The following is a 72,089-nucleotide window of genomic DNA, read 5'->3' on the forward strand; positions in this document are numbered from 1 at the left end:
CTTATTTCGAAAATCTATCTGGGCATCGGGCTTAGATAACCAATCCATTCCTAAGATAACGTCAAATTCTCCTAACTTAAAGGGTATCAAATCTACATAAAACTTACTACCAGAAATCTCAACCTCACAATTCCCACAAACTTGATTAACAGATATACGTTCTTGATTTGCTAATTCCACAGTCATTATTTAATTTAAATACTCAAGTGGACAATTTAACTTACTAACAAAATCTTGTGAAATAAACGATCGAGTTACTCCCGAATCTATTAACACTTTGGCACATAAAGAATTCACATTAAGCGTACCTGCCATGACATCAGTATCCTGGATAGCATCCTTCACAGACATGTCAAAAATTCTAGCCCTTGGAGTCTCATTCACTGCTGGGGTAGATCCCATGATCCTCAATGCATTACTGACTGGGGCTGGTATCTTGCAATCCCTGGCTATATGTCATGGCTTTCCACATTTAAAGCACGTAAATCCAATGGCTGGAACCTTCACTGCTGGATTTCGGATAGGCTAATCCTTACTTGCTGGTTCTTTTGCTGGCTGATTTCGACACTCCCTTAAATAGTGCCATTTCTGATTGCACTTGAAACAAGCCACATTCAACTTATTACAAACTCCTCCATGTTTCTTCCCACATACCTGACAATCTGGAATAGTTAACCTTAACTGATTTGGCTGATTCACATTAACTGAACAGTTGCCCTGGCCTCCGTCGCCTGCATTTTGTCTCTTGAAATTAAAATTTCTCCCTGGCTGAAACTTGCCCTTCTTAAAATTTGGAAACTTCCCTGGTTGTGACTGACCTTCATTCCCTTCAAATTTCCTTTTCTTATTTTCTTTTTCCTTCTATGACATCTCACTCTCTGACTCTGCAATCATAGCCTTCTGTACAACTCCTGCATAGGTATCCAATTCAAAAATGGCTACCTTCCCTCTGATCCATGGCTTCAAACCTTGCTGGAATCTCTTAGCCTTCTTCCTGTCAGTATCCACATATGACGGCACATACCTTGACAACTCTTCGAACTTACTTTCATAATCTGCCACTGACATATTTCCTTGCTTTAATTCTAAAAACTTCAGCTCCATCTGATCCTGAACAAACTGAGGAAAATACTTTTCTAAAAACAATTCCTTAAACCTTTCCCAAGTAATAACATCCGTACCTTCCAATGTCTTCACCATTTCCCACCAATAGGTGGCCTCATTCTTCAAATAGTAGCTTGCAAACTCAACCTTACTTTCACTAAGGCAAATGCCTTCCCTATCTCCTTTAACCAAACATTTCATTCAATCGGCCCTAAGGAACCCTTGAATTCTGGTGGGTTTACTGCCTGAAAAGTTTTGAAAGTTACCTGGGGATTGGTCTGTCTTTGCTATTGTTGTGCCAAGTGAACTGTTTGTTGGGCCAAAATTTGGAGAATCTGGGCTATTGCTGGGTCTATGGGTCCTGGGTTTGCATTCTGGTTTGTATCATCTTGTTTGTTATTGTTGTCGTTGTTGTTCGTTTCTTCATTCTGGGTATTGATGCGGGTATTTCTTCTGGGAGGCATTTTTCTATAAAGAATCAAACAACTTATTTAGCTTTTAAAATCAAATCCTTTGCATAAAGGAAAAGTTTTGTAAACAGAAATATCTTTTTTTGAAAACAGTTGTAACAGTTGAACTAAGTAAATTGCATGCTTCTTTACACAATATAAACAGTTAAAGGAACAGGGTACATGGTATCACAGGGGTATAACTAGTGCAATAAATAAGGTAAAGTAAAATAGGTGCAGTAAAGTAAATGACAATGCTGGAAAGGAAAATGTACTGATATATATAGATCAAAAGTTTTGGGTAGTACAAGCGTAAAGACGCTTCGGAAGTAAAAGCAAAAAGGGTACAACAAGCTACTCACTAGTCAGCATACCTAGTCTATAAATACAACTAAAAAGTCTACTGATACACACTACACACTACTGTACATACTACATAACCATAACAACTCTAATCAGCATCTCCATCTCTGGATCTCTGACTCAATTCCAAGGAAACTCTGGTCCTCCCACCCTCTCAAAGTCCTCCATCACCTCAGTAGCCCATCCCATAAGTGCATCAGGGCCTCGGCCAGGTAGTGTAGCTCCATGTAGCCTAGCCTCAAGAATCATGCATGTCACATGGATCTCCTCTCGAAGCTCCCTCACACCACGATCAATATCTATAGTCCTGATGATATGCTGCAGCTCTTGAATCTGGGCCAACAAGTATCACGCTCCAATAGAAGAGCCTCATACCGGTAATAAGGAACTGGAGGCAATGTAGACTAGAATGGGGCACCTGCAACTGAATGCCCAGTGGAATCTGAATCAGCTAGTGGGGGTCCTCTGATAGGTGGCCTCATGCCTGGGGGTGGAATAGCCTGCAGTTGTAAGGGCTGCAACACAGGTGGAGGTAAAATAGCCAACACTGGTGGAACAACAGGATGTGGATCTGAAGATGGTCCTCCAACTGAAGGCTCTGAGTGATCAGCTGATACAGGGATAAAAGAGTCGGCCATCGCTGCTATCTGAAACATATCACAATATAAAAATCTCGAACCACGACGCGAATCATACTAATACCTATTATACCGTAGCACTCAACCTCTCTACGTTCTATCTTTCTATTCCTTACTTCTAATCTTAGCCCTCTACCCATTCCCGTCGGTCTAGGCTTGTGTCAGTGACTTATAACCTGTAGCTCTGATACCAAATCTGTGGCGCCCTCCAAATCCGGGTCAGAAGTTTGGGGTCCACACACACACCTTATTTATAACTTATAATAATAATAAAGATAATAATAATATGCAGTGACCCTACTTACCAAATACCACAGACCGCAACAGGTTAAAGTATGCACACAAGCCAAACACACCTACTTATATTACAAACATTCAAATCCCAACTATTCAAACTCAGAACTGAGTATTAACATTATTACAAACTTTTACAAACTCGAATTATCCCAAAAGAAGCCTACTAGCTTAACTCGATCAACCTGAACCCCTAGCTCTCGCACTGGACTGGGGATCTGCGTTACCAACTGGTTCCTTCTTAACTGGAAAAGAATATAAACAACATCGCACAAATGAGCTAACTAGCTCAGCAAGTCACAATGACAAAACTGAGAATAATGATCATCAAATAAAAAGGGTTATGATATCGAGTGCACAATGAATTATGATTTTGAATTGGATATTATATTTTCATTTTAAAAACCAAGGTTAAGCTACTGATCAATCACGCACTAACCCCGAGCAAAGCACACAGCACTGCTCTAACTACTGGATCCAAGGCACACATTGGCCTAACTTGACCATTATATGGTCTGACCACGAATCTGGTCTACAGTTTTATAAAAAACAATTCAATTCTAACATAATAACAGAATAAACAGTAATGAGCAATAAACAAAATCATTAACAACATTGGACGTTCAATAATGAAATGGTTTCAATATGCATAAGAATGAATATGGCATTTTCAAAGCTTGGATGTTAGGTAATGGAAGAATTGGATAATAAAGTAATCAATGTTTCAGGGTTACCAGGAATTGGTCTTTCAAATCATAAGGTACAATGGTTTGAGTATATAAGTAATTCGGTTCAGTGTTTGGTATTTAGTTTGTATGTATTTGTGGATTAGTATCGTATATCTGTGGTGCGTATTTGGGTATACAACAATCAATGGTTTAGAACGAATAAAGTTTACGGCTCAAGATCAATAACTGGAATTAGGGTTTTGGGTTCAGTGCTTCAAAGCACTTGCAATATAGAACAGGACTATCAATCCACTACAATATATCTTGAGAAAGTTCAGAACACTTGCCTGGTATTAGCTTGCTATACTTCTCTAACTTTCAATCACAATCGTCTACTCCTCGACTATCTATTTCCCTTTCCTACGCCTTGCCTCTTCTGCTCACATATCATAAGCATCTATCAATATTCAACTCATATGATTCTATTCAACATATACTTCTATCTACCCTTCGTTTCACCCAAATCCGATTAATGGATTGAAAGTTATACTATAAACAAGTAAACATCGAATATATAGACCGACAGTTAACCAAAAAGTCACATATAACACATAACACGTTAAATAATTAATGATATATCGTTTATAAAGAAGTCTCGGGTCATACATAGGCTTTTGGGTATTTAAAATGATTTTTAAAACATTTTTCAGAATTAAAACGGGTCGTTGGATCAATTTTGGAGTAATAAACAAGGTTCGGTTGGCCAAATCTGGCTTCAAAACAATTTTATAATAATTATCGCGCCTTGAAAACAATTTAAAATAATATTTTAAAGCTTCGAAATTTTTAAATCATTTTTAAATAATTAAATCTAATTAAGTAATTAATTAAAATCAATTAATAATTAATTAAATCAATTAATCAATTAATTTTCGAATTAATTGATCAATTAATCAATTAAATATTAAATGAAATTAATTAACTAATTAATTCAGATTTATTTTGAATTAAAAATAATTTTTGGAATTAAAATAATAATTTTTAGAATTTTCAGAAATGAAAAACGGATTTTCATAATTAAGATAAATAGAAAATATGATTTTTGAATATTTTTAAAACAGGAATCCTAAATTTGCAAACTCTGAAAAGTTCAGGGACTGAACTTCATCATCCCCAATAATTGGGGTACTAAACTGTAATTTTACAGTTCCAGTCGCCGGAAAACACAGGGTGGCCGGAGAACACGATTCCGACACCCTCACCTTACCATCTGCTCCAGATATACTCTAAACAACACCAGGAACCTATTCATGCAATCAAAACACATCAATCATCCTTGTCCTGGCCGGAAAATGGCCAAGAACATCGTCGATTTCCAGCGAAACATCGAAAACTTCAAAACACAACTCCCTTCGATTCAGACATCCTCTGTTAACGAGCTATATATCAATCGATTATAAATTTCATAAGGAACACAACCCACTATAAATCAACAGCTAATAACCCCTAAATTAAAAAGCCCCAAATTTCAATTGAAAACATTCATACGGGTTATAAGCCCTAATTTTAAAATTCGAAGATTAAACTCAATTTTGAACATGTTATTGAACTCCAAATCAGACATATGACATATGAAAATCATCAGGAAAACAAGCTCTACAACATGCAATCATCAAATCATTCAAACAATCATCCGTACAAAAATTCATATTTTTAATAAAAATAATTCGAAAATAAATAAATTTCCAGAAAATAAACCTTGATTTCTACAGGTATGTGGTTCACAGAATCTGATAGTACACCTCAAGACCTTCGTTTTGAGTACTCGAGCTTTCCAAACGGACTCCGGTAACACCTTCGATTGTTGGTTTGATTTTCAGAAAGGTTTATGAATATATGAATTTTCTCTGGAAATTTATATAATTACTTACTGCAAATGATTTTTGATACGGAATAAGATACAGTAAAGGCTATTTATAATTACGAAAATTTAGTATCCTGTTAGATCATTCCGGATATAAAATGGTATGTTTATTTATAAAAACTGATCCAAACGGTACCGGTTTTCGGGATAATTATCCAAACCAGTACAATTTGTACTGCGGTCTTGGTCTTAGCGCCTGGTTATACGTATTACTAGGTGATAATTGTGATAGTTTAATAAAAAGATCCCGTTTATCGAAAATACGAGTTTTATCGATTTACCGAAACAAATAATGTATCAAAAATATTACGCCGGGACCCGCGCAGGACAAACCGTACGCCGGATCGAAAAAGTCGAAACATGGAAAATGTTCGGAATATTTCAATTCGGTTAGGAAGGAGTTTTCGAAAGAGTTTCGATTTATAAAAACGTAAAAACGGATGACGTCGGTTGGTTCCCGATTGTATAAAATAGTTTTTAAATACTCGGAAAAAGATTTTATAAAATCCATATATTTCCTATAAAATCATAAATCGTCATAAAAATAATTAGGAAGAAATGACAATTACCTATATTTTATTTTGAACATATAACAATTAAAATACTCAATTAATATTATTTTTAAACATTCAAACACTTTTAACACTTAACAAATAATTCATAGAATAGATACTGAACACATATAATAATTATTTATTAGCAAAAATAATTACACGATATATCCCAGATATTACAAATATTTAATTCATAGATCATATTATTTTTATCTTAAGAAGCTTTACAAATTGGTTGACTAATTGAGATCCAAAACTTGTTCAATCACCACGCATGTTATGTCCTCCAAATTTGGGGTCTAGATTTGGGACTTACTGGCCAATCATAAACACAAATCAACTTGTATAATATATCTGAATAAACATGCATCTGACCCCATCTAAGTACTAAGGATCGATCTCAAGTTATGGTATGAAACAAGAACACAAACATTACTATTATTATATTCTAACTTAAATTCTCAACATAACTCTGATAAGAAACACACTACAACCCAAAAGTCTAGTTAAGTTTTAGAACTAGTTCAGTTTTAACATACAATATACACTACATAAATACACCTGGGTAGGTAACTCAAAGCTCTCCTCCTGAATTGGGGTTAGTACCTTAGGTGCCAGAGGGTCCCGTCTTTTCACACGCTTCTTTACCACTCAAGTGTGAGCAGGCTTCATTCTCTAGTTTAACTGGAAGATAAAGGGAGTAACAATGAGAATGAGCCATAATTGCTCAATAAGTTCACATTATATATGTACAAGTATCAATAAATGTAAAACAGGTGAATCTGATTAAGAATAAATAGGTAATCTCAATAAACATATGTTTTGGACACGAGAACCAATACATGCACTATAACCCGCTGATCAGTCGGGATACAGTACAGACATATGCCCATCCGCATAGACCCACCATCATATCGGGTACCCAGGCCTACTCTGGTCTTAATAAAACAAAGGGTCTAGTCCATCCCTGGCCCTTTCCGTAACCATTCAGTCCATAAGATAAGCATCCAGAACAATCGGTATGCTTAGATGTTATACCAACATCAAATTCGTATCTAGATATAGATAATGCGTAAGAAAATGGAATATGAGTGGAAGCGTTCAACTTTTCTAGAATAACAAGAATTATTGTAAGAAACATTATCAAAAGAAAGATAACTGAATTGCATTTATCCAGGACATAGGTCATATACTCAAAATATCAATAATTATCATAATGAATGATTAAGAAATATACGTACTATCATGATTAGTGTATGGTGTAATGATAGGTAAAGTATTTCACTATTCTGTAATTTGAATAGGGGAGAAAACTTGCCTGATATGCGATCAAGACAAATTTTACTACTGCTAGCTAACCCTGGATTGTATTGCCTCGTCTGATTAGTATCTATAAATAAAAATACTAATTTAATTGGTTTGTACAATAATTGTACCCGTTTATACCCTATCTTCTACCCGTATGATAGTAAATAACTCACAAAATAATTAAAGATAAAAATCGGGACTCAATTATGCACATAATCATATAACACATAAGTCAGGTCATCACACATGTTAGTAACATATTTTTAGAATTGAAATCTTGGTCATTATCAATATTTGTACACAATATTTGACTCGTATAATAATTTTATAGATTATTTAATCCACATTTCTAAAAATTATTAGTACGTGCACTACCCCCTAGGCTAGAAGGAATTTTATTTCTTTCAGTCTACTATTCAGGCATAGCCCTACTTAAATCAATTGTAAATATAAATAATAATAGGTAAGAGGCCGTAGCCGCGCCTTACTGATAATAATTCTGAAGGTGTTCTGCATTCCATATTGGCGGAACACGCCTTTCTTCCAAGTCTTCAAGATGATAAGTCTCTTTCCAAAGTATTGCTTTGATCTTGTATGGTCCTTCCCAATTAGTTCCAAACACTCCATGATGGGGATTCTTTATGTTTGGCATCACTTTCCTAAGCACCAGATCTCCAACTTTCTGCTATTGTCCCTTTACCTTCTTCTTGTAGTACCTTGCTGCACGTTGTTGATAAGCCACAAGCTTCAGCCGAGAGTTTTGCCTTGCTTCCTCTAAGAGATCTAAATGAAGCCTCTGATTAACCTCCGCGTCTCCTTCTGCATAATGATCCCTATGAAGCAATCCCGAATCAACTTCCACGGGAACCATAACCTCATATCTTTAGGTGAGCATAAAAAGAAGATTCTCCCGTAGTGGATCTCGGGGTCGTGTTGTAAGACCATAGGACCTTCGGGAGTTCATCAAGACAACTCCCTTTGTATTCCTCCAGCTTGATCTTGAGAGTATTTTTATGATTTTGTTGATAGCTTCATTTTGTCCATTAATTTGCGGGTGATACACCCCCGTAAAATTCTTCTTGATTTTCAAATCCTAACACAACTTTCGCAACTCCTTGCTATCAAACTGTTTCCCGTTATCAGAAACAGCTTTTAGGGGATCCCAAATCTGCACATGATGGAATTGAAGACAAAGTCTTTGATTTTTTAGCAGTGATGGTTGCTAACGGCATGGCTTCAGCCCACTTAGTGAAGTAATCAACCGCGACCACTGCATACTTGACATCCCCTTTAACTTTCGGGAGCTCTCTAATAAGATCAATCCCCCACATGGAGAATGGCCATAGGCTCATCAAGAATGTCAAGAGCGTTGCAGGCATAGATAAGTATTTTTCAAAGTGTTGACATCGATCACATGCTCTAGAAAAGTTTGCGGCGTCCTTTTTCATAGTACTCTAGTAGTAACCTTGGCTTAATATTTTTATTTCCAACAAGTTACCCCCTGAGTGATTGCTGCAGATTCCTTCATGTACTTCTCTCAGGACGTAATTCCCTATTTCTCGTCAACACGTCTGAGCAGGTACTGATTGAAACCTCTTTTGTATAATATCCCATCATACACCACATACCTTGTAGCCTGGTATCGAAGTCGCCTAGCTTTAAACTTCTCTTCAGGGAGTGTTCCCTTAACAATGTAGGCAAGAATGAGTGTCATCCATGTTTCCTCAGGTGTCTCATCTATTTGCATCACTTTCACCTCTAGAATGCTTGAGACTTCCTGGATTTCCAATGGTATAGATCCTAATAATACAGCTTCCTATTGACAGTCCATTTTGGCCAAAGCATCTACATTGCTGTTCTTCTCTCATGGTACACATTCCAGCTTTACCTCCTTGAATTTTCTAAGTAACCGCTGCGCACACCTTAAGTATAATTCTGTTGGGGGTCCTCAAGCTTGGAACCCCACATTCACTTGGTTCACCACCATCTCTCAATCACTCTTAGCGATCAAATTCAGAACGCCCATCTCTAAAGCAATCTTCAGACTATTGATCAGAGCCTTGTACTCTACATTGTCATTTATAGCACGAAACTTGAAGTGAATAACACTCATCAGATGATGTCCTTTCGGAGACACAAGTACTATGCACACGCCTGCCCCTTCATTATTAAACGCACCGTTTACATATAAAATCCATCAAGGATACAAAAGCTTTTCTTCTAGCAACATGTCAAAAACTCTTTCAGGACATGGTGGATACAAGGCTACCAAGGCCTTATTATCAATCTCAATGTCAAATTCTCGTAGGAAATCTGTTAGGGCTTGTCCTTTGATGTCGTGCGTGGCATGTATTCTAAGTCGAATTGCCCCAATTCCATAGCCCATTTCAACATCCTTCCTGCTGATTCGGGTATGTGGAGGACTTATCGTAGTGGATATGCTGTGTGTACTTCAACTTTGTGAGCTTGAAAATATGGGCACAACTTCCATGATGCAAAGATTAATGCATTAAAACCAATTTATCCATACTGTATGATGAGTCTCAGCATTATGTAACCTCTTACTCACATAGTACACTGGTGATTGTTGTCTGTCCTCTTCTCTTACCAGCATATTGCTGACTGAATATTCAGAGACTGCCAAGTACATAATCAAAGTTTCTCGGTCCACTAGATTTGATAATATGGGAGGATGTCCCAGTTGTTCCTTTATTTTTTTGAAGACCTCCTCATTTTCTGGTATCCATGTAAAATCTTTCCCGTCATCCTTAATTACTTTGAAGAACTATTTGCATCTGTCAGATGATTTGGACATAAAGAGATTTAACGCAACAATCCTTTCAGTAAAGCTTTGCACTTGCTTCATATTTTTAGGTGCTTTCATGTCAAGCAATGCCTTAATCTTTGCGGGTTAGCCTCAACCCCCTTATGATTGACAATGAATCCAAGGAACTGTCCTTATTTTACTCTGAACACACACTTTTACGAGTTCAACTTCATGCGACATCTCCTCAGAATGTTGGACATCTCCATTAGGTGTTTTACATGGTCATCCGCCTCCTTAGATTTAACCAACATATCATCCACATAAACTTTCATGGTTTTCCCAATCTAATTTTTGAACATCATGATCACCAATTATTGGTACGTTGCACCCACATTGATCAGAACAAATTACATCCCTATATAGAAATACAACCCTCTGTCAGTAATGAAGGATTTATGCTCCTGATCGGGGCCGTAGATGGGAATTTGATTATATCTAGAGTACGCGTCCATGAAACTTAGCAAGGCATGTCCCGCCGTTACATCGACCAACTGTCAGTCCGTGGGAGTGGATAGCTATCCTTCTGGAAAGCTTTGTTCAGATCTGTAAAATACACACATGTCCTCCATTTTCCATTTGGTGTCTTCACCAGTACTGGATTTGCAAGCCACTCCAGGTAGAAAGATTCCTTGATTAGCCCAATGTCCAACCATCAATCCACTTCCTCCTTCAAAGCCACTCTCTCCCCACTCACCGGATGACGCTTTTATCATATACCCATACAAATAGAAAAGGTGTTCAAACAGTGGCACTAGGGCTGTAAACGAACCGAGTCGAGCCGAGTTTTGGCATAAATGAACCGAACGTTGATTTTTTCTTAACGATCTCGAGCCGAGCCGAGCTTCCTTACCGATTAAAAGTTCTATTCGAGTTTGAGCTCATTAAGGAAATGAGCCGAACTCGAGCTGGTATCGAGCACTAACGAATCAACTCCATTTCGAGTTGTTATCGAGTATATCGTTAATAGGTCAAAAATTGTATTTTTTTAAAGATTTACAGGCCCAAACTAAATTTAAATTACAGGCCCAGCCCAACCCATCTCCAATAAATGGCTGAACTCTGAAGAAAACTAAAATCTAAAATTATAAAAGTAAAATCCTAAAATCCTAAATGCTAAGCCGTAGCATGACCGCACTCCACACCTCATTCTCACTCGAACAAGACTCAATCAAATCTCAGATTCGTAATCGAACAAGATTCATATTTAGTAAGTCTCACTCTCACTTCTCAGTCATATTTCTTTCACAGTATATATATGTGTATATATATGATTATCGAGTTCAATTACTATTATTACCTCACATATCAGTTTTTGACAAAGTGTAATTTTAATTTAAAAAAATTTGAAGTATTTAAATAAATATAAATCATGAAATATATAGTTTTTTCGAGCTACTAACGAACCGATCTCGAGCTATCGATCACGAGCCGACCTCGAGTTGGATAGCTTTAAGCTCGGCTCGAGCTCGTTTTTCTTAATGAACATTTTTTGTGATCGAGCTCGGTTTGGCTCATTAACGAGCCGATAACGAACTGTTCATAAACAGTTCGATTCGTTTACAGCCCTAAGTGGCACATTACTCCTGGATCAATCTCAACCATGTCTGAATGACTCCATGCAAAAACATCAAGGTTCTTTATCAAAAATTGGGTGAACTTTTCTTTCATCTCATGACTTAGTTGAGATCCATTCTTCGGGAACTTGCTTGGACCATCCTTATTGGCAAGAATAGATATTATATGTAACACCCCCAAATCCGGGGTCGGGGATCCGGGTTGTCACGAGTTCCATTTCCCTTAATAACACCCAATCTTAATAATTAATCAACTACTCTGTACTGTGACCCCACAATAAACACACACACCACACGTTATAGTCTCAGAGATGAACATCCAAAAATAATCACAAGTCATTTTATTCCACAATTATCTGCCAATACACCTTAAAAGGTTTTCTGAATAAATTTACATTTTCTTTGCCATTATTACAGTTCATAAATATACATAATCTGATACATCAAAAGTTGAAAGCCTAGCCTATTGGTAGTTCCTACCTCAATTACAGCGACATCAACGCCTATAGGAAACTGCGGAACGTTTCCTATCCGCTCGCGAATCGGGAGCTTGGTCCTGTTCATCTTTTCTATCTGTTGTTGTGTGATGAAAGAAGAAAGCAAGGGTGAGCAGCAAGCCCACCAAAATAATATGTATAATGATTAACAATATATGAGCCTTCTCATAGTACTCATGAAAGTCTTGGTCAAAAGAAATGAACCAAGTTTGATATCTTAATGCGATGAAGTCGCAAAATATTCAGTATATATACATATATACTTTTCAAAATCTTGGAAGTCCTCTTCCATGTATAATATACACAAAGTTCCAGTGTAAAACTGTATAAAAATACCGTTGCAGTCTAACCTTGTCTCAACGTTTTTCTGAAAATCTTTGTCATGCATAAGATAATCATTTACTAGATATAAGTTATAAAGATGAAGTTACAAGATACTCCAATATACTTATATCTTTTCCAAATACTACTTGAACTACCACCGTTCAAGTTATAATTAGTTCAAAATTTCATCACATAGATGAGACTACAAGATAATACTTGAATAGATTCAATCTTTGAAATATTATTGAATGAAATGATGTTACGAGATACTTCATTAAGTTCCGATATATATATACACCTATATATATCTCTCATACATTTCCTGAAAACCTCTGTCATGTAAAGTATGAACAGGGTTGCAATATCCAATGAATTTAGAAAGAAAAGAAATTTTGGCATAAACCTGATATCTTGCTGATCAGGCAAAGATACCAATAAGTAACCTTTTCTACTAGTAGATGGATGAATCCCCCACCGCATCACCCTGGCCACATAAGGACCTTGTGCTGGACCGTCACCCGGCCTCTTACGCGTTGATGGACTGCCACCCAGCCACTTACACTTTGATAGACCGTACCCCGGCCTGTCGCTTATGCCGACTCAATTAGATGGGCTTACTTCCCGAACGTTGGGTAAGTAATCAATTCATTTGTTTTCTCAAAACAGCAACCACGTTGCGAATGTAAAATGCACCACAGAGCTGGATCCCCCAGGTTTTGAGCGAGTATTTAAATCCCCTTTGAAAGGAAGATCTTAAATATAAAAAAATGAGTTTTGGGGTCCACTCTAACTTTAAAAATCATTTTGAAGACTCGAAAATATTTTTAAGAATGTTTGGAGTACTGCTGATTTATTAAAATAAATCAGTCCCGATATATTAGAAAATATCTGAATATTATTATTTAAATAATATTCACATAAAGATAATCCTTATAAAAATAAATGAAGTAGAAGTTTTAAAACTTATACTTGAAATGGATATTAAATAACCAAAGATATACTTATATGAAAGTACTATCTTTATTTGAATAATCGAAAATAAGTTTGATTATCGAAACATTATTCTTTAATAAAATAAAGAATATTATTAAATAATAAGCGGAGTCATAATACCTCGAATGAATATTATAAATAATATTCATTAAATAAAATAAACGGAGTCATACATCCTCCAATGAATATCCAATTAATAATCATTAAATATAATAAACAGAGTCATAAGTCCTCGAATGAATATTCAAATAATATTCATTAAATAAAATAAAGGAGTCATAAGTCCTCGGATGAATATTCGAAATAGTATTCAATAATAAAATAAAGTTATCGAATAAACCTTATTCGATTAATAGTTTGGAAAATTATAACCATATATATATAAATATATATATATATATAAAATCTACTCGGGATCCTCGACTCCCGGTTTTAGAAAATGTTTTCACCTTTGGGTCCCTATACTAAGGGTATATGCAATTTACCGCTATTCTCTAGCATAGGTATTATCAACTGAACCAACAGATATATATGGCAAGAATACAAAATAGGCATGCATATGTACCATATCACATGCTACAATATATCGCAAGAATTTGCTAATATAACCGTCATGCATCTATTACAAGATAATGCATATACAAGTGTATACATCACAACAACAGTTAACGGATAGAAAACTTGCCTGAGTGCTCCCGGATAGACTTAAGCTTAGAGTGGGTCCCGATAACCTATGAACAACAACATAAGTCGGAATTAGACCCCGGTCACTTAAGAAACTAGACTTTAACCATTTAGAGTCCTAATGTTCGCTTTCGCGCTTAACGATTTGCGTTAATCGCTCGCGTACCCTCGGCTCCACAAATTTTAATAAATTAACCGTTACGAATTTTAAGGCGACTCTTTCGCGAGTACTTTACTAACTTCCTAATCCACCTTACATAATTGTTTCATACTTCAATTAGTCCTTTAAGGTCTTTAACCTATGTTTAAAAGTAAGGCGAGGGGTAAGGGTTCGTTCGCGAAACGTCGTTACTTAAAATGGTCGTTTCTCCTAAACCGTTCATCGGAATCAAACGAACTACATATCAAAACGAAGCTCGTAACATGAACTATCTAAACATGGCAATGTTCATAATCTATCAGGGAGTTCTCGGGTCCAAATGTTATGAACAAAAGAAGTCTAAAGTAAATCGGACATTACGACAGCTATGTTTACGCGATTTCCCAAATTTAAACCAACTCAAAACAACCACAATTCAACCCCAATTCACAACCCAATCCAAACTCCATCCAAAATACATTATAACAGCCCCAAACCAACTCATTATAATCCATTTACTTACTCCTAAAACTTGAATTTAAACTATACTACATTCTTTAACCAAATCTTAAGATTTCAACAAATCAATCACCACCATTCCAACCCAAACTCTTAAACAAACAAGTTTCATGCTTCACATATACTATAATACTCATAACCATTCCTAAATACTCAAAACTAAAGCTAGGGTTTGGAGTTTATACCTTCCTTGAAGCTTTTAATCCATGAAAGATCCTTGGAATGCCCATGGAAGCCTTGATCTATGCTTAAGCTACCTTGTCCTTACAAATAAAATCAAGAATCAAAAATTTGTTCTTGAAAGTCATTATTCACCCTAAACTTTTAGGAATTGATTAACTAGGTAAACCTTGGATTCTTGGATCCAAACTTATAGCATAACTAAGTTATGAATTATGGAAGCTAAAGAAACAAACCTTATAATTTTTGAAGGTGTGTAGCTTGAGTTTTTGAAAAACTCCTCCTTGTTTTTCTTTCAAAAGCCGAGAGCAAGATGATGAAGATGAATTTTTTTTTTGTGTTTTGCTTTGATTTGTTTTGGTTGGTTGTTTTTAGCTTGCTTTTGGTTAATTACCTTTTTAACCATCAAATTTGTGTGGTTCTAAATCAACCACACCTCCTTCCCCCTCATGTCATGCTTATGTCACATTTGTTATGTCATCATCCCTTACTTGCCCTCTTCTCATTGGTTGGGTGACATCATCCCCTCTAATCTCTTTGATTAGCTTCCTAATTGTTTGCCTAATGACCGCTGATCTATTATACGGTTCGCTTAACTTTCGTTTTCGTTTATCGTTTGAGGGATCATACCCGGGATCTTATTACTTGGGTTTCCTTAACCTTTCTCAATATATTATATTCCTTTTATGATCCTCTCTTATAATCCTTTAATTTAAATCCTTTTTATCCTGTTACCTTATACTCAATTCTTTCCGTATCTAGTGGATTTCCGGGAAAAATCAAAGTGTTCGGAATTGGATTCTGACGATCTTTACATACACTTATATACCACATAGAGTACTAATAATATCCCAGAAGACCAATAACAGAACCCCTACATAGTGTGGCATGAAAAGTTTTCTCATTCAGCAAAACACTATTCATAAGGGTTTCAAAAATTTCCAAAAAAATTGGGGGTTATTACAGTCTCCCCTCCTTAAAAGGATTCCGTCCCGGAATCAGATAGAAAATGAATAGGGATACTCTCTTAGCATTGCACTTTCTAACTCTCGAGTAAATTTTCCCATATTGTGGTCCCACCACCAAACTCTGCCTAGTTTTATAATCGTTCTCCTAAGTACTTGTTCCTTTTCACTCTATAACCCTTCCTGGTTGCTCCATATAGGTTACGTCGGGTTGCATGTCTATGCGCTCATATGCCCCTATTTGTCTGGCATCCGAATTACACTTTCTTAACATTGATACGTGAAACACGTTATGACTTTCTACATGTTCTGGGGTAAGGCTAGCTCATATGCTAACTTCCCAATACTTCTTAATATATCCAAGGGTCCAACAATTTGTGGACTTAGCTTTCCTTTCTTTCTGATCCTCATCAATCCTTTCCAAGGGATACCTATAACATTACTAGGTCCCCTATTTCATACTCTTTGTCCTTTCGAGTCAAATCAGCATACCTCTTATGTCCATCTTGGGCTACTACCAGTCGTCCTTTGATTAGATCTATTATATCCTTGGTCCCTTGGACCACTGTTGGTCCGAACATCAAGCACTCTGCAACTTCATTCTGATATAAGGGAGATCGGCATCTCTTTCTGTATAGGGCCTCGTAAGGCGACATTCCAACACTGTCATATCATCCATCGTCATAAGAAAACTCAATTCGTGCTAAGTGATCATTCCAAACTCTTTCAAGTCTATCGCACAGACCCTCATCATAGCTTCTAGCATAGCTTTTGCTTTTCAATACCCACTCTTTTCCAGTTCGTAATTGTTACTATCTTCCATACCTAATATCATACTGGTTACACTTTTGCTCGCTAGCGTTCTATAACATTTAAATAAACGCGTCAACCTTAGTATCACGAACGCGTTAGAATCGGAATACCCCTGCACTGATACTACTTCATTTCTAGCGGCTTCCATCTTTGAAAGCTCGATCCTTCGTATAGAAGTAAAAGAATTTATTGAGAGATCACTATGATCATGAACACTTGTTTTATTGCATAGTTAGTACAGAAGGTGGCCAGCCTTTAGTACTTGACAAGCAATTAAATAACATGTGGTATCCTACTAGGCTTCTATCACACAGATAGATAGTCATTCGGCAATACCTCCCCTTCTGGAAGGGTTGTTCTTCTCAACTTATACAAAATGAAAAGAAGAGAAAAGAACGAACTGAAGATAATTGTATATATGTAAAAAAATATTGCCATAAAATATCTGGCTTGGAATCTACCTCTGAACTATAGAGGTTTTTCATAGGAGAACAAAACATATATGTATTTATATCAACATCAAGTATTATCGCATCGTATTTCACATGCCTAAATATTTTTGCTATTCCGTCCATCATTCTATGGACCCATGCTCTTCCTCGAGCTTATACACAATCACCTTTGAAACTCCCTCGATATCGAAAATCGAATCTGGGATCTCATTCTAGACATCATCGTTACTAGAATTCTATGCTTGCACCGCAACCTTCCTCATATAGTAACACGACTCCCTATTGATAAGAAGGAATGGATACTCAATAGGTAAATAATCGACCTAGTTTTTCTATCAAAGATAACTTATACGTCAACACGACCCGATTAGTGGTACTTAATCTCAACCTCCATTCCAATGCAACTCTCACGGTTGTAATCAGCTCATTACTCGCAGAATCATTGCTGCATAACTATGGTCCACTACTGACCTACTGTCGTCATTCACGTTCCATGAAATCTTAATATCTAACCATACGGAGTCCATACATGTCGTATCAAATCCTTCTAAGGAGGTAACATAATCACCATTTATGATTCATGAAGAACACTCTTGATCCTGACATACATACATGACATGAAGCAGATAAAATTGCAAAAGAGTTTCAGTCAAAGCAACGATAGCAGGTTAATACCATTTTTAATCGCACGCCTTAAATAGAAGACTTAACTCAAGGGTTCGTCTAGTCCTTTTTGAAACATGGTCCTGGCTTATCTCAAGATAGTATCTTCTGAGATAGATAGCCCGCTAATGGCGATTACACGAATTAAACCTTTACCCAACTACTATTACGGTTGAGTATTGCACAGTCATCAGAAGGAATGTCAATCTTCCGAACCGTAATACAACCTTCCCGGCTTCAACCATCATCACTGTATTCCTCTCGCACGAGCGCCTATAATTATCCTGTTACATTTAAAGTGTCGGCCACCTCTTTGGCCTTTCCTGATGGTAAAATTTCCTTAAAGTCAATGTCATTTTAACCACCTCCAAATAAATTTTCTACCTTATTTCAATCACTGCTTTTGTGAAGATGTTTTCCTTAAAATCTGATGAGTAAAAAAAAAATATCACCATTTTTCCATAAGTTATTGCCTCAGTCTTTAGAGGTTAATCACTGTCACGACTGACTCTCAATCATACTTAGAACATCTTTTATCTTAGGTCCTAATTGCCCTGAACAATTTCGACCTTTACTGGTTCGATCCATACTTTCTCGTGGTTTAGCACGTGCCCCACTTGGCATCATTATAATTACGTCATATCTCCTTTATCAACATTTCTATTCTTGAGAATTTTGAATATTACCTTTCTCCTTGTAAAACCCCTAAGGTTATCCTTGATTCGTTCCTCCTGTATTCCCTAGATATAGGGCATATCAAAATACCCTTTACTAATACTAGAACCATTATCTATATGTTTCTGAAAAATTTTCTCCACTGATACTTAAAGGTCATCATTACCTTAATATTTTCCAATTCATACTGTCAAAACTCATACTATCCCTATTAAGGGTGAAATGCCAACCTTCATGTATTCCCCTATGGTTCATCTCAAGTTATCGAAGTTATATCCTTAATCCCACCTTTAAAAAGGTACTTGCATCCTTCCATGGATAAATCAAGTCATATATCCTTGATAGATTATCTTATTCATCATTCCCACCTCGATAGTCTATACCTAATTTCATAATAGCATCCTTATTCAAATTAAGGTCAATCCATATGGCCTCCAAAAGATAACAATGGTCATCCGCTTTTCTTACCTAATTTGGTAACAATAACAAGGATGTTCTGGAAGATATTGGTCGTGTTCAACGGGAACTTCTTCTTAATAATTCCCTATTTACTTTTGTTGTTTATTTCAACAGTCATCTCAATGTTGGGATATCTTTCATACCTGGCGTCTCCCTTTCTGGGTATCAAGCCACCGGTCTTACACTTCACATTCTTGAAGGTCACTTCCTTCATCCAATTTTCCTAATTTCTTACTTCCTTGTCTCCTCAGTCTATCCACGTCTCATTATTTATCCTTCGAATTATCTCAAGATTTCCTCGAATCCTCCCAACTTACAGGGGATAAAATATATGTATCTCTTGTGCCTTCAACCATCAATTTTAACTCATGGTGAATCACCCTCATCCTGACGATTACATACTTTTCTATTTCTATTGCTACGAGTCTTTAGGGTTTCCTCATACCCAAGTCCTTTATCATTCCTCAAACTCTATTGCCTTTATATTCCTTTCCACTTCAGTTTCTTTTTATTTTCCTTTCTCTTATCATTATTTCATGAACCAACACAACGTAAGCATTGATTTCAACATCCCGTCATTCTGGATTCGTGTCCTCAGAACGAATCTTGATAACCTTTACAACTTAGATTCATAATTCATCATACTCGTCTGCCTTTGTTCTGTCTTTAAAGCTTTTACACTATCTCCATAACCTTGGGAAGTACTTTCCTGAAAACAATTGACTGAACTTTAATCAGTTTATTGTAACCTCTGGCCCCGTGCCTTCCTTGGACTTTCACCAGCGGGTGGTCTTTCTCTTAAGAGGGTAAGTGACAAAACAGTCTTTTGTGATTCGTCAATCATTTAGAATCTCAAATGATTCCTATATTTCCTTTAGCCAGGCTTTTACCTCGACTAGGTCAACCTGTTCCTTGGAACTCTGAGAGCTTAGAGACTTAAAGGTCCTGAAAGAATTTCTCACCGCATTGCTTCCTCAGGGTGGTGGTTGGGGATAATAGTCTAAGTCCTTTTTAGAAAGGTCCATGAATTGCCGTATAGGAGTGCCGTCTCGGGTCTCCTTTCCTTACTCGACTTTCTGTTTCCTTAGTATGAAATGTTTCAACCTTCTCCCATAATCGGGGTTATCTTATACAATAAAAACCTTGTTTTCCACTCTATTATGTTATGGGTTCTTTCTTTCTTGATGGCGACCTCCCTGACTATCAGGTTCAGGGTTTGCTCTAAATCTTATTCCTCAAACTAGCTTTCATCTAAGATCTCATCTTTAAGCTCTTGAACATTTGGAACCCAAATTCTGTAGGAATACCTTATTATTCCCTTCTCATCTTTCTCGGTATTAATCTTTGATCTAATTGTTGGCTCTTTGCCTTCCTTCATCACTTTTTCTGGCACAATATATTCTTTTCCAATAATTTGGTCTGTATTGCAATCTCAAACAGCTTTTCGGTACCGGCTCCGGTTACCTTCACTTCCATTTCCATTTTCTCAAAATCTCTTATAAACTCTCCCAAAGACATTATTATCTTGAGTCTCTCCTTTTTACTAAGGGCATCAGCCACCACATTGGCTTTCCCCGGATGATAAAGAATCTCCCAATCATAATTCTTATTTAGCTCTAACCGTCTCCTCTAGCGTATGTTGAGCTCTTTCTGCGTGAAAATGCACTAGAGCACTTATGGCTTGTGCAAATCTCGCACTTCTCTCCATACAAGTAGTGCCTCCAATATTTAGGGCAAAACTATTGCCACGAGCCCAAGCTCATGGGTGGGGATATCGAATTTTATATTCCCTTAATTGTCTTGACGCGGACGCGATTATCTTGCTATGCTGTATAAGAAGCACCCTAATTCCTTATGCGAAGCGTCACTACAAATCACAAAATCTCCTTTTCCATCTGGCAACGCCAACATAGGGGCCGCCACCAACCTTTGCTTTAGTTGTTAAAATCTTTTCTCGTATTTCTCTGTCCATTCAAACTTCTTAGTCTTACGAGTAAGCCACGTCAAAGGGGCTACTATCTTTATAAACTTGAACGAACCTCCGGTAGTGACCGGCCAATCCTACCTCTGGTAGTCGCCCTAACCATGGTCATCAATTCCTCAGTGGTCCTTTATTCATTCTTGTTAGGATCCTCCACGAGATCCTCCTCAGCAACAATCCCATCCAGGACAACATCCTCAACCACTACATCCTCAATATGAACATCATCTGGTCCTGCGTTAAGACGCTCTATTGGATCCACAATCTGATCTCCAATTACTTAATAAAACATCATCGCGTTGTTGCTTCTCAACCTCAGGGTTCGGAGTCCCGCTACCATATACGATAACGAACTATGCTTCTATCACGATATTTATAAGGGTTCCCATAAGGGTTTTAACTGTCAGTACTAAGTTAGGTAGTCCGACTATGAACTTGGCAAGATTTCTTATTTTCTTAGTGAACTTATTATCTTAACGTCGCATCATCTCTGAGGTTTATAACGTTTAGCTCTGATACCACTTCTGTAACACCCCCAAATCCGGGGTCGGGGATCCGGGTTGTCACGAGTTCCATTTCCCTTAATAACACCCAATCTTAATAATTAATCAACTACTCTGTACTGTGACCCCACAATAAACACACACACCACACGTTATAGTCTCAGAGATTAACATCCAAAAATAATCACAAGTCATTTTATTCCACAATTATCTGCCAATACACCTTAAAAGGTTTTCTGAATAAATTTACATTTTCTTTTCCATTATTACAGTTCATAAATATACATAATCTGATACATCAAAAGTTGAAAGCCTAGCCTATTGGTAGTTCCTACCTCAGCTACAGCGACATCAACGCCTATAGGAAACTGCGGAACGTTTCCTATCCGCTCGCGAATCGGGAGCTTGGTCCTGTTCATCTTTTCTATCTGTTGTTGTGTGATGAAAGAAGAAAGCAAGGGTGAGCAGCAAGCCCACCAAAATAATATGTATAATGATTAACAATATATGAGCCTTCTCATAGTACTCATGAAAGTCTTGGTCAAAAGAAATGAACCAAGTTTGATATCTTAATGCGATGAAGTCGCAAAATATTCAGTATATATACATATATACTTTACAAAATCTTGGAAGTCCTCTTCCATGTATAATATACACAAAGTTCCAGTGTAAAACTGTATAAAAATACCGTTGCAGTCTAACCTTGTCTCAACGTTTTTCTGAAAATCTTTGTCATGCATAAGATAATCATTTACTAGATATAAGTTTAAAAGATGAAGTTACAAGATACTCCAATATACTTATATCTTTTCCAAATACTACTTAAACTACCACCGTTCAAGTTATAATTAGTTCAAAAGTTCATCACATAGATGAGACTACAAGATAATACTTGAATAGATTCAATCTTTGAAATATTATTGAATGAAATGAAGTTACGAGATACTTCATTAAGTCCCGATATATATATACACCTATATATATCTCTCATACATTTCCTGAAAACCTCTGTCATGTAAAGTATGAACAGGGTTGCAATATCCAATGAATTTGGAAAGAAAAGAAATTTTGGCATAAACCTGATATCTTGCTGATCAGGAAAAGATACCAATAAGTAACCTTTTCTACTAGTAGATGGATGAATCCCCCACCGGTCATCACCCTGGCCACATAAGGACCTTGTGCTGGACCGCCACCCGGCCTCTTACGCGCTGATGGACTGCCACCCAGCCACTTATACTTTGATAGACCGTACCCCGGCCTGTCGCTTATGCCGACTCAATTAGATGGGCTTACTTCCCAAACGTTGGGTAAGTAATCAATTCATTTGTTTTCTCAAAACAGCAACCACGTTGCGAATGTAAAATGCACCACAGAGCTGGATCCCCCAGGTTTTGAGCGAGTATTTAAATCCCCTTTGAAAGGAAGATCTTAAATATAAAAAAAATGAGTTTTGGGGTCCACTCTAACTTTAAAAATCATTTTGAAGACTCGAAAACATTTTTAAGAATGTTTGGAGTACTGCTGATTTATTAAAATAAATCAGTCCCGATATATTAGAAAATATCTGAATATTATTATTTAAATAATATTCTCATAAAGATAATATTTATAAAAATAATCGAAGTAGAAGTTTTAAAACTTATACTTGAAATGGATATTAAATAACCAAATATATACTTATATGAAAGTACTATCTTTATTTGAATAATCGAAAATAAGTTTGATTATCGAAACGTTATTCTTTAATAAAATAAAGAATATTATTAAATAATAAGCGGAGTCATAATACCTCGAATGAATATTATAAATAATATTCATTAAATAAAATAAACGGAGTCATACATCCTCCAATGAATATCCAATTAATAATCATTAAATATAATAAACAGAGTCATAAGTCCTCGAATGAATATTCAAATAATATTTATTAAATAAAATAAAGGAGTCATAAGTCCTCGGAAGAATATTCGAAATAATATTCAATAATAAAATAAAGTTATCGAATAAACCTTATTCGATTAATAGTTTGGAAAACTATAACTATATATATATAAATATATATATATATATATAAAATCTACTCGGGATCCTCGACTCCCGGTTTTAGAAAATGTTTTCACCTTTGGGTCCCTATACTAAGGGTATATGCAATTTACCGCTATTCTCTAGCATAGGTATTATCAACTGAACCAACAGATATATATGGCAAGAATACGAAATAGGCATGCATATGTACCATATCACATGCTACAATATATCGCAAGAATTTGCTAATATAACCGTCATGCATCTATTACAAGATAATGCATATACAAGTGTATACATCACAACAACAGTATAACGGATAGAAAACTTGCCTGAGTGCTCCCGGATAGACTTAAGCTTAGAGTGGGTCCCGATAACCTATGAACAACAACATAAGTCGGAATTAGACCCCGGTCACTTAAGAAACTAGACTTTAACCATTTAGAGTCCTAATGTTCGCTTTCGCGCTTAACAATTTGCGTTAATCGCTCGCGTACCCTCGGCTCCACAAATTTTAATAAATTAACCGTTACGAATTTTAAGGCGACTCTTTCGCGAGTACTTTAATAACTTCCTAATCCACCTTACATAATTGTTTCATACTTCAATTAGTCCTTTAAGGTCTTTAACCTATGTTTCAAAATAAGGCGAGGGGTAAGGGTTCGTTCGCGAAACGTCGTTACTTAAAACGGCCGTTTCTCCTAAACCGTTCATCGGAATCAAACGAACTACATATCAAAACGAAGCTCGTAACATGAACTATCTAAACATGGCAATGGTCATAATCTAGCAGGGAGTTCTTGGGTCCAAATGTTATGAACAAAAGCAGTCTAAAGTAAATCGGACATTACGACGGCTATGTTTACACGATTTCCCAAATTTAAACCAACTAAAAACAACCACAATTCAACCCCAATTCACAACCCAATCCAAACTCCATCCAAAATACATTACAACAGCTCCAAAACAACTCATTATAATCCATTTACTTACTCCTAAAACTTGAATTTAAACTATACTACATTCTTTAACCAAATCTTAAGATTTCAACAAATCAATCACCACCATTCCAACCCAAACTCTTAAACAAACAAGTTTCATGCTTCACATATACTATACTACTCATAACCATTCCTAAATACTCAAAACTAAAGCTAGGGTTTGGAGTTTATACCTTCCTTGAAGCTTTTAATCCATGAAAGATCCTTGGAATGCCCATGGAAGCCTTGATCTATGCTTAAGCTACCTTGTCCTTACAAATAAAATCAAGAATCAAAAATTTGTTCTTGAAAGTCAGTATTCACCCTAAACTTTTAGGAATTGATTAACTAGGTAAACCTTGGATTCTTGGATCCAAACTTATAGCATAACTAAGTTATGAATTATGGAAGCTAAAGAAACAAACCTTATAATTTTTGAAGGTGTGTAGCTTGAGTTTTTGAAAAACTCCTCCTTGTTTTTCTTTCAAAAGCCGAGAGCAAGATGATGAAGATGAATTTTTTTTTTTGTGTTTTGCTTTGATTTGTTTTGGTTGGTTGTTTTTAGCTTGCTTTTGGTTAATTACCTTTTTAACCATCAACTTTGTGTGGTTCTAAATCAACCACACCTCCTTCCCCCTCATGTCATGCTTATGTCACATTTGTTATGTCATCATCCCTTACTTGCCCTCTTCTCATTGGTTGGGTGACATCATCCCCTCTAATCTCTTTGATTAGCTTCCTAATTGTTTGCCTAATGACCGCTGATCTCTTATACGGTTCGCTTAACTTTCGTTTTCGTTTATCGTTTGAGGGATCATACCCGGGATCTTATTACTTTGGTTTCCTTAACCTTTCTCAATACATTATATTCCTTTTATGATCCTCTCTTATAATCCTTTAATTTAAATCCTTTTTATCCTGTTACCTTATACTCAATTCTTTCCGTATCTAGTGGATTTCCGGGAAAAATCAAAGTGTTCGGAATTGGATTCTGACGATCTTTACATACACTTATATACCACATAGAGTACTAATAATATCCCAGAAGACCAATAACAGAACCCCTACATAGTGTGGCATGAAAAGTTTTCTCATTCAGCAAAACACTATTCATAAGGGTTTCAAAAATTTCCAAAAAAATTGGGGGTTATTACATTATATCCTCGGTCGGTCCCGTTTTATCTGCAGGCATAGAGATTCTAGGATCTAGATCAAAATCAAAGTCCCGGGGATCTTCAACCTCCATCCTTGCATCTGAGGGCGCGTCCTCACCAATGGAAGCATACACCTCAGGACAAGGCAAAATTTCAGACATTGCAAAAACGGACGGCGCATCCTCCCTTGAAGAAGCATCAACCTCAGGAAAAGGCAAAGTCTCAGAAAGTACAGATATGGAGGGTGCGTCATCCCTCGAAGGAGCATCAATCTCCCATGAACTTTTTGTTTTCATCCTTTCAGTTCTCGAGGGCGCGTCCTCCTTTAGAGGAACATCCACATTAGGACGATTACTTAGAATTTGAAAGGTTTCACTCCTTCCTTCTAACTTTTCTCCATTCACTTTCCATTGCACAACATCTCCTTCACGCTCCACCGTAAATTCTTCAACGCTACGGATTCTCGAAACACTTCCCAACATCAAATTTGACGAACTCATTACACGAGTGCTTCTTTCCTCCGGGACCTCCACAAAATAATGGCGTGAATTTCCCCACTTGGCTTAACTTGAATTCCTGCTGCATCTTCCTCATGGAGGCTTCCATCTTCATATCTTCTTTTACGGAATTCTTTAACATCTTTATGATAAAAATCATGTGATTCATACCGCGATCTTCTCAAGTTGCCCACTCCATTAGGTGTAGGAAATTTTATCATGAAGTGATGTATTGAAGTTCTCACCCTGAAGGTTCGTAACCAAGGTCTGCCTACCAGCACATTATACACGAACTCCTGGTCCAACATCTTGAACTCTACCATATGTGTAACAGAAAGAGCTCCTTCTCTAAGTGTTGAAGGGAGTCTGACTGAAACCATGACTCGTACTGCTTCTCCGGTAAAACCATAGACATGTGCATCTTCGTAACACATAATAATGTCCGTAAATCCCAGCTTTTTGTACGGACTGTAGTACATGATGTTTGTAGAACTTTCATTATCAAGAAAAACTCGATAAACATTCATTGAATCGATGAGCATGGTTATCAATAGCGCATCGTTATGAGGGAGATGCAGAATACATCTTCTTATCCTTCAAGTGATGACATTCATGAGTATCATGCCCAGTAGACTCGTGGTATTCACAATACATCTTCTTATCTCTCTACTTTTCATGAAGTCAAACGTTCTGGTTTCTTAAAGAGTCCCCTGTCTTTGTTAACCTCAAAGATGTGATCAATCAACATAGCTAAGGGAGTACAGTTACTTACTATATTTTTATAATTTGATGGTGGGCTCCATTCTTTGTGTGTGCTAGTAATATTCACTCGATTGGAACTTTGAGCATTCCGTTGATACTCAAGACTTGTAGATATATCCCTTCTCTTAGCTCGCCCCTTTACATTGCTCACATTATCATTCTTTTTAGTCTCAGCAAGTGACTGTTTAATTGTCTTCAAGGATTCAGCCTGAGCAAGCACATCAGCAAACGACGTCGGATCCTTCTCTTGTAAGTGTTTCCAGAAATCTGTTCCCACGCGCAACCCAGCTATAAGAAAGCTTATTAGCGTCTTATCCGTTGCACCTCTCACTAAGGTAGATTCTGTATTAAACCTTTTGAAATAAGAATTCAAGATTTCACCTTCCTTTTACTTTACATTTTCCAATGTAATTACTGGTGGAGTATACTTCACAGCAGCTTAGAACTGATTTAGAAATAGAGTTTTTATTTGTTCCCACGGTGTGATAACTCATGGACCAAGTTTCTGGAACCATTGCTGATCACCCTCTCTAAAAGTAGCCTCCAAAAGACGACATCAGGCTAAGTCGAGTACCTGATACACATCCATCTCAATATTAAAATTTCCCAGAAACTCCACGGGGTCGAAATTCCTAAGAAAATGCAAGTCATTTGTTGCGTTCCTTTATCCAGCGGAAAACTGTGCTTCTCTCACAACAACAGAGAAGGGAGATGGAGTTTGTGTAGTTGTCGTAACTCTTCCTCCTTCCAGATGATTGAGAAACCTCTTTAGATCATCCACAATGAACGTTCTAACTCCTGGGATGATTTGAACATTGGGTTGTAAGGGTTGCTGCTACTGTTGTTCTATCTGATTACCCCTCGGTGTACTGGCAGATTTTGTCGCCCCTCGCCATGAGGCTACAGCTGTGTGATATTAACATCTTGATTTTGAACCTCTGCATGCACACGAGGTTCTCCTTGGTCGCGTCCTCGGGCTTCTCTATTATTTTGTGACCTTTCTTGAGTTTGAGCACTGTCTCTATCATGAGGACGCGTCCTCGATCCATCGCCCATAGCACTATGAGTAGAAATAGTAACAGTGGTAGGGATCTCTCCATCCATTGAGTGCGCGCCCTCACGTCATCCATGAGGGGGCGTCCTTTCTTGATGGTATCCAAACTTTCCTTGACCATTTGTTTGATAACCTCGACCATAATTCCCAATCCTGCCACATGGAGGGGCACGCTCGTATTCGCGGTGTCACGTTCTATCATCCCTTGGAAATGTAGAGGGCACATGTATTGTATCACGGGTCCTCATTTTTCCATCGTTTATTTCCTTTTGCCATTCCGATAACAACATCCTCAAATCATCATCTCCCAATTTTATGACAAGCCTTATTTTCAGAGTTGAAAAATCTCTTCCTTCTTCATCTTGATTTTGAATATTTTCTAAACGATGATGCTCGTCTATCATACGTCCAGATCTATGAGGATGTGGGGTTACCTGATTGTCATTATGAGGTCTTTCTTCTCTAATCAGTATCCTCATCAACCAGGTCCACAATAAGCTCAACACCAGCAGGATATTCCAACCGCCACGGGGTGATCCGAGGGTTTCCTCCATTAGCTGGGCTTTGTCACGAACACCTTGGATGTTTCCCTCAACTATAGGGACTTTCCCCACAACATGGCCATGACGGGGATAACAATGGCCTCTCCTCGTCTTCCACCGTGTTCAACCTTATTTTAAAGTTATTCAAGTTATCCCCATGTGATAAAACTATTCCAAGATATTAGCGTTACTAATGAGTATATGTGGTGTTCCTTTAACATCCAGAGCCCGGGGAGGATCTACCACGTTTTTGGGCACGTAGGGTTCATGGCGAGGGTAGCCTCCCTCAACATCTCCTTTAGATCTGCTATAACTTCCATCATAAGAACTTTCATCATGATTGTAAGACATTTTTTCCTCCTAATATTATGATCTTGATTAGCTCCCCTCCTTCTACCGCCAATTTATTGACAGAGGAATCTGGTAACAACAAAATTTGAGGTTTCTCGCCGGAATCAAGATCTATGACTGTGGTTCTTTTCCATAAAATCAGACGGTGTGTGGTGTTTGTGTGTTAATTGATGGCTGAGATTGAATAGGGTAAGTGGTGGCTCCTTATCACATCTCAACTTCTTATCCCTCATAATGTGTCTACGTACTCTTTATATAGGGATCAAGCCTGGCGTAGTTTTTTGGGAACAAGAAATCTAATAGGCTTAAATTTTCTATTCCTAGGCCCAGCAGAAGTCCTTCCAGAATCCATCTTCTGCTAGCTTTAGGAATGTCTAACTATGAGGCCCAACCGTAAAGGTCTAAGACTCGTTCGTAATCGTAGGACTTCACGGATAGTGCATCTCTCTGCACAAGGATAACACTCCGCTATAACTATCTCTTTTGATTTACGAACGTCTATATAGCCACGATTCACCCCAAATATCGAACGTGTCCCTATCCTGCGAATGATGATAACTCACCAGATAGCAGGACAGGTAATCCCAAGCTCTTGGGTGCAAAATGCAGGATGATTCCAAAGTTCTCTAACAAGGACACCCGTTAAATACAAGAACAGAGCTCCCAAAGCACACATCAATGTTAATCCCGCATCCCCAATGAGAACACTCGTTGAATACAGAAGGAGGCCTTCAGTCATCAGTCATACCCCTGGAAGCCTTCAAACTTTTCATGGACATCCTCCTCCTTAACTAACTCAATAAGGGAATTTTTCAAAGAGTACCTACAACAAATATGTTGGTAAAAATAATCCTCTATTGTTCTTTCCGTGTTTGCATTTTATTGAACTTGCTCTTGTTTGCCTTGTCCAAGATGAGGACAAGCCCAACTATCCAAATGAATCCAAAAACATGCATCTCTCTAGGCTAAGACGCGTCCTCACCTTGTGATATGCACACATTCCACCCTGCACTATGCACCAAACATGTAAATGGTTCATCTTCTGTTTTTCATCCTACGAGGGCGCGTCCAAGGCCAAGGACGCGTCCTCCCTCCAAGGGATGCATTCGCTTCCTCTTGTATTGCAATCTTACTCCCGAACAGCTCATATCACATATTTCGTCCATGGAGGGCGAGTCATTCATTTAGGGCGCGACCACCTTTCATATTCTGCGAAGCAAACCCCATTCTTTCATCATTTTATGCCAATTTAATTTCATTTGACCTGTTCTTGACCCGAAATGATCTAATACCGAATTTTGACTATAACACGATTTGTTGGTCTACTGTTTATCTTTTCAAAACAGTCTCGATCCCGGACCGTATTTATGTGCAGGTAATTTCAGTTATACTTTTAATCCATCAATGACAACAAGTACATTTTTAAATGTTTTAGTACCGTAAATGTAGGATAAGTAAGAATGACATTTTTCCATTTATATCGCAATTTCTACAAATACACAAAGGTTTTTATTCTTTTTCATTTCAATCATGGGGAAAATGTTTTATTCCCCAACCTAACCCAACCCAACCCCCTTAACCCCCGATCCAAACAGGTCTTTAGAGCATAGGTACCAGAAGGAGTAAAACGCTGATTCATCAGCATTATCTATCTTAGTTTACAAAAGTAGCATCTACCGGCTCCATTTTTACTCCATCAAAATTGAGATTCTATCAATTCATCAATCAAACTTTTAATTTTTGATGGAGTTATTAATGGTCTATCACTTGGTGGAACCCACACAAATGTATCAAATTTTCATGACTTTTATGAATTACCACCTTTAATTACATGCAAAATATAGTTTTTTTTATATATTTATTGATTTAATAATATTTAAATTTTAATTTTATTTAAAAATATTAAAATTGATAATATAAATATTTTATATTAGTATATAATTAAAATAATTCAAAATTTAAAGTTTTATTAATTAATATACTTTTAGTTACTATAATTAATGTTGTTGGCGGTAACGAACCCTCGACTTTTAATAGTATTTTTAGATTATCCATATTTCTTGTATTATATTGGATATATAATTTATTTGATAAATAATAATTAATGAATTGATGGAGTTTTGCGGGTGCATAAAAACTAAGAAAAAAAATTATTTTAGCGTGAATAGTAACTAACTCCGTTGATTGAACGTTAACTGTGCATTCAAGGGTGCATATGCTCTCGGCATTAAACGGAAGATTACAATGCTAGCATGAAGTACTATTTAAGCATAGGAAACAGCCTTATAATTGGAGCATGTTGTTTTTTGAGACAAAAGTGAAGAACTAAATCCAAGCCTTGATCTCTCCAGATCAAAGGTCAATAAATTTTCCTCAAGTTGATGTCCTCCGATTACTATTGATGTAATATAAGTAGGTTCACCTCCATCCACAAATCCTAAACATAAGACGTCTTTGTTTACTCTAACCATTGTGTTGGCACCATACATCGTCCAAACCATGTTGGAAAATATGGGTATAAGTCCCATATTGGTAAGTCATATTTTTGAGCATTATGACTAAAAGATGTGTGAGATATGATGATATTCTCTTAATAATGGAAATTATTATTTTCCATTAGAATTTGGCTCAAATATTATGGCATAAATTAATTTGATTTTGTTTCAGATTAATTGATATGGTGTATGTCTTGATATATTCAATCTGATTCTGTTTCAGATTATTTATGGAATAGAGTAGCTTGCAAGTATTACACCGATTCCATAATTAATGATATTTAATTATGGAAAAGAGTAGCGCACAAGTCTATCTACACCTATATAAACACCTCTAAGGCGTTAGGGTTAGACACACCAAAAACATATTCGTCTCTAAACACAAATCTCTCTCTCTCGGTGATAGTTTCGTGCCCGTTCAAGCTCGCTGAAGGTGCTCGTTATCCGTAACGCCGCCGCTACCTCGTTTTATCCTGGGAGGCTATCGACTCGCACATACGGTGAGAGGCGAAATAGCTTTAAGGAGACAGTTTCAACTGGACTCGAGGATCTCTCTTCTGTTTATATCTTTTCTTCCTCCGTTTGATTTCGTTTACTCACGCACACACTTGTTTGATTATTTGTATTAATCGCAGATTGTTTTCACAATCTTAAAGCTATTTATTTTATATACATCTGTGACTGATACATCTGTATCTGCTTGTTTTGTTGAGTAACAGATCGATGGAGAACCAAACTGTGAACGATTCGATGAACATGACGGCTGATCCCAACGCACAGATCACTGGATCTGATGGGGTTCACCAGCAGCCGATTAACCCTAACGCACGGATCGTACGATCTGATGGGGGTCAAACGCCTGTTGGACATGTGCCTTCGGGACATGTGCCTTCGGGACATGTGCCTGTGGGACACACTGTCATTGGACAGTTTAGTGTTCCTCTTGGACAGATATCGGCAGGATTCACTCCTCCGATCATACCTGCGGTGCCTACTGGTGTGCATACACCTGTAGTACAGACGCACGTACCATCTGTTCCACCCGTGGTGCCTGCTGCACCTGTTATGCCAACTGTTCCTGCTGCACATGCTGAAAAACCTGAGAAGTTCAACGGAACGAACTTCAAACGTTGGCAACAAAAGATGCACTTTTATCTGACCACGTTGCATATGGATCGCTTCCTTAAGGAAGAACCACCGTTGCTCACTGCTGAGAGTAACATGCAGACTGTGTATGCTGCTGATGCTTGGAAGCACTCCGACTACATCTGTCGGAACTATGTGTTAAATTGTTTGTCTGACTCGTTGTATAACGTATACAGCGCAAAGCCAACAGCTAAGGTCTTATGGGAGTCACTTGACCATAAGTATAAAACCGAGGACGCTGGGGCAAAGAAGTGGATTGTTGGCCGCTTTCTTGATTATAAGATGGCAGACTCTAAGACTGTGGTCAGTCAGGTGCAGGAACTGCAGGTGATCATTCATGACATTCATGCTGAGGGAATGGTCATAAGTGAGTCTTTCCAAGTTGCTGATGTTATTGAAAAGCTTCCACCTGGATGGAAAGATTTCAAGAACTACCTTAAGCACAAGCGAAAGGAGATGTCTATGGAGGATCTTATTGTTAGACTTCGTATTGAAGAAGACAACAGAGGGTCCGAGAAGAAAGTTAACGTTGCCACTGAGAAGGCAAACATGGTGGAGCATGCTCAAAGCTCCAAGCCCAAGAAGGCTAATTCTGGTAAAGGGGCAAAGCTGGCACCCAAGGGAGGGATTTCGAAGTCGAAATTTCAAGGGAAGTGCTACAACTGTGATAAAGTTGGTCATAGGTCTTCTGACTGCAAGAAGCCCAAGAAGCCCAACAAGAAGAAAGAAGCAAACATGGTAGAGAATATCTCCAAGGAGATGGGTGACATAGACCTCTGTGCTACGGTCTCTGAAGTGAACCTGGTCGGTTCTAATCCACGTGAATGGTAGATTGATACTGGTGCTACTAGGCATGTTTGCTCAGACAAGGCGGTTTTCTCTAGCCTCAAAGCTTCCGATGCTGGTGAGAAACTCTACATGGGGAATTCAGCAACTTCTACCATTGAGGGTGAAGGCATGGTGATCCTGAAGATGACCTCTGGGAAGAATCTGACTTTGAAGAATGTACTTTATGTGCCTGATATTCGCAAGAACCTTGTGTCTGGTTCTCTATTGAATAAGCATGGCTTTCGTATTGTAATAGAGTCAGATAAAGTTATTTTGTCTAAGAGTGGTATGTTTGTAGGCAAAGGTTATTTAACTGATGGGCTTTTTAAGCTCAATGTAATGTCCGTTAAGGACGATAATGAAATGAAGAATTCTTCTGCTTACTTGCTTGAGTCTCCTAATTTATGGCATGCTAGATTAGGACATGTAAATTATGACACTTTACGACGTTTAAGTGCAAAAGAATACATACCTAAACTTACTATCGATCCAAAACATAAGTGTGAGACTTGTGTTGAGGCAAAATTAACGAGATCATCATTTAAACGTGTGGAAAGGAACACCAAAGTGCTAGACCTAATACATAGCGACATATGTGATTTAAAATTCGCTCCAACAAGAGGAGGAAACAAGTATTTTATTACATTCATTGATGATTGTACAAAATACTGCTATGTATATTTGTTGAAAAGCAAAGACGAAGCTATAGATAAATTTAAAATCTATAAGGAAGAAGTTGAGACACAACAAACTGAGAAAATCAAAACGATACGAAGTGATCGTGGAGGTGAATATGTTGAACCGTTTGGGGAATTCTGTTCACAACATGGTATAATCCATGAGGTCACTGCACCATACTCCCCTCAGTCAAATGGTGTGGCTGAAAGGAAGAATCGCACTCTGAAAGAGATGATGAATGCGATGTTGTTAAGCTCTGGGCTCCCACAATCGATGTGGGGAGAAGCCATCTTAAGCGCAAATAATATTTTAAATATTACGATGCGCAAGAATAAGGATGTAAGTCCTTATGAAATGTGGAAGAAAAAGAAACCAAGTTACCAACACCTGAAAGTGTGGGGGTGCCTTGCAAAGGTACTGATCCCTACACCGAAGAAGGTGAAGATAGGTCCTAAGACTGTGAATTGTGTCTTCATCGGATATCCTCCACACAGCACTGCATATCGGTTTCTTGTTCATGAATCCAAGATTCCTGATATTCAAAAGAATACCATTATGGAATCAAGAAATGCCTCATTTTTTGAGACGATGTTTCCCTGTAATCCAGGAAACCAACAACCTACGACGTCTAAACGATCTCATGAGTCTGTAGATGACGATAATGAGAGTGACGAAAGTGAAGACGAAAATGTGGGGGTAGTGAGAAGGAGCAAAAGACAACGAACGGAGAAATCCTATGGGTCTGATTTTATGACCTATTTGCTCGAAGAAGGTGACCCAAAAACTTATAAGGAGGCGGTTACCTCACCTGATGGACCTATGTGGAAAGAGGCCATCAAGAATGAAGTTGATTCAATTATGCAAAATCATACTTGGGAATTAGTGGACTTGCCAACTGGTTGCAAACCATTAGGTAGCAAGTGGGTTTTCAAGAAGAAGTTGAAAACTGATGGCACTATTGATAAGTATAAGGCCAGACTTGTAATTAAAGGATACAAGCAACAAAAAGGCCTTGATTACTTTGATACATATTCTCCTGTAACGAGAATAACGTCCATAAGGATGATGTTTGCTATTGCTGCAATGCGTAATCTAACTGTACATCAAATGGATGTGAAAACAGCTTTCCTAAATGGAGACATAGATGAAGAAATCTATATGGAACAACCTGAAGGGTTTGTTATCCCAGGACAAGAAAGGAAAGTGTGTAGATTGGTGAAATCATTGTATGGTTTGAAACAAGCGCCTATGAAATGGCATGAAAAATTTGATGAGGTCGTGCTGGCCAATGGTTTCAAAATCAATGAATGTGATAGCTGTGCCTATTACAAGGATAACGAGAACAGCTATGTCAAGGAGAATGACAATGGCTATGTCATGATGACACTATATGTAGATGATCTACTTATTGCTGGAAGCAATGATAAAGTTATCAAATCTACAAAGGACATGTTGAAATCAAGGTTCGACATGAAAGATATGGGACTAGCAAATGTAATTCTGGGAATTCAAATTTCTAGAACATCAGAGGGTCTCGCATTAAGTCAACCACATTATGTTGACAAGATCCTTGAGAAGTTTCTTAAGGATGACTTTGAGAAAGCTAGGACACCTGTAGATATGACTTTGCACCTATCCAAGAACAAAGGTGTAGCTGTTTCCCAATTGGAATACTCGAGGATAATTGGTAGTCTGATGTACCTCATGAGTTGTACAAGACCAGACATTGCATACTCAATTAGCAAGTTGAGTAGGTTTACGAGTAATCCGGGAGCTGATCACTGGAAAGCGATTATAAGGGTACTAAGGTACTTGAGGGGAACTCGAGACTATGGACTGCACTATGGCAGATACCCAGCAGTATTAGAAGGATATACTGATGCAAATTGGATATCTAGCAAGAAAGCACTTAAGTCTACGAGTGGCTATGTGTTTACATTAGCTGGAGCGGCAATATCATGGAAATCCTCAAAACAAACGGTGATAACTCATTCCACGATGGAAGCTGAGTTTGTGGCACTAGATAAATGCGCCGAAGAGGCTGAATATCTACGTCAGTTTCTGGAGGATATTCCAAGATGGCCAAAGCCTGTAACTGCAATAGGGATTCACTGTGATAGTCAATCCGCTATTGGCAGAGCACAGAGCACGATGTATAATGGAAAGTCTCGTCATATACGACGACGACACAGTTCCATTAGACAATTGATCTCAACCGGAATTATCACTATTGACTATATACCGTCAAAGGATAATATCGCGGATCCACTAACCAAAGGGTTATCAAGAGAAGTGGTTGAGAAATCATCGAGAGGGATGGGCCTTAAGCCTATTGCTTAACGGCATCATGGTGGACACCCAACCATTGCTGACTGGAGATCCCAAGAACTTGGTTCAATGGGACAACTAAATCATGATGACCAAATCACTGTGGGGGTAACCCCTGGCCTGTTCCTATGATGAGGAAACAGTGAGACCCGTAAGGTACGAGGTTAAGCTTTGAGCCTTTAATGATCTTTGATGAATACGTGGAGCTCAGGAGTGAACGCATGGAATTCAGTTGAGTAAACGCGGGTTACTCTATAAGATAAAGATCACCTATGTGGGAGAGAAGTGGGGCCGCTTCAAAGGAAAATTGCGAGGCACAATTCTTTAGAAACTTCTGCAGAACCAGGACGATGTTCCATGGCCAAAATGGACATACTCATGAGAGCTGAACGAGTCAGAAACGATATAGTGATAAGTATATCATCGTTTACATAAACGGTCGAACAGTTCAAGGACAAGCACGTCTACTGTCTACCAGTAAAGTCGGTATGCTTACTCGAGCGAAGGTTCAAGGAGCATTCTCTACCTATCGTATGCTATATCTGATCGAAGAAACTATCACCAAGTCAAACTCCGTGTCTGTCTGTCTGTCTGTCTGGTGTGTGTTACTAAGATTACCAATCTCACCCATGTGGGGGATTGTTGGAAAATATGGGTATAAGTCCCATATTGGTAAGTCATATTTTTGAGCATTATGACTAAAAGATGTGTGAGATATGATGATATTCTCTTAATAATGGAAATTATTATTTTCCATTAGAATTTGGCTCAAATATTATGGCATAAATTAATTTGATTTTGTTTCAGATTAATTGATATGGTGTATGTCTTGATATATTCAATCTGATTCTGTTTCAGATTATTTATGGAATAGAGTAGCTTGCAAGTATTACACCGATTCCATAATTAATGATATTTAATTATGGAAAAGAGTAGCGCACAAGTCTATCTACACCTATATAAACACCTCTAAGGCGTTAGGGTTAGACACACCAAAAACATATTCGTCTCTAAACACAAATCTCTCTCTCTCGGTGATAGTTTCGTGCCCGTTCAAGCTCGCTGAAGGTGCTCGTTATCCGTAACGCCGCCGCTACCTCGTTTTATCCTGGGAGGCTATCGACTCGCACATACGGTGAGAGGCGAAATAGCTTTAAGGAGACAGTTTCAACTGGACTCGAGGATCTCTCTTCTGTTTATATCTTTTCTTCCTCCGTTTGATTTCGTTTACTCACGCACACACTTGTTTGATTATTTGTATTAATCGCAGATTGTTTTCACAAACCACACCTTTTTCTTTCATCACAAGATCTATAGCTGGCACAGACGGACCAACCCGAGTATTGCGTATGTTCCTTGAGCTAAAGCATGCTCCGAAAGGCGCCACTGCCGGAACTCTAGTCACATTCTTAAGCTCATTGACGAAAGCTCTAATCACCGCATTATAGATGGAAGTCTCCAGGACAGTGTATGGATTGACAGTACTAATCTTCGTTCCTCCGAATCCTATATTGTTAATCTGCAACAATGTGGTGTTAAGTTTGACAGTTCTGTTACGGATCTTTATTGACTTGACTCCAATGAAGTATTCCGCTAAACCTTCACCACGAATAATTTGTTCTTCTCCAGTACCCACTTTATTTGTAATAAGTGATGTGTATCGAAGTAAGCTAGAGATGTTGCCGTTTAGATTATAAGGTCCATCACCGAAGATTACGACGCCACTTTGATTTGATGTTGTTGAAGAACTCAAACAAAGTCCGAACCTTGTATTGAGATTTAAAGCAGAGGCTAATTGAGCAGGAAATGATATTTTGGTCCTTCCAAAACCAGCCATACCGACAACTCCCTTAGCCAGACCACCAGCATTTGATGCAGTCGCACAGAGGAAGATAAATCGATGCACAGTAACACCATTTCCTACACGGCCTTTTTCGTCTCTGGAATTAATTGCAACAATATCTGTAGATACCTCGCCAAATGAAGAATTGCCTGTCACGGTGTTAAGAGGATACCTCCAACATGTTTCAGCGTCAGTGCACCCTGGTGATCCAACTTGACCCCAGGTACATATTAAACAATATTTAGACGTCCGAGCCAGGTGGCATTGAGTGGTGCCACAGCCAGCTGAACGGATGGTGGTGGAATTGTAACCTTTTTCACAGACAGTCCACAGAAATCGGCCTCCGAGATCAACGGTTAGTCGAACGGGGACAAGAGGAGTTCTCTGTTTGATGGGTGTAACGTATTGAAGTGTAGTTGGATCTTTGTAGATTGGAAGGTAAACTTGCTTGGGGGATGTTGCAGATTTTGCTAAAGAGGAGGAGGACAAAAATAGAAAAGAGCAGGCTAAGAATAAAAGCATTAAACAAGAAGGGAAAGCCATGATTAATATTTTTCAGGTGCTGAGTTTGGATAGATTAGAGATTTTGATTGAATTTATAGAGACTTCGAAATGTATTTAGTCTTTAGTTTATAGTATTAATTACATTCCGAGTTGAGACCCTACATGTGCTTCCCAACACCACCCAGTCAAGCTCTGTGATTAATATATATTCCATGTGCGCAGTGTGGATTTATTATAATCTCTAGGTTTATTACATGTAATAGAATGCATGCTTATCTCAGTTTCCTTCTATTTGTTGTGTTTTGACCTTGTTACCATTTTAATCATGTTTTTTGGGTGTACTCATGTATTTAAACTTTATAATAAACAAATTTTCAGGCATGCACAATTTTATTCGCGCAATCCCTCCATAATAATATTTGTGTAAATTATTATCTATTAATACACATATTCTTCGTACATATTTTGACTTCAATATTTAATTTTGTTATAAATTACGTAATAGTAGTTTTAGCGTATCACTTCACTAAATGTTATCTTAATTAATTTCTCAAAAATATTCAATGGATACAGAGTTCAGATCCTATAATTTAAAATTCTAATGAATCCGGAATATTATGTCGCTAAGATCGGACGGTGCTCAGATTTGAATTCGAATCCCCAAATTTAAATAGATATGAAATGCAAATTTAATTATTCGATCAAAAACTTAGAGGGAGGAAAAGATAGTTATTAATTAATGTATACTAAACTATTATATAAAATTCATTTCTTGAATTGAATTTCCCTCTGGAAGAAAGGATATCAAGAAATGAAATAAGGTGGCCATCTTCCTTAGATAGACGGTGTAAATAGTACGCGTAGCTTTATTACATTTTCTCATTACGAGTAAATTATTAGTTAGTCAAGTCAGAAATGTAAGATATAAGAACTGCCTATAAAGTTTCCAGATGGGCTATAATTCTGCATCAACTTTAGCGGAAAAACGTGTTTGCATATATTTAACGTGCCTGCTGCATGGGTCTCATTAATTAAAAATAATAATCCGTGTAGGCCTGTCAATCGATCGGAGCTCCGACCCGATCCGGTCCGGTCCGGTCCGAGACCTTCTTAGCGGATATCGATATGGTACGGACTATTAGAAATCCGATAAGAAAAATCGATAATAAATGGAGTGAATATGGATTTAGGTCGATACGATCCTTTAATGATCTGATCCGGTAGAATATATATATATATATATACATACATATATATAATATACTTTTTTTCAAAAAAGAACCCTATTATATAGAGAACCATACAGAATCCTTGATTCTATTATCGAATTTCATCAAATTCGTTACTAATGTAGAATAATAATTATATTTAAATATAATAAAATATTTAACAATTGAAATTTGAAAAAAAAATCCGATTTTAAATTTAATTCTACCGTGAAATAATTTCGGATAACTGTGATTTTACTGTGATTTTACTGTGATTCTATTATAAAACCACTTATAACTATTTCATCAAATTTTAAAAATTTGTTAAATAAAAAAATTGTGCAACTTCGTTCTTAATTTGCTAACTAAAATTTGTAATTATATATGATAAAAAATAAAATAAATTATATATTTATATTTTTTGAATAATGGTTTTTTACGGACCTGTATATAAGGGAGACCTTCATAGATTGACATTATATATATATATATGTATATATATAGTCTCAATCAAGAGAGAAGTTTTTATATAGAGAACCAGAGAGAACCATCTCTCAGCCCTCCAGTTTTTTAACAGCCAAGATGCAGTGACATTTTTGTAATTATAAGCAACTTTAAGCCTAATTTAAAAAAATACCCTTACAATTTTACAACCATGAGTACGACCAAACTTTACAATCACCGAGAGATTGAGAGCAGAAGAGAATGAATAACATATTCAACACATAAAATCAGTAGAAATCAGCGATTTGAGCTTGATAATTGAAGATTTCACCAAAATGAGGTTCATAAATAGGCCTGTTAATCTTTAATTCGTATGTTTTAGGTCTTCGAGATGAAATAGATCTGTTTATGATGTTTTAAACATTTTTCAGGTTGATTCCAAGAAGATATTTATCTTAAATGAAGTTTAATCGAATTGGTAAGGTTTTCTTTGTTCTGCACTATATTTTAAGTTTCTAGAGTAGAATGTTATTTTTCATAGTTGTTGAATTGTCTTTGCGCTTGTTTTATAGCTTCTACGGTAGAGGTATTTTAAAAATTGACATATACTCACATGTTTGTCCATTTCAGTTTTATTTTTGGATATAGAGATATTGATTCTACAATAGAATATAAATTAGGTTTGTATTTTTTATTTGATTCTTGATACTATTGTAAAAGAATATTTAATTTTTTAATTTAAATATATCTTCTACATGAGATTGAAATGTGTATTTAACATTTATGAACTAGATCTGACTTCTAATAATGTGTGTTTGTTGTTTGTAAATATAGATTCTATAGTAGAAAGTAATTATAGTTTAAATTTTAAAATGATATAAGCTCTTTTATGTTTATTTAGAAGAGTATTGTTTTGGTTCTATAAAATAATAAATCTGATTTTGTGTTTAATAATGGAAACGTTATTTCTCCTACTATTATGGCATCTTTTGTAATGTGTTATACAGTAGAAGCATATTAATAAGGTTTTTTTTACTTTTTGATTTCTTGTAAAAGTTCTATAGTATATTATATATTCTTATTTTTTTAGCATTTTTAGAATTTTTGTAATGTAACGGTTCCATATTAAATTTTTTTAGAATTTCGTGTGTTTTTTGTTCTGCTTTGATCTAATTCTAGCGTTTATGATATTTTATCGTTATGGGTTCCGTAGAAGCATTTGGTATTGGAATGTTGTCTATACTTAGAGTTTTATCGCTTCCGCTTAATGAATTTAATGGTGAACTTCCTAGCTTTCTTGTCTAATAATCATATTAGTGGCTTAATTCCCATTAGAGCTGGGTAATAGTTCCACTCTTGAAGTAATAAAGCTACATGAAAACAGTTTAACAGGTCACATTCCAGATGACATCTATGATTTATCTCATTTAAGGGATCTTGATTTGGCTCGAAATAGGTTAACTGGTGTGATCCCAGAAAATATTTCTAACTGTTTGCTGTTTAATTCAATGTGCTTGGATGGAAACCTAATTTCTAGTCAAATAACCAACTCATTGTAAAGGTTATTAAACCTTACAGAGCTAAATCTTTCTTCAAACAATTGGACCGAAAATATTTCAGTAGATCTTTTGCTCATTCCTAGCTTAAAAATATACTTAAGTTTGTCCAATAATAATCTCGAGGGTGAAATTTTATGGAAATTGACTACAATGTTTAATGATCCTTCTATGTTTGAAAAAAATAGAAGATTATGTGGCAAGTTGTTGCGCAAAGAGTGCAAGAATGAAAGAGGAAAAAAGAGAAAGAGGTTGATATTGTTAATCCTTGTTATTGTCATAGGTGTAGGCATTCTGGCATTTTGTTGTTGCGGATACATTATTGATCTTAGATGATGGCGTAAGAAGTTACAAGTTATCATTGAGAAGAAACAAACACGGCCTTAGAGTATTCCCCATCTCTTTCTTTTGTCATTCATATTGTTTTGCTAAATTTTGAGGTTTCACATAGAAGTACACAAAGTCATTTGATTTTTCTGTTTCGGTTTTAATTTTAAGCAACTCATAATATTGCAAACACCGTGATTTTCTTAAGTTAACTGACATCAGTTTTATTAATAAGGTGCTTTGTGTGTAAAGCATATAACTTACACCTAGTTCGATTATCAATGTAGAATACTCTTTCTCATTTGGTCCTGACATGTTCCTTTAACATGATATCGAGATAGTTTCTTTTTCTGTAGCAATATGTAGCTCTTTATCTGTGCAGATTTTTTCATTTTAGGACTAATAGTTTAAATTGTAACATTGATTATGTAATGATGTCGTTAATGATAGTTGCTTTGTTGTTTGAACTTTGAATAATTTCCCTTCATTTTAGATAATTGTGTATTAAGAATTAGTATACTAGAAAATATATAATGGATGCATTGTCTTTTATAAATCAGCTTGGTCATATTAACATCCCTGTCACAGATGCACTAAAATGGATTGTCTTTTCTTTTCTTTGTTTTGTATTATTTGCAATAATAATTATCTTTTTCCTTTTTTAAGTTAGAATAATTTATTGGAGCTTATTACAGAAAGTACTTTGAAGAACTATGTGTGTGGGAGGAATAAAGTGCAACTACCATAAATATACTATCTTCACAAGCTGATACTGGGATAGGATCCCTCTTAATTAGTTCTCTCATCTCGCAAGTAATTAAGTACATTCCCCTTCATTAGTAATTAACTTCATTTCAATTATATGCTCATAAGCTAATTCAAGCTCTTGCAAAGCCTGTTATTTTTTATTTTTCCTCAAATTCTTACACTTCTTTTGTGCATGCAGGCGGCACCTAAACATAATACAAATAATATTGCACTGAAATGTTTTTCTTTCTGGCACATTAACTTAACTAAAAAGGATTTAAACTCTACAAACCAAACTGAAGTAGTTTACGACCAAATGGTACACAATACACTGTTTTTGTCATTAGGAAATTTAGACTAATACAAATACTCTCAAAAGATATGAAAAAAGCCTTAGTGAAGCTTATGAAAGAATTTGTCATATCCGAGCCGAAAGAGACAAGTGTGGTTGTTTGCATATGATTTCCAAACTGGTAAGTTTTAGAAGTCTTATAACCTTTGAAGTGAATATTTTATCTGATTAATATTTATTTTAAACATCAAGGTAGTGTAGGGATCTAGATCTTTTCCATGGAGGAGGAGGGGTCTACAAATAAGCAAAACTCTCATATTTTGGAGGGTCTGATTCAAGTGGCACCTAAGTGAGAGTTATCAAGTATGATCAAGTTTCTTAGTTTTTGTAATTGCTTTACTGTTCTAGGGAGAGCTACATAATATAGGACTAAGTGCTCCTAACAATATCCGAGAGATGCATAGAATTATTCAATTTGCTAGAGTTAAGGAATGAAGTCAATAAGCGGCTTTATTGCCAATCATTATTTTACGTGAAATCTTATTTTTTTAAACTCTCTTTCTGGTTAAAAGTCTTAATTAATGTTGTTGTTCCACCTAGAAGAATGTATGACTTGATTGCATTATTCATCGATGAAGTGGTATCATTTGTGAATTTTGTAGTTAATTATCTTTTGTAGCTAATATATTATTATAGCAAAATTTGTGTTAGGTCACACACACTGTAGAAGGGGGTTGAATACAATGTTTACTATAATCAAATCGAATATAAGAACTCAAGTAACAGAAAACAGATTTTATTCAACACAATAAACTCTGTTACAATATGGAACTGTCCTCTCTCAGTGATGAATAAATTATCACGAGAGCTGCTAGGGTTACAAAGAATAATAACTTCGATAATGATAACACTTATAGTGTAAACCCTATGCCTGTGTTTATATACTACACAATTACAAGATAAGTTCTAATTGATATGGAATATATTCTGCTTCCTAAAATATGTCAACTAGTTATCTTTTCTTCCAAGTATTCTATTCTTCATAAAATTCCTTCTTCATGCATATTTCTTTCTGTCTTAGTCTCGATCTTCTTTCCTTTCAATCAGCCGCCTGCCTTATCTGAAAGTCATCTTAAGTCCTGATATTATCTCCTGATAAATATCTTCTGATAACTTAAGTTCTGATAACTTAAGTTCTGATATCTTAAATTATGTCTTCAGTATAAGTGCTGATTTCCAGTTAAATACTGATTTGTCCTATTAGGTAAGATCTGAAAACTAAACACAAATCATATTACACATGACATTATCAAATATATCTAACAATCTCCCCCAACTTGTAAATTAGCATAATATACAAGTTCAACAGATATTTGATGATGTCAAAAACATTAAGTACAAATGCATGAGAATTTGACTAGATAACTGTAACACCCCCAGATCCGGGGTCGGGAATCCGGGTTGTCACGGTCTTTCTTTCCACAATATCACTTTACTTAATTAATAATAAATACCCTCATGCTGTGACCCCACACTAACACACACCACAACTCGTTATAGTCTCAGAGATGAAATTGAAATAAGTACAAGTCTTTGAATCCACAATTTAAAATTATTACAACCCAAAATGATTACTTGATAATTTACAGTTAATTGCCATTATCTGCCACAAGTTATAATTATACATAATTGGATTCTCAAAAGTAGATGGTCTAAACTACAATGGATCTACCTCTGCAGCTATAGCAGCTACAATATCAGCGGGAAGACGCGGGACGCTTCCCACGCGCTTGCGCTGGGTCTGCTGGAGTCTGGCCATCTCTCCTAACTGTTGTTGTGTGATGAAGAAATAAAGCAAGAGTGAGCCTTACAGCTCGCAAGATAATATGTATAGTGGTAACAATAATATAAGTATCTACATGGATACTTACTAGCATCTCTATCATATGCAAGATAATTACTTGCTAGATATAAGTAAAAACAAGGAATGAAGCTACCAATACTTCACCACACTTATATCATATAAAGTTACTTGAACTGCCACCGCTCAAAGTATTATAAGTTTTAAGAAAAACATCCCATAGATGAGACCACAAGTTAAGACTTGAATAGATTCAATCTTTGAAATATTATTGAATGAAAAAAAAAAGTTATGAGATACTTTATTTAGTCCCGATATATATATATCCACATATATATATCCCGAAAACATTTCCTGGAACCTCTGTTATGTGAAGTATGAACAGAGTTCGAAACATCCAATGAATTTTGGAAAGGAAAAGAATTTTGGCATAAACCCGATATCTCGCTGATCAGGCAAAGATACCAATAAGTAACCTTTTCTACTAGTAGATGGACGAATTCCCCACTGGTCATCACCCTGGTCATAATTAAGACCTATGCTGGACTGCCACTCAGCCACCTATGCATTTGATGGACTCCCACTGAGCCACTTACACAAATATAGACCGTACCTCGGCCTGTCGCTTATGCCGACTCAATGAGAGGGGCTTACTTCCCGAACTTTGGGCAAGTAATCAATTCATTTACCAAATCTGCAACCTTGTTGCGAATATAAAATACACCACAGAGCCGGATTTCCCAGGTTTTGAGCGGGTATTTAAATCCCCTTTAAAAAGGAAGATCTTAAATATAAAAATGAGTTTTGGGATCCGCTCTGACTTTTAAAAACCATTTTGAAGACTCGAAAACACTTTAAAGAGTGTTTGGAGTAAGGCTGATTTAATGAAGTAAATCAGTCCCCAGAATATTAGAAAATATCTGAATATTATTAATTAAATAATATTCCCATGAAGAATAGTCATTATAAAAATAATTGAAGTAGAAGTATTAAAATTTATACTTGAAACGAGTATTAAATAACCAAAGATATACTTATATGAAAGTATTATCTTTATTTGAATAATCAAAAATAAGTTTGATTATTAACACCTTATTCTTTAATAAAATAAAGAATATATTTCAGCAAATAATCGGAGTCATAGATCCTCAAATGAATATTCAATTAATATTCAATAAATAATATAAACTGAGTCATAAGCCCTCGAATGAATATTCAAATAATATTCAATAAATAATATAAAAGAGTCATAAGCCCTCGAATGAATATTCAAATAATATTCAAATAAATAAATAAAAGGAGTCATAAGTCCTCGAATGAATATTCGAAATAATATTCAATAATAAAATAAAGTTAAAGTTATCGAATAAACCTTATTCGATTAATAGTTTGGAAAAACTATAACCATATATATATATAAATATATATATATATATATATATATATCCATATCCATATAAACTCTACTCGGGATCCTCGACTCCCGGTTTTAGAAAATATTTTCACCTTTGGGTCCCTATACTAAGGGTGTATGCAAAATACCGCTATCCTCTAGCATAGGTATTATCAACTGAACCAACAGATATATATTGAAAGAATATGAAACAGGCATGCATACATACTATATCACATGCTACAATATATCGCATCATTTGCTAATTATCCAACATGCATCTATCGCAAGATAATGCAAATACATATATTCATCACAACAACAGTATAACGGATAGAATACTTGCCTGAGCGACTTGGGGGTGAGAAAGGCTCGGGACGAGTCTGATAACCTATAAACAACAAGTAAGTTGGAATTAAACCAAAATCACTTGTAAACCTATACTTTAACTAACTTAGACTCTAACGCTTGTTTTGCGCTCACTGGTTTGCTTAAGTCACTCGGGTACCCTCGGCTCCGCCATTTTTAATAACTTAACCTTTACGAGTTTTAAAGCGATTCCTTCGCGAATGACTTACCAACTGCCTAACACACTTACCATAAATGTTTCACACATTAATTAACCCTTTTTGGTCTTTAACCTATGTTTCAAAGTAAGGCGAGGGAAAAAGTTTCGTTCGCGAAACGCCGTTACTTGAAACGGTCGTTTCTCCTAAACCGTGCATCGGAATCGAACGAACTACATATCAAAACGAAGCTCGTAACATGAGCTATCTAAACATGGCAGTGGTCACAATTTAGCAGGGGGTTCTCGGGTCCTAATGCTATGCGCAAAAACAGTCCAAAGAAAATCGGACGTTACGACGGCTATGTTTACGTGATTTCCAAATTTCAACCCATTCACAAACAACCCAAATCAACCTCAAATCCAACATACAACCATCCTCCATCCTTATCACATCATAACAACCCCAACCAATTCAATTTAACCATTCATACTTATGCTTAAACTTTACTTTAATCATTCTTAAGTTCCTTTAAATCAAAACCACAAAATTACCATTTCATTTCACTACCATTCCAAATCTCAAACTCTAATCATAACAACAACTACAATAACATCCTACTTCATCAAAATCACCTTATAATATACATGAACCTAGGGTTTGAAAATGGTATACCTTCCTTGAAGTGGTGGGTTGAGCTAGGAAGCCTTAAGAAGCTTGGAGAGGCCTTAGGAAAGCTTGGATCTTCAAGAAAACAAGAAAAGTTCAAGTTAAAAAAACTTGAAAACACTATTCATTGTCTTCTTCATTGATTAAATGGAGAAGCTAGAGAAAGAATTAATGGCTTAAACTCATGATATAGCCATAACTAAGCATAAAGATGGTTAGGGAATTTTCTTACCAATTAAGGATGCTTGGATCTTGATTTTTGAGAATTTTTGCTTTGAAAAAAAATGAAAAGCCGAGAGCTAGGTGATGAACAAATGCCTTGGCTGATTTTTTTTTTTTTTTGATTCTTGATGAAATGATTTTGCTAGCTTGGTTGACTTGATTTGTATTTGATTTAGCAAATTACTACCTTGCCCTTGAATTTGTGTGGTCCTTAATCAACCACACCTCCCTTCTTCCCATGTCATGCTTACCTCATCCTCATGATGTCATCCCTCCTTCCTTGTCTTCTTTCTATTGGTTGGATGACATCACTCTCATTAATCCCTTTGATTAGCTTCCTAATCGTTTGCCTAATGACCGCTGATCTGTTATACGGTTCGCTTAACTTTCGTTCTCGTTTATCGTTTGAAGGATCATACCCGGGATCTTATTACTTAGGTTCCCTTAACCTTTCTCAATACATTATATTCCTTTTTATGATCCTCTATTATAATCCTTTAATTTAAATCCTTTTTATTCTGTTACCTTATACTCAATTCTCTCCGTATCTTGTGGATTTCCGGGAAAAACCAAAGTGTTCGGAATTGGATTCTGACGATATTTACATACACTTATATACTTCATAGAGTACTAATAAAATCCCAGAATATCCATAACAGAACCCCTACATAGTGTGGCGTGAAAAGTTTTCTCATTCAGCTAAAACACTATTCACAAGGGTTACAAAAAGTTGAAAAATTTTGGGGTTATTACAATAACTATAACTTACAGTCCTTTCAGCTTTACCATCTTTAACTTCTGATAACAGCTTTAGTCTGTATACACTTCAGAATTTAAACAGTTGTAGATCTTTGACTTGGCTTCAATTTCTGATCTCTTTGATATCAGGAGTTGTTCTGAGATAGTTCTTCAACAAACATCTCTCAGCATATTCAAGTTCATTGACCATCCTCCTTTTAGCATTTATCAATTCAGCTGTATCTTCACCAGTTTGAAAAATAGCTGCTCTGAGATCATTTATCTTAGCTTTTCTTATCTCCTGATCTAGTCTAATCAGATATGCTTTGTCAGACTCTAAATTGAATTCCACAACCTTATAACCCAGAAAAGTAGTTATGATCTTAGCAGAGTTAGGCTTCATTTCAATAATATCACCTTTGTGATCTCTGTACTTGGGACAGTATGTGCTGTCAGACTTTACAGAATAAAGCTTCTTCTGTCTTTGAATTTGAGACTTTAAATAACCTGCAGCACTATCTGTTAATCTGTCTTTCACTTGAAGTAGGATTAGAACATGTTCCAGTTCCTCAAAATACTTCAATGGTATAGCATTCTGCCTAATATGGTATACCCTTCCATCTGTCATAAAATATAACAAGATATGTTCTTTCAAAAAGGTATGGTAAACCATTTGTACAGATTCAAGTCGATTCAATCTTTCAGGAGTTGCTCCAACACCTGGTTCACTTAAGGAAGTTGGATCATTGGTAGTGTTATGTACTCTTCTTTCATCAGAACTACCCCATCCAGATTTATCTCTTGCTTCCTTTCCTGTAACAACTCTTGCTTCAAAACCACTTGTTGCAGTCTTCAAAGGTTGAGCCTGTTTAGCTTTGGTGAATCCTGGTAAGAGTATCTTTAAGGTTTAACATGAGCAATGTCAGAGGTTTCCTTTTCCTTATCTTCTGATATCAAGCCAACTTGAGTTATGTCAGAGGTTGCTTGCTTCACTGTCATATCAGAACTTACTACATCTTGAATCTGAACAACATGAGCCATGTCAGAGGTTGTTTGAAAAATCTTCTTATGCATCAGAGTAAGATTAGCATCTTCTTCATCATCAGTTATTTCTTCATCCATGACTGGCATATAAACCTTTACAGGTTCATCAACTTTTTCTTTGCCCTTGGACCTTGGATCAATTTCCATTTGTGATTTGGCTTTGATTGCCTCAGAATTTGTTCTTTCTTTTATCACAATACCCTTAGGTTTTGGAAATTTCTTTTCAACAACAGAAGCTTTAGATTTTGTCTTGACACCTTCTGCTTTGAGTCTAGCTTCTTCTTCCTTTAGACTCTCAAAGTCCATTCCTGGATTTTCTTTAAGAAATAACTCCTTTGAAATTTCTTCATCAAGTTGCAGATGTTCACCAGAACTTATCCTTTTACCAGTATTAGAACTTATTCTTCTCCTAGTATCAGAACTTGTTCCTTGACTTGTAATTCTAGCTTTACTTGATGAAAATCCTTTGCCTTGACCTTGACCTCTACCCTTGTTAGAGTTTCCATGGTCATCATTTCCATCATCCTTTCCCTTCAGTGTCTGAATAGATTTGCATTTGGACTTAATCACTTTCTCCCCCTTTTTGGCATCAGCAGGTAAAAGAAGAGAGACAAGTAATTCCACTGAGAATTGGATCTCATTGAGTTGATTTTGGTGAGAAGCTTGATTATTTAGAATTTCATCAATTTGAGTTTGTTGCTTCTCCTGAGTTTTCTCAATATAGGCAATTTTGTCAAAGGCTGGCTTGAAAAATCCGTTCTTTTCAAGTTTCACATTCATATCTTGCTGGATCAAACTTTCTTGAATTTTATTCACCTTGGCATGAGTTGTCGAGTGTTGACCTTGAAGGTGCCTAGTACTCAATGCAGTAACTCTCAGCCGTGCCTTGAAATCATCATTTATCAGCATTTCATCAGCTTTTGCCAGATGATCAGCAAGAATCTTTTCAGAAGGAACAAAACTAACTGTGTTCCATTCCGTAGTCCACTCCTTTCCTCTAGGAGTTTCACTCCAAGGTACTGGTGCTTCCTTAACAAACTTTTTGATTAGATAAGCTTTATGAACTATTTGTTGAGGTGCATGTCCTGATGGACCAGCTGCATCAGCATCTAAATTAGCAGCAGCCTCACCAGTAGTTTCTTCATTGGCAGCATCAGAACTTGTAGATCCTGCAGGATCAGCATCCTCTGATAAAATAACAGTATATGAGGCTATAGAGGCTTCAACATCATCCTCTAAATTATGATCTTCAGCCAGGTTCTGATCAACATCCAAAATTGATGTTGTTGGTGGAGTGAGTTGAATTGGTGGAGCTTCCAAGTACAAAACCTCAGGCATAATCAAGTTATGAATATCAATTTCAGCACTTGTACCTGGTTCTTCAGTATGTACTGGATCAACTATAGGTGACATAGGGGGTGTAGGAATTCTGTCTTGAGCAGTTTCTTATTGTGCATAAGGAAGTGATTCAATAACAATTGGTTCTGTTGAGATCAAAGATTCCTGATCCCCTTCCTTAGCTGCTTCCATTACATCCTCTGAATCTGACTCAACTATGTCCCTGTGAGCTCTCTGTTTCTTTAACTTCTTCAAAGGTGGAGACACTGTAGGAGCTTTATCATCAGAATTTAACTTTCTAAGCATTTTGAGGGGCCTAGAACTCCCAGTTACAGTATCTTTCTGAGAAGAAACCTTCTCAGCTTCTACAACAACAAGTTTTGATATGGGAACCTGTTTCTCAGTTGTTTCCTCAAATTAACAGAATTAAATCAAAACATTCATCACAAAATAAAATTAAAAATCGATGAAGTAAAGATTAATAAGTTGCAATTAAACATGCACAGTCACATAATTTGAGAAACAAAGAACAAATCTTGCAATTAAAGAAAATTTCATTGATATATCAGATGATTACATTTGATGAAATTTAGCAATTACATGCAAAAATTACAAGATAGTCCTATTCTACGATTCTTAACATCAACAGCCTTAGTCCTAGTCTAAGAAGACCGACAAAGCTGACGGTGAAGAAAAATGGATGGATAACAATTAATTCTTCTTCCTACTTTCAACAAAGAGAACAACAAGACGAATGATTTGCTCCTGCTGTTTGAGAATACGAAGATGAGCTTCTCTTTGGAAAGACAACAGATCATCTTTAATGTTCTCTGGAAGTTGAATCCAGATGACAAATGGAATGTTGTTGATAGAATATGAAGTCGGAATTCCATTTCGAAAGATAGTCACAGTTTCTGTGCCATAAGAGTAATACCAACTAAAATGTGCCATTGTTTGAGAGAAATGAACATATGTGGTTTTACTGATGAATAATCAGTCATTTAAATAGGCAATAGAATACTAAGGGACGCGAGGACTGGTTAAAAATTACAAGTAAAAATAATGACCCCTCGACTCCCTAGACTGATGTGTAATAATAACAGTCAGTAAAAGATCTAAAGCCAGAGTTAATGGGCACGAGATATAATAATAATTACTGTGCGCATGCAGTTTTTCAAGACATACACGCTAACCACTAACCCATAATGATTATGACTGTTTTATCTCACATTAACCAATATTCTGTCAAAATATTATCGTTCAGGTAATGACAAAAAATAAACCAAGAAAATAAATACTTCCACGTCAGCATCAAAACTTGATTATTATCAGGATTTAAAAGTCATCAGAATATGGCTCCTTAACTCGAAAAGTGAATGTGTAATCCTGTAATTCTTCACACAAATACTGATATGGTTTCATCAGAACTTAATCATCAGAACTTCCATCAGAACTTGTCCTCAGAATTTATGCAATCTGACACATAGACTGTTTATCTAAAACAACATTTATGACCACAGTAATTTGCATCATTCATATGGAGTGTAAGTGTGTGCATTAAGCTAAATATCAGACAAAAAGTAAAGTCGGATTCACTTCAGTACATCTTAGAAATAAGGCATAACTAAGAACTTTACTCAAAATCTGTCATTATTCTGAAGCCTACTATTGATTGAGTTCATGCACGAGTCCACCTCAACTGTTTTGTGCTCATTTTATGCATCTTTTGAAATTCCATTTTACAGTGGCTTCTCAGTGTAAGTGAGTCACGACTGCTTATCAGAATTTATGATGTTATCAGAGTATTTTTCCAGTAATTATAGAGTGTGTAAAGTCACCAAGAAAATTTTATTTTGCTTTTCTAATGCATATTACTTAATACCAGCAATGCACTTGGGTCTTCCCTTCCACATTTTTACTCTAGATCTCAAAGGAGTACCTGATATTTATTTATTTTCTTTTCTTTTTCTTTTGATAAGTGAGGCTTATCAGCACTTAGTACATCCATCAGATTTACTAACATCAGAACTTAAGCATTATTCTAGTTTTTGACTTAGTAATAAGATACACAAAGTAAACTTAACTAAGCTCAATATCAGAATTTGCTCGTTTTAAAAGATTTCCACATAAACAATTACTTCAAACATGGGATCTTTAGTATATTAAAGACTACTAGGTCAGCATCTAGCACAGTTATCCTCATTGGATTGAATAGTCACAGAAACATTCATATCACTATTAGAGTTTAGAAATTCACATCAGACAATAATCAGCACTTAAGCAAATTTCAATTTAAGCACAGAATACACAAAGATAGTAATATCTGTAAATACTGATCATAAAGTCTGATGTATCAGAACATAAACTAAGCAGATTAGAGAAAGAACCTGAAACCATTCCAAGTTTATTTACCAATCTTGTAAAAGTAGCTTCACACAGTGGTTTTGTGAAGATATCTGCTAGTTGTTGATCTGTTGGAACAAAATGCAATTCCACTGTACCTTCATCCACATGTTCCCTTATGAAGTGGTACCTAATGCTGATGTGCTTTGTCATTGAGTGTTGAACTGGATTACCTGTCATAGCAATAGCATTTTGATTATCACGGTAAATAGGGATTTTAGAAAATTCTAACCCATAATCCAGTAACTGATTATCCATCCAAAGAATCTGTGCACAACAACTTCCTGCAGCAATGTATTCTGCTTCTGCAGTTGATGTGGATATTGACTTCTGTTTCTTGCTAAACCAAGAAACCAATCTGCCTTCAAGAAATTGGCAGCTTCCACTTGTGCTTTTCCTGTCAATTTTGCATCCTGCAAAATCTGCATCTGAGTAACCTATTAGCTTAAAGTCTGATTCTCTAGGATACCACAATCCCAGATCAGCTGTACCCTTAAGGTACTTAAAAAAATTTTTCACAGCTATTAAGTGAGGTTCTCTTGGATCTGCTTGAAATCTTGCACAAAGACAGGTATCATACATGATATCAGGTCTACTTGCAGTTAGATAGAGTAGTGAACCAATCATACCTCTATAATCAGTAATATCTACTGATTTACCAGTATCCTTATCAACTTTGTTGCAGTGGCCATATGAGTGGATGCACTTGAACAATCTTACATTCCAAATTTCTTCAACAAATTTCTGGTGTACTTAGATTGACAAATAAAAGTTCCTTCTTCATTCTGCTTGACTTGAAGGCCCTGAAAATAGTTAAGTTCTCCCATCATACTCATTTAATATCTTGACTGCATCAGCTTGGCAAACTTCTTACAAAGTCTGTCATTTGTAGAACCAAAAATGATATCATCAACATATATTTGCACCAAAAGTAAGTCCTTTCCATGGTTGAGGTAGAACAGTGTTTTGTCAATAGTCCCTCTGTTAAATCCACTTTCCAGAAGAAACTAAGCTAAAGTCTCATACCATGCTCTTGGAGCTTGCTTAAGGCCATAAAGTGCTTTATCAAGCCTGTCGACATGATTGGGAAATTTGGGATCTACAAAGCCTGGAGGTTGTTCAACATATACTTCCTCTTCCAATTCTCTATTAAGAAAAGCACTTTTCACATCCATTTGAAAGACTTTAAACTTCTTCTGAGCAGCATAAGCCAAAAATATCCTTATGGCTTCCAATCTAGCAACTGGTACAAATGTTTCTTCATAATCAATTCCCTCATGTTGAGAGTATCCTTTTACAACCAGCCTTGCTTTGTTCCTTGTAATTATGCCATCACTGTCAGTTTTGTTTCTGAACACCCATTTTGTACCAACAACAAACATGTTCTTTGGTCTTGGCACTAGGGTCCAAACTTTATTTCTTTCAAATTCATTTAACTCTTCCTGCATTGCTTGCACCCAATCAGCATCTTGAAGAGCTTCTTCCACTTTCTTTGGTTCAGTCTGAGATAGAAAAGAATGATAGAGACATTCATTTGATGTAGCTGTTCTAGTTCTGACACCTATATCAGGATTTCCAATAATTAAGTAAGGTGTATGTGTTTTAGTCCACTTCCTTCCAGATGGAAGGTTATCTCTAGAACTGGATGCTCCCCCATGATCCATGCTGTCTCCATCAACATTTTCTGATGCTCCCCCTGAAATTATGCTCTTTGAGTTGGATCCTTCAGAATTTGAGTTTCCAGAAATATCAGAACATGAGTTTCCAGAATTATCAGAACTTGGCCCATCAGAACTTGACGAATCAGAACTTGAAGAGCCTGTTGTAGATTCTGATGCTTTTTGAGATATGGTTGGATCTTCAGTATGCTCCCCCTGCACAGGTGTATTTTACTTAGGCATAGTCACCACAGTTTCAATAACATCAGAGTTTAATCCATCAGAGTTTACAGTATTAGGATTTAGACTGTCAGGATTTACAGAATTAGAATTTAAAACTTCATTTTCGAATCTCAGCTTATCATGATCATTGAAATCTTCAAGTCCAGTAATCTTCTTACCATCAAAAGAGACATTGATAGATTCCATGACAACCCTTGTTCTTAAATTGTAGACTCTGAAGGCTTTTGTGGAAAGTGGATATCCAACAAAAATTCCTTCATCAGCTGTTAGATCAAATTTGGATAGCTGTTCGGGATGAGTCTTAAGAACAAAACACTTGCATCTAAATACATGAAAATACTTCAGATTTGGCTTCTTTTTCTTCACCATCTCATATTGTGTTTTTCCATGCTTGTTGATAAGTGTTGCATTCTGAGTAAAACAAGCAATCTGCACACCTTCAGCCCAAAAGTAGGTTGGCAACTTTGCTTCATCAAGCATAGTTTGTGCAGCTTCAATAAGAGTTCTATTCTTTCTTTCAACAACTCCATTTTGCTGTGGAGTTTCAGGAGCAGAAAATTCCTGCTTTATTCCATGGACTTTGTAGAACTCTTCCATGATCAAATTCTTGAACTCAGTGCCATTATCACTTCTTATGATCTTCACAGAATCTTTGACCAATTTATCCAGTTGCTTGACATGATCAATCAAGATAGATGCAGTTTCACTTTTTGTGTGCAAGAAATACACCCATGTGTATCTGGTGAACTCATCCACTATGACCATAGCATATTTCTTCTTTGCAATAGACATGACATTAACTGGACCAAATAGATCAACATGTAGTAGGTGATAAGGCTCAAGAATTGATGATTCAATCTTGCTCTTGAATGTAGATTTTCTTTATTTTGCCTTCTGACAAGAATCACAAAGGCCATCAGGAGCAAATACTGATTTTGGCAGTACTCTCACAAGATCTTTCTTGAGTAGTTCATTTATATTGTTGAAATTTAAATGAGAGAGTTTATTGTACCAATCCCAACATTCTTCAATTGATGCTCTACTTAACAGACAGATTGCAGAACCATCAATACTTGTTGAAAGCTTGGCTTCATAAATGTTACCATGCCTGTATCTTTTCAGAACAACTTTGCCTGTAGATTTGCTTACAACTTCACAGTATTCTTCAAAGAAATCCACATGATAACCTCTGTCATAGATTTGACTAACACTCAGTAGATTATGTTTAAGTCCTGAGACCACAACTACTTTTTCAATGATGACATTCCCAAGATTGATATTGCCATATCCCAGAGTTTTTCCAATGTTGTCATCTCTATAAGAAATACCTAGGCCAGCTTTCTCCACAAAGTCTGATAGCAGGGCTTTATTTCCAATCATATGTCCTGAACATCCACTGTCCAGAACTAGGATATTCTTTCTGTTGCCCTGCAATCACAAAGACCACTAATGATTAGTTTTAAGGACCCAGACTTGCTTGGATCCTTTGGCCTTATCAAGTTTGTTAACATTTGTAGCGGATTTAGCATCAGAGTTTATGTTAACAGTTTTCTTATCAGAATTTGCAATATCAGACTTTGCATCCGAACTTACACTAGAAGGAATAATGCTCACTTTCTTTAAAGAAGGTTTTATTTGATAATAATCATAGTACAAACTATGATATTCCTTACAAGTATAAATGGAATGCCATAAACTGCCACAATGAAAACAAGGATTTTGTGGCTTATATCTAACAGACTGACTCTTAACTCCTGATTTTGAAGGTAAGGAGTTTATATTTTTATTCTTCATGTAAAAAGAAGTAAAATGGTTAGAATTTCCACAGTTATGACATGTTTTTCTAGGAGCATTAGGAACATGCTTATAATTGTTACTTTTGTTCACACCTTCCTTTCCATTCCTATTTTTCCTAGGTGGCTTTACCTTGTTTACATTCTTAACATCTTTCAGCTTATGCTTCAGCTGCTTCTTGGTCATTAAGCCTATGTTAACTTCAGTTGGTTTATCCTGTTTAGGTTTTTCAGAAGTTACTTTCTCCTTAACTTCTGATTTCTCAATATCAGAGTTTGCAGTTACAAACTTAACAGGATTTACCTTTGGTTTTTGTTTAACAACTATAGGCTCAGTTTCTACAGTTACCTTACTGTTCTTATCATCTCCATAACCTAAGCCCTCTTTCCAGTTTCCACTACTAAGAATATCCTGAGTTGCTTTACCAGAGTTAGTCCAAGTCCTGATAATCTCTATTTCCTTTCTAACTCAGTTTTTAGAGACTCATTCATTTTTAGCACTTCATCCCTAAGATAAAAGGCATCATCTCTATCTTTCTGAGTTTGATGGAACATTACTAAATCTTTTTCAAAATAATCATTTCTCTTTTTATAAGCAAGATTTTCAGAAGTTAATCTTTCACATGTTAAAGTTTGATCTTTATAACTAATGAACATGGTCTTAAGATATCTTCTCAACTCAGTAATATCATCAGTATGAAAGGCATAAGTAGTTTGAGGTACCTTTAAGTCAGCAGTATCAGAACTGCTATCAGCATTTGCCATTAAGGCATAGTTTTCCTCATCCTCAGAATCTGAAGCATCTGACCAGCTTTTCTTCTTTGTGATAAGAGCCTTGCCTTTGTCACTTTTCCCTTTTCTGCAATCAGGAGATATGTGGCCTTTCTCAGCACAGTTGTAGCATTTAACATTTGACTAATCTCCTCTGTCAGACTTTCCTCCTTTGCCTTTAGATTTTCTGAAACCTTTCTTATCAGAACTTGCATCTTTCCTGGAAAACTTCTTTCCTCTCCTGAATTTCCTGTATGCAATCTTTGTGATTCCTTTCACCATAAGAGCACACAGCTTCATCATCTCCTCATCAGGGTCCATCTCAAGTATACTTTCAGTTTCTGAGTCATCATCACTATCAGAACTTGATGACTCAGTATCAGACTTTTTGATGAGAGCCTTTCCCTTGCCTTTCTTTGAGGCAGCAACTTTGGGACTTTCCTCCTCAGCCACAAAAGCAACTGTCCTTGACTTTCTTCCATTCCTCTTGCTTCTTTGTTCCATCTCAAGTTCATGAGTCTTGAGCATCCCATAAATTTCATCAAGAGTTGTTTCATCAAGATTATAGTTGTCTCTTATTATTGTGGCCTTCAAATCCCATCTTTCAGAAAGAGCTAACAGGAATTTAAGATTTGAATCTTCAATATCATACTCTTTGTCAACTAGTGACAAATTATTCAAGAGTTTGACAAATCTGTCATATAAATCAGTTAATGACTCATCAGGCTTTGAGTCAAAGTGCTTATACTATTGAGTGAGTATAGTCTTCCTGTTCTTCTTGATTGAATCAGTTTCCTGACATCTTGTTTCCAAAGCATCCCATATCTCTTTTGCAGTCTTGCATTGAATTACCCTGTTTGACATGACATTATCAATGGCACTATGCAGCAAGTGTCTTACCTTTGTATCCTTCACAATCGATGAGATATCTTCAGCAGTGTAATCACTTTTCTCCTTTGGTACATACTTTTCTGGCTAACCTGCAACTTCCACAAAGAGTTTGGTTGACATATGTGGTCCTTCATTAATCCTGTCGAGATATTCTGGATCTGTAGCTTCCAGAAACATAGCCATCTTCACTTTCCATAAGGAATACTCAGAAGGTTTTAACATGGGAACTCTTATAGTCTCATATCGACTATGGGTTATGGTTTTTGGAGGTTCTTCAGTTTTGGTGGGCTTGGTTGGAGTTTATTCTTCAGACATGATTGTTTTTGGATCTTAAACTATTTGTGTATTAACAGATTGCTCTGATACCACTTGTTAGGTCACACACACTGTAGAAGGGGGTTGAATACAGTGTTTCCTACAATCAAATCGAATACAAGAACTCAAGTAACAGAAAATAGATTTTATTCAACACAATAAACTCTGTTACAATATGGAACTGTCATCTCTCAGTGATGAACAAATTATCACGAGAGCTGCTAGGGTTACAAAGAACAATAACATCGATAATGATAACACTTATAGCGTAAACCCTATGCCTGTGTTTATATACTACACAGTTACAAGATAAGTTCTAATTGATATGGAATATAATTCTGCTTCCTAATGAATATCAACTAGTTATCTTTTCTTCCAAGTATTCTATTCTTCATAGAATTCCTTCTTCATGCATATTTCTTTCTATCTTAGTCCTGATCTTCTTTCCTTTCAATCAGCCGCCTGCCTTATCTGAAAGTCATCTTAAGTCCTGATATTATCTCCTGGTAAATATCTTCTGATAACTTAAGTTCTGATAACTTAAGTTCTAATATCTTAAGTTATGTCTTCAGTATAAGTGCTGATTTCCAGTTAAGTACTGATTTGTCCTACTAGGTAAGATCTGAAAACTAAACACAAATCATATTACACATGACATTATCAAATATATCTAAAAATTTGTTTATACAAGGGCTTATGTAAATAAGTACATTCTTAAACTAAATCAGGATTTATATAGCTCATCAATTGTGCTTTGAACGCTATCTCAAGAATATATCAAATATCAAATTAATGGGCGGTATTTGTGACGCAGAAGAATTTCCAGCTTGTTATTTGATAAATTGTGACATTGGGATTCATTAGTGATTAACGAAACGATATTGTAAGACAATACCTTCAATTTTAGTTACAACTAGCACCAAATGGGCTGCCATTTTTATTGGAGACAAAAAGATGTTAGTGGCCATATGTATTAGATGGAAAATTAAGGTTTGCACAACCAAAGTCCGACTCTTTTGTAATCGATGTGGAGGATAAAAACATGGATGGAACTTCTGTGCAACCAAAAGACAAAGATTATTATTTTGTTATGGAGCATATGTATCAGTAAGATGTTTATATATTTCTAGTAAGACCAAAAAGTAGTTATAGTTTGTATGTGTTAGATATGAATACAACACAGAGGGGGGGTGAATGTGTTTTGGCTTAAATGTTTACTTTTTGATCGACTTTGGCTTTAGAAGTTGGTTGTTATCAATGATTTGGTAGAATAGATGTTAAACATAAATAACAATGCAAATATGTAAAATAAAGATCTTCAAAACTCACTTAATTTTATATTAAAAATCAAGCAGTGTTTTGATACAAAATCTCTAAGTTCTTGGTTTAGAACTTAGCTTCTTTCTTGAGAGAGAATACAAGATTTTCTATCTAGATTATTACAACTGACTAAGGACCAGTGTTAACTTTATAACTCAGTTAACTGCTGGTTTATACAGTGTGTAATAAGACATGCTATTAGCTTTTCTAAACTGTCACTTGTCATTTCTATTTATAGAAAAATAGATCTTCCATTTCTGGCTTAGCATATCTTTAGCATCCCGTGTTCACTTTAATCTTCCTTTTTCAGTTAATCTTTACCATTAATCTTGCACATCTCTCAAGCTGCTTTTTGTAGACTTGTCAATTCAGCTGTGTGAATTGTTTGTTGATTTGCAACCTTGGATAATGAACTGTTCTGCAATTCTGTACTTAGAGAAATTTCTTCACTTCGACATCTTCAATTAAGCTTTAGAGAACTCGACATCTCGATAGGCATATTGGCTTGTCGATATCTTTGAAACTTCATTGTTGACTTGACTTATCGACAACTCTGAGTTCTCTAGTGAATTTTGGTTTATCGATAACTCAAAGTTCTCTAATGGCCTTTGGCTTATCGATAACTCATAGTTCTCTAATGAATGTATACTTGTCGATATCTCTGAGTTCTCGAATGGGTATCTGACTTATCGATATCTCCAATAGCATTTCCTGAGTTCTCGATAGATAATTCCTGAGTTCTCGATAGGTCTTTCTGACTTCTCGAATGACTTCTCTATAACACTAATTCTGTGACTTGTAGAGATCTTGACTTAGAATGTTTTTCATCAAACAGAATTATTCAACTCCAAGCTTCTTCATAATTCTTCTGAGGTATGACCTTCTTGATCTTCTTCCAGATAGAATTCTTAGGCTTGACACTGTTTAGGGAAAAATGCTCCAGTCTGCTCCATTTACATTTTACAGACATTAAGTGTTACAAGTATAAATTACAGATTAAGGTTACAATACAACTAATCTTAGGGTTGGCCCCAAGCTTAACTGATTGCTAATGACATTGTCAGCATCGGTAATCTTCAACATCATCTATTATATAACTGATTGTTAATGACATTTTCAGCATCAGTAATCTTTGACATCATCTATTATATAACTGATTGCTAATGACATTGTCAGCATCAGTAATCTTTGACATCATCCATTATATATTACAATATGAGATAAGAATAACATGTAGTTATAGTCCGTATACTTATTGTTAACAAAGGTTTGAGATTTGAGACCCTTGACTTGTTATGATATTTGAATATATTAATTCTAATGGTATATGAATCATTCTATTTGTTTCTTTATTTCTTTAGCAAATATTATCTTTGTTCTTTGTCCATTTTATATAATTTTACTATTTTCCAATTTGATCGATCGTGTACTTTATCATCTAATAAGATGTAAGCAACTATCCCGTGAGCTAGCACACCGAAACTTCAACCTTTCAAGGATCGAGCAGCTATAAATAAGAAAATACCAGCATAAGGACCTTTGTTCCCAAGAAAAGCATGATTGTTTTATATAAGGTTATTTTCTACCTCATACGACATCAACCACGACACTTCTGTAAATTTACTAGCTTCACATCAAATACGTAAAGATTTTGCATATCAAAATCATTTTGGAAAAATAATTTACTGCAACAAGATTAATAATCACATACTGGGCAGAAGTTGATACCAGTCACATTTGAACTTTGAGATATGTACCTCTACAAATAATAAATTACTGAAAGATTAAAATGCAAGGTCAACTATCAAACTAGTCCAATGTAATAGAACATCTGACGACAGGAACATGTAATCCAGACACTAATTCTACCTCTCCTTTTGCCAGGAAGGATCCTGCCTCTCTTATTCTCTGTTTTTCACTCAATCTTTTCTCTTATCCTCACATGAAAGGCTCAAATGTTGTTTGTCCTACAGAAATAAGAGGTGGCTGAGAAGAGTTAATCTGCGATCATATGATTAGAGGAAGGCCATATAGGGCTAATCATACTCATTTTACCAGAAAAATGAGTGCATAAGCATCTATGACTGGGGTCACAGTTTGACTCACAGATTGCTCTGTGGTTATGACAGTGCGTTGTCTTCCACTTGTAGTGGGAACCTCCAATTGAATTGGAGGGGATTTGACTGGGTTACTGCCATGTGCACCAATCTTAAACCCTTGTGTGTCTTACAACACACTGGCACTTGAATGTGCTAAGATTGCCCTTCTTATGACATTGTCATAGGCAATTGTTCTTCTAGCTTTGACTGGTAAGACAGCTTCTGCTAGAGTTATGAGGGGAATTGTTCCTTCTTGAGGAACCTCCAATTGAATTGGAGAGGATTTAGATAGCTCCCCCTCAGGAGTACTACCCTCAAACCTTTCAGTCTGTGAAGACTATTTTGCACATGAAGGTGCATAAAGAATACTCATGAAATATTCAGTAAACTGATAAATTTTCATGTTTGGTGGATTCTTTTCTCAAACAACAGAAAAATCTGAAGAACATCATGAAATTGATGTCCTTTTGTAAAACATGTGGCTTTTGAGAGTCACCTGAGTGGGATTGTGTTTGAGTTTGTGTTTGTGTTGCTGCATTTGGGAGTACTGCAGCTTGGTTTAAAGATGTTTTAGCTGCATTTTAACACAAATACCTGTTGATTGAAACTTTGAGTCTCCTGTTATTGTTTGAGTGGATTGTGTTAAAACTGTAATGCATTGAACATATTTATCTGTTTTGATTAGGCATAACCATTGAGAAATACAGTTGCAGGCATTATGACAGGATAACTAATAATCAATTAATTTGTAAACACAAGTCAATCATGACATAAACAATCAAGCAACAAAAACAAATTGATAAAGAAGAAGATAATTTCATTAATATTAAACATAGAGTACATTAGGATTCAGATACATCAAGTAAATCCTAATCCTAACTACTCTAATTTAAACTCCTTCTTCTCGGCCTCCAACCTCCTTGCCCTGCGCTGGTAAGCTCTGGACATGGAGTGTGCAAGAGAGATGATCCTCTCCTGCAACTCCAAAGTAGCAAGGCGTTGCTGCTCAGCCACCCTTGCAAGTCTCTCCATCTCCAGAGAGACTTCCTCTTCAAAGAAAAGAATGCTGATTTGATCATTCCATGAGAGTTCGTAAAAGACCTCAAGTGGAATATCAAAGGGGCTGTAAACAACCCCCTTGAGACGGACACGAAGTCTGATAGGATCAAAATAAACTAGGTCATCATCCAAATAATGAACCGGTTGGTAAACTCCATGAATAAGTCTGTAAAAGACTGGGGCATCCATTTGAGTGAGAGAGAGAGAGAAATGAACAGGAGGTGAGTTTGAAAGTAGATGTTTATTGAGAATAGGAGAGTGATGAATGATAAAGAGTGAAGCGTTTTAATTTATAGAGGGAGTAAAGATAGAAACCAATAGACTCTTGAGTTTCCCGGGTAATAAGAGTAATAATCAAATAAGCATATTTGATAGTTAGAAATGACTAGTTACTATTCCCCATGCAAGTACTCAAGAAAATTAGTTCACTATTTAGAATAACTGTTCCCCATGCAAATAAACAAGTACTCCCTACATAAAAGTAACTACTCCTATCAGCATATAGTCAAATAATTTAACCACTGTCAGCATACTCAAAACAACACAAATAATGTACTAGCCTACTAACATTGGATCAACATATTTTCACGTAAACAAGAAATCAAATAAGCATGTAAATGTGTCAATAAGTCAGAGAAATTGTTACACCCAACATTTCTGTGTAATATTAATTGTAAATTTGGTGTAATTATAAAGCCGAATGCCAATATATTCAACTATTGTATGCTTGTGTGAATGAGAATTTCTGCGTCTTAAATTTTCGATATGTGGTATATGATTTTTCAAATCAAAAGTTTATTTATTTCTTTCATTTTTGATTTATAAGGAATATTTTAAACCTTGAGTAAATTTCTTTTTAAAAGTTATTTTGCTCACAAATTTCAAAAGTAGTTTTATAAAATTTCCAAAAATCCAAGCTATTTTATGGTATAAATTTTATAATTTTTGAACTTGTGTTTTATTTTATAAAATTAAATCTTTATAAGTATTAATTGTCATAATTAATAAATTACATAGTTATCCTTGCATGCAAATCCTTTCTATTCAATCTAAAAGGGCTAAAGAGTCAATAACCACCCCACTAACTCTTATTTTCTAGCCAAATACCTTCTTTACCGTTGCATGCAAATTGAACCAAGTACAAGTGAAAGGGTAATCATGTCAATTCCTATTTCCACTCACATTTGTCAACACAAAAACCATAAAACAAGTAAAGACATGATCATTTTACACAGCACTCACCACCACACTCATTCTTCTCTCCCTCCACTCTCTCACTCTCGGCTACTCCCTCCTTCACTCTCGGCTTTTAGCCGAAACCACCCCCTCCCCATTTTTCTTCATTTCTCAACCAAGATTCCACCCTCTATACAAGTAAATGTTACTTCCCATACCATGATCACTCATATTTCAAAGAGTTTTGAGTAGAAAGTTTAAGTTTTAAGGTTGCATGTAAAGGTTTTAGTTGAAACTCAAAGTACAACCTTGATTCTTGTGAGTTTAGGGTTGTTTTTTAGAGGACTACAAGGAATGGAGAAGTGCCAAGTCTTGAGAAGGAAACTCTTGATGATTAAATGGCCATTCCCTTTCATTTTATTCGGCCATGACTATAGGGGAGCCGAATGAATGGTCCTTAAGACTATTCTTGTTGCTTTGTTCAATTTTTGTATGTTTATGTGATAATGACTTCAATTTTATGGTGAAAAATTGATGAAACTCCTTGCATGCTAAGTGATCATCTAGATATAGCTCATGCTAGGCTTGCATGTAAATTTCTTGGAAAACATATTTAAAAAACATGTTGTTTGGCTTGCAAAACTCGAGGACATGCACGCATGTGAATTTCTCTTAGAATGTTATAAGATTTTGATCATTCGGAAAGATTTTGTTAGTAAGCTTTAATTTCAGTAGGATTAAGGTGTTAATATTGATTAATGCTCCTTGATGCATGGTAATAATTCGTGGTTATCTTTTATAAAAATACATATCTTGTTGTTTCAAAAACTTGTTGATTTGTGAGTTGTGAAGTGTAGTTTCTTTTGTTTTGCCATAATTGTACCATAGGTAAAGGATGATCTCCACCAAATTTATTTTGAGAATAAGGGAGTTAGTTCAGTAGATCACCATGTTTAAGTCTTGTTTTGGGTATTGGGTTGTTGGTAGTTGAGTTTGTCAAGTCAAAACCTTGGAGAAAGGAGAGTTATAGTTTCTGCAGAAAATCAGTTTAGTACCCTGAGGTTTAGAGTGAGTTTTGACCATGTCATTGATGTGCACTTTGAGGCCCAAGCCACCAGAAGTTAGTATTGGGAGTATATAAAAGGTTTTAGGTGTTGGTTGGAGGGTTGCATGTCATTTGGTTAGGTGCACAAGTAGAATAACAAAATCTGTCCAGCAGGGGACAGTTTTGTTACAACTTAGAAATAGGGAAATTTGACCATGTCATGGGTAGGCCCTAATTAGGCCCTGTTGGGCCTTAGTTAGAGGGAGTGTCAGAGAAATTTTTTCAACCATATTTCATAGGATATGAGTTAGAACCATGTGTCACAAGTTAATTCAAGTCAGGGCGTTTTCTGCCCATAAAAACAGGGGAACCTTGGACTTTTAGCTTAGGCCCAAGAAGGCCCAAGCCAGGCCCTTGAGCCACATCAAGTTTGTGAGATGCCCTTAGGTCAGGAGAGTCTTGTGTAAAAGTTTTGAAGTAAAACTTGTAGTTTAAGAGTGTCTAATGCACTCAAGAAACCATAGTTGTCATTCTGAAATTTGCACCAGTGAGCACTTTCACTCATCACATAGTTTTAGAACACTTAGGAGTGAGATTTAGGTTGACCACCATAGTTGTAAGATAGTATAAGGTCAGTAGAGCAAAAGGCACAGGTGAGGGTCAATAGGTTTTGGATAGTTTAGTAAAGGCACATCGATTTAGGAAGCCAAAATTTGAAGACTTTGTCTAGTTTAGCGACCAAGTGACTTAAGTTGTGAGTCGAGATCATCCAAGCCTAGTGTTGCATTATGGTGTATATGGTGTTATTTGGTATTAATATATGATATGTGATTATGTGGATATGTGTGTACAATTGTAATTTAAAGGTGAATATAAAATTAAGTGCATATAGGCCTAAGTGCCATCCGTGTTTAATTTCGGGTCGTAAATAGGTTTAGTTGGTGAGAGTATATTATAATGAAGATTATTATTATTTATGTAGGATCTCGAGACGAGGGAAAACTTGCCATAAAGGTCAAGTGAAGCTCCGGTTGCTCCTACCAGTCAGACCAGACCAGCCTTTCTCAAGGCAAGTGATTCAACTTGTCCTTCGTATTTACTGCTAATAGTTCATACATTGCTGCAACTATCCTGTGTCATTTGATATATTAAATCAAGCATATCTTATGTTGATCTTTGAATTATATAGAGATGCCATGAACCCTCGAGTACGTATTGCAAAGTAGTCTTATCATGATAGTATATTAAAGTAATTCGAATGCCATGATAAAAGAAAAGGGCAGTTATAACTCTTGGTTGATTTTCTTGATTAACATGCTGATGATTCCTAAGTATTGATATCTCATCCTGATACTTGAACCCCTATAGAACCTTACCTTGAACCCTGAAAGTCAGATACTTATCAAAGTGATTCCTCACTGATTGATACCCCTTTTTCTTATCCTAAAGCTTGACAATTCTGATATATCCTGAGCTAAAAATCATTTCTTCATACCTTAACACCCTTAGTATTCATGAAGCTTACCTCCCTGATGATCCAGCACTTGAACCTTGATGAGAAACCATTGCTTTAAGCCCAATTTGGCATTTCCCTTCATGATATCCAATAGCCTCACTAAATTCCCTTGTCCAAATTTTGAAATATGAAAACCATTCAGTTACCCTAATAGAGTATAGTTTTGTGATTCATGGCTCTAAGAGTTAGTACCATTTCCCCGTGTTTCGAGTTGATCTATAATCCGTTGATAAAGATGTTTACTGTAAAAAGAGATTTTATTATAATTCGGCATCAGTTTTTAAAATAAATAAAATGTGGGTTTTCCGCCCCAAAGGGGGATAAATGTTTTCATTGAATAGTGGATCTGGACTGAGACGCGAGTCCTTTCCACACCTATATTAGGCTTAAAAGTTGCCTAGGGATTCCCATTAATGTTTTAGAACCCAGCGAGGTTCGGGATTACTTCGCGGCTGATCACCGGCTGTAATCCGTAGCGTCATAAAATGATTTTGATTAAACGGTATGATTTTGAAATTATTTTGTTACAAACAAAATGATGCCATCACCCAAAGTTTTATCCCTCATTATCAGTGGTTATGTCTTTCCATTCTTTAATGTATATCTCGATTTATGTTTTGTATCATATTGTTTAGCACTTGTTGAGCATTTGGCTCACTCCTTGCTTTACCCTGATATTACAGCTAGCAGCTATGGTTAGATTCAAGCAGACTGCCCGTAAGACCTGTGATGCTGATGCTTATGTTCGAGCTCAGGTAGAATAAGTGATAGTAGTTTGTGTGAGGACACGGTATTTAAAATCAGATGTAATAGTTGGTAGTGTTGGGCTGTTCCAAACCCTAAACTGTAAGATCTTGGATTTGGTTATGTTATTTCTTTTAAAATGTTGTAATAGCTATATTTAATCTGCTGTTTAAGTTGGGGTGTGACAAGTTTTGGTATCAGAGCTACGGTTTAGAGTCCCTGGACAGCCCAAATAGGTTCTAGGATATGTGTGTAGGTTATAGATATTATGCGAGAGAGTAGGTTAAGTAAATTTGTTAGATATATTTGATAATGTCATGGCTTATATGTTTTATGTTTAGCTTTCAGATCTTGTGTGAACAGGATAGATCAGTACTTAACTGTTGATCAGTACTTATACTGGAAGTCAGGACTTAAGGATATCAGTACTTATATTATCAGGAGATAATCATCAGAAGATAGATATCAGAACTTAAGTGCTGAAGGACAATCAGATAAGGACAGTAGCTGATTAAAGGAAAGAAGATAGAGATAAAACATAAGAAGAGATATGCATGAAGAAGGAATTCCGTGAAGAATGGAATACTTGGAATAGAAGATATCTGATTGATATATTTTAGGAAGCAGAATTATATTCCATATCAATTAGCGATTATCTTGTAACTGTGTAGTATATAAACACAGACATAGGGTTTACACTAAAAGTGTTATCATTATCGAAGTTATTATTCTTTATAACCCTAGCAGCTCTCGTGATATTTGTTCATCACTGAGAGGTAACAGTTCCATATTGTAATAGAGTTTATTGTTTCAATAAAGTTTGTTTTCTGTTACTCAAGTTCTTTAAGTTCGATTTAAGTGTACTATACACTGTATTCACCCCTCTACAGTGTGCGTGTGACCTAACAATTGGTATCAGAGCCTATCTGTTAACTTATATACAGTTAAAGATCCAAACACAATCATGTCGGACACAGAAACTCCAACTAAGCCTACCACAACTGAGGAACCACCAAAGACACAAATTCAGAGTCGGTATGAGACCATCAGAGTCCCCATACTGAGACCATCTGAATATCCCATATGGAAGGTAAGGATGACCATGTTCCTGGAAGCAACAGATCCAGAATACCTGGATAGAATCAAGGAAGGTCCTCACAAACCAACCAAACTCGCTGTTGTAGTTGCAGGTGAAGCAGCAATGACCGTACCAAAGGAGAAGAGTGATTATACTGCTGAGGACATAGCATCAATTGCTAAGGATGCTAAGGTACGACACTTACTGTATAGTGCCATTGATAATGTAATGTCAAACATGGTAATCAACTGCAAGACTGCTAAGGAGATATGGGATGCTCTGGAAACAAGATGTCAGGGAACTGACACAATTAAGAAGAACAGGAAGACAATACTCACTCAAGAGTATGAACACTTTGACTCAAAGACTAATGAGTCATTAAATGATTTATATGATAGATTTGTCAAACTTTTGAATGATTTGTCATTGGTTGATAAAGAGTATGATCTTGAAGATTCAAACCTTAAGTTCCTGTTAGCTCTTCCTGAATGCTGGGATTTGAAGGCAACGACAATAAGAGACAACTACAATCTTGATAAAACAACTCTTGACGAAATCTATGGAATGCTCAAGACACACGAGCTGGAGATGGAACAAAGAAGCAAGAGGAAAGGAGGAAAGTCAAGGACAGTTGCTCTTAAGGCTGAAGAAGAATTTCCCAAAGCAGCTTCCTCAAAGAAAGACAAGGGTAAAGCTCTTTTCATAAAGTCTGATACTGAGTCATCAAGCTCTGAGAGTGATGTTGACTCAGATTCTGAAAGCTTGCCTGAGACTGATGCTGATGAGGAGATGATGAAACTGTGTGCTCTTATGGTGAAAGGAATCACAAAGATTGCATACAGGAAGTTCAGGAAGGGAAAGAAGTTTCCCAGGAAAAGCATAAGTTCTGATAAGAAGAATTTCAGAAGATCTGAAGGAAGAGGAGGAAAGTCTGACAGAGGAGATTACACCAATGTTAAATGCTATAACTGTGGTGAGAAAGGCCACATATCTCCTGACTGCAAGAAGGTAAAGGGTGACAAAGGCAAGGCTCTTGTCACAAAGCAGAAAAGCTGGACAGACACCTCAGACTCTGAAAGTGAGGAGAACTATGCATTAATGGCAAATGCTGATAAAGAAAGTGCTGAGAGCAGTTCTGAAGCTGCTGAAACAAAGGGCAACAGGAAAAATATTCTAGTTCTGGACAGTGGATGTTCAGGTCATATGACTGGAAATAAGGCCCTGCTATCAGACTTTGTGGAGAAAGTTGGCCCAAGTGTTTCTTATGGAGATGGCAACATTGGAAAAACATTGGGATATGGCAATATCAATCTTGGAAATGTCATCATTAAAGAAGTAGCTCTGGTCTCAGGACTTAAACACAACCTTCTGAGTATAAGTCAAATCTGTGACAGAGATTATCATGTTAATTTCTTTGAAGAACACTATGAAATTGTAAGTAAATCTAAAGGCAAAGTTGTTCTGAAAGGATATAGACGTGGTAACATTTATGAAGCTAAGCTTTCAACAAAGACTGATGGCTCTGCAATCTATCTGTTAAGTAGAGCATCAATTGAAGAAAGCTGGAATTGGCATAAGAAACTCTCTCATTTAAATTTCAACAATATAAATGAACTGGTCAAGAAAGATCTTGTGAGAGGATTGCCAAACACAGTATTTGCTCTTGATGGTCTTTGTGATTCATGTCAGAAAGCCAAACAAAGAAAATCTTCATTCAAGAGCAAGACTGAATCATCAATTCTTGAGCCTTATCATCTTATACATGTTGATCTATTTGGTCCAGTAAATGTCATGTCTATTGCAAAGAAGAAGTATGCGTTGGTCATAGTGGATGAGTTCACCAGATACACATGGGTGTATTTCTTGCACACAAAAAGTGAAACTGCATCTATCTTGATTGATCATGTCAAACAGCTGGATAAAATGGTCAAAGATTCTGTGAAAGTTTTAAGGAGTGATAATGGCACTGAGTTCAAGAATTTGATAATGGAAGAGTTCTGCAAAAGCCATGGAATAAAGCAGGAATTTTCTGCTCCTGGAACTCCACAGCAAAATGGAGTTGTTGAAAGAAAGAATAGAACTCTCATTGAAGCTGCACATACAATGCTTGAAGAAGCAAAGCTTCCAACCTATTTCTGGGCTGAAGCTGTGTAGACTGCTTGTTTTACTCAAAATGCAACACTCATTAACAAGCATGGAAAAACACCATATGAGATGGTGAAGAAAAAGAAGCCAAATCTGAAATATTTTCATGTATTTGGATGCAAGTGTTTTGTTCTCAAGACTCATCCTGAACAGCTATCAAAGTTTGATCTAAAAGCTGATGAAGGAATCTTTGTTGGATATCCACTTTCCACAAAAGCCTTCAGAGTCTATAATTTGAGAACAAAAGTGGTCATGGAATCTATCAATGTGTCTTTTGATGACAAGAAGATCACTGGTCTTAAAGATTTTGTTGACCATGATCAGCTGAGATTTGAAAATGAAGACTCATATTCTGATACTGAAAAACCTGACAGTCTAAGTCCTGATACTACAAACTCTGACGGATTAAACTCTGATGTTATTGAAACTGTGGTGACTACGTTAAAGGAAGATGCACCTATGTAGGGGGAGCATACTCAAGATCCTACCACATCTCAAGAAACATCAGAACATGCATCTGGCTCTTCAAGTTCTGATTCGTCAAGTTCTGATAAGCCAAGTTCTGATAGTGCTGAAAATCTAAATACTGAAACATCCAACTCAGAGAGCATAGTTTCAGGGGGAGCATCAGAAAATGAAAATGAAGATAGCATGGATCATGGGGGAGCATCCAGTTCTAGAGAAAACCTTCCATCTGCAAGGAAGTGGACAAAATCACATACACCTGATTTGATAATTGGAAATCCTG

General features: G+C 36.3%; 1 protein-coding gene across 1 annotated transcript; it reads right to left on the reverse strand.

The window, feature by feature from the left end:
• Nucleotides 1-31,082: 31,082 nt before the first annotated feature.
• On the reverse strand, nt 31,083-38,800 carry LOC141682911 (putative aspartic proteinase GIP2). The gene is made up of 2 exons (XM_074487595.1): nt 37,685-38,800; nt 31,083-31,422 (listed from the first exon to the last, which is right to left on the reverse strand). Exons 1-2 carry the CDS (start codon nt 38,777-38,779, stop codon nt 31,183-31,185), a joined length of 1,335 nt encoding a protein of 444 aa, XP_074343696.1. The 5' UTR covers nt 38,780-38,800; the 3' UTR covers nt 31,083-31,182.
• Nucleotides 38,801-72,089: the final 33,289 nt, after the last annotated feature.

Source organism: Apium graveolens, chromosome 9, assembly GCF_009905375.1.
Source record: "Apium graveolens cultivar Ventura chromosome 9, ASM990537v1, whole genome shotgun sequence".
In the NCBI taxonomy this organism is placed as follows: Eukaryota; Viridiplantae; Streptophyta; class Magnoliopsida; order Apiales; family Apiaceae; genus Apium; species Apium graveolens.

What these genes read in the sequence shown, in the direction of transcription:
- LOC141682911 (XM_074487595.1), bottom strand. Translation starts at nt 38,779, where the DNA reads ATGGCTTTCCCTTCTTGTTTAATGCTTTTATTCTTAGCCTGCTCTTTT. An exon ending in ATCTTGTGATGAAAGAAAAA is followed by an intron (nt 31,423 to 37,684) that starts GGTGTGGTTTGT and finishes CCCATATTTTCC; the next exon opens with AACATGGTTTGGACGATGTA.